The sequence below is a fragment of the Trichogramma pretiosum genome, unplaced genomic scaffold (assembly GCF_000599845.2).
Source record: "Trichogramma pretiosum strain Unisexual culture from Peru unplaced genomic scaffold, Tpre_2.0 scaffold34, whole genome shotgun sequence".
NCBI lineage: Eukaryota > Metazoa > Arthropoda > Insecta > Hymenoptera > Trichogrammatidae > Trichogramma > Trichogramma pretiosum.
The window spans coordinates 944,803-1,016,891 of record NW_019641683.1 but is presented as its reverse complement, the minus strand read 5'-3'; the positions used below and the strand labels follow the sequence as shown (position 1 = coordinate 1,016,891).

Genomic DNA, 72,089 nt, shown 5'->3' with positions numbered 1-72,089 from the left:
AAATTAATTTCCCCTTTAGAGTGAAGTAATGTAACATTTTATCTGTTAACTATTAAATATCGAAAAATTATTGAAGTTCAATTTTTTGATGCGAATGAAGTTAAACTAAAATAAGATGCCATTTTTTTACAGATGAAAGTTGCTTCATAAAAGAATTCATAAAAAAAATTAATTTATATACATAACACATATAAATTCTTATATTGAAAGTTATTGTAATTAAAACTACTTTTATCAGTAATATTGTCAATATTGTAATTCGTTTAAACTCGAAGGAATCACTAAAGTAAATACATGTTCTCGAGCAACTGCAACACTTGTTGAGTATGGTGAAAGTATGACTACGACTACAGCGCCAAGGATCAAGGCCGGTCGCTTATACAACTATAAGCTATAGGAATGGTAGAGTAGCTATGTGAGTATATTCAGTGTATATATAGGTAAAGCTCCACAAGTAATACGATAGAGTGGATGTGCGCACAAGGCAATATATATTCTGCAACACAGTTCTTTTACAGTCGTGATGTAACATTGTAATAGACATTATAATGAAATACATTATATGTACCTTATACGAATCGTTTCTGTATCTGTATACTAAGTGTACACTATGAGGCGTTTAATTCTGCAATGGCTCGAAATGTAAACACAGTGAAGTAGGGTCTCTATCTGTGACAACCTATGTACTATTGTTATTACCGTCACTTAAAATTAATGCAAAGACGATCGTTACTACACTGTAGAAATCTTTTACTTTCGAACTTCCGACTTCCACGCGAGTAGTAACCATTTTGCAAATATTCAAATATTATATTGATTAAAAATTAAATTTAAAACATCGATCGTACATAAAAGTAGTTGATAATCCTTTGTAAAAAATTAATTTCGGAAAATGAGAGAATTTATTACAATAAAAGGTATATATAATTGAAAAATATACAAGTATTTATTTCTCGACTGACGATTTTTTCTATTTTATATATTTCATGAATAAAATTAATACCACACGCATATTGTGATAATTTGCAATTCCAAATATATTTAGCCCGAAATCAAGTTAATATATTCTTATGCATCTTTACGTAGACTATTGACAATATAACGACCCCGATTGGGAAGTTAAATGTAGAAAAAAATCTACAAAGAGTGCTATATTATATATATCGTATATATTTTACTAGAAGAATACTTGATTGTATCAGTCAAAAAATTATTTACAAAACTTCTCGAAAATTGATTCAAGACTTTGAAAAAATGTTTGAGCACTTGATATTTTGATTGAAAAAAAAACTGACAAAATTCAATTAGGATTATATATGATATAGAATAGGAAATAATTCAATGGACCCCACGTGTCAGGCACATCATCGTTTTTTGTATGAGTCAAGGTAAGACCTACCACTTTAAAAAGACGGGAACGTACGAGGTCATGGAGGTTAATGACTTTTCAGGATATGAATTTTAAACTTCCTTCTTTCTGATTTAAGAGTGTGAATTTATGAAATTAAGGGATACTTCATCCAATACTGTATGTAAGAACAGATGCGATTCATATTTCATTTACCAATTCAAAAACCTGCTATGATTAAATAATTTTTAGCCTACCTTCAAAGGCAATAGCCTCATCATCTGAGAAATTCTCTTTCTCAAAATCTACTCTCTTGAGATTCTCTGATATATGATCTCATACGTGCATGTGCTGATATTTCAAGACACAGAATGAATAGGTATTTAGAGATACAACCGAGGTCATTTGATCTTTCTGTGATTTTGAACTATTATATATTTTATCCATTTACTTAATAGTAAAACAAAATTAAAGGATATTTTTGTACTTTTCAAATCGTGTTCTCAACGATATATATTGTTGAATTCAACTTAACCCGTTAACACCCAGGTGGACAGAATTTTTTTCTCTATTGTAGTCTGCAATTAAATCATCTTATCGGAGCGAGAAAAATTTTTGAGTACTCGATTTCTATGTAAAATTTAATGTACTTCTTGAATATGGGTTTATAAATAACATCTGATAAATATTAAAAAAGTTATAAACAATTTACTGCGAAAAAACACGATTTTGAATCCTGAAAAAAAACTTTAATTCAAATTTTTTCATGAAAGAGATTTAAACTTTGGCCAATAATACCCAAAATTTTAGAATAATAACTTAAAGTTTAATTTACCGTAGGTGGGATTTCTAATGTTGATCATTTTCGAATCAAAAAGTACATTTTTTGGAAAAGTTTATTTTTTGGAGTCTACAATTTTGAATATTCCAATTCCACTTAAATTTCAACTTTCATAAAAAAAATTTGAATCAAAGTTTTTTTTTAAGATTCAAAATCGTGTTTTTTCGCAGTAAATTGTTTATAACTTTTTTAATATTTATCAGAGGTTAATTATAAACTCATATTTAAAAAGTACATTAAATTTTATATAGAAAATGTGTCCTCAAGAATTTTCCTCACTCCGATAAGATGATTTAATTGCAGACTACAATAGAAAAAAAAATTCTGTCCGTCTGGGCGTTAACGGATTAACAAAAATGAGGTACGATCTGTTTATAAAACTAGTGGCAACAATTGTTGCTAAAGCTGAGAGAACAATTTATTTTAATAATTGTGATTAAATACTATACTCATATATCATATAAATAAATTTAATCAACTTACATATGTAATTTAAAGCATTTAGAAAAACAAAATTTTCTTATCTTACCGAACATTTCTATAATCAAATTTGTTAGAATATAATAATTCCAAGTTATTGTTTAATATATTATAATACTATTTATTAATTTTAAAAAATTAATACATTTCAATCGATAAATCATAACTATACAAATGATTATCCTTTTAATTTTTCAGTATTATAATTTTCAATTGTTTATCACAAAAGATTTCATACAATTCAAACATTAGTGTTTACGATTGAATTCAATATTTAGCACGGGTTAAATATTGAATTCACTTGATACAGGGATGATCTTGATTTTCCAAATAACCCACGGATTTTCACAATAGAAGGAATGTTTTTCACAATAGCAAAGAAATTAATAACAGTTTGAAATAGTGTTCTATAAAACTATATCTATAAATATGAATCTAAAAGACGTAACGACGATTACAACGATTATTACAATGATGAGAAATTGAGACCATTCAAAAAAGTGCATCGTGATGATAATGTTGAGATAAAAAAATATTGCTAACATCGCAACTGATTTAAATGAGTAACTGCAGTATATTTCATAATTCGCGGTTTATTAATCATTGGGTTATGGGCACGATGTAAATAATAAACAAAAATTTGAATGATTAAATCGAAAAATTAAACCTTTCGAAAAATGCATATTATAGTGTCTGAAAAAAAGTTAAAAAGACATTTTTTTTTTTAAATTTTTTCATCAAAAACCATAACCATGACTTTTTTTCGTTCAAGTGCTTCCAACTCGATTTAGAGTATCAGATAGATTTAAACGCAATTCTGAAGACATATCTCAGAAGTTAAGGGATGATAAAACTAGTTTCTGATTTATTTGATCCCTCGGATACATCAATCATATCATTTGGGTACGGGTTCAATGAATTAATACAAAAATTCTGATGAATATACCGTGAGCATCCTCTAAAAAAGTTTAAGGGTTGGCAGAGGGGTGAATAATGATCGTATCGATTCTAGAATTTATACAGAACATCTTTGGGCCACTAAAGAAGCATCATAAAAATTTGGACGCAATCGGTTGAACGGCTATTGAGATATTGTGTTTACAAGGCCGTTCTGTTTTAACAATAGTAGGATTTCGCTTCGCTTAGCTGAATAACTTGCATTTATTTCAATATATTTTTAAACTTTTTCAAAAAGAATAAACGCTATACATAATAAACCTTTCGACTTATGACGTTTCAGTAACTGCAATGATGCAAATACAAAGCAGGAAACATAATTTGTAACCACGCCCAGTACACGTTATATCTTTCATATTAAATCTATCAATAAAAAGAGTGTACGAGCGTTAATTTAATAACGCTTTGCCGTGCGACAAGATGCCCGTCGTCACTGAGACCTCGATTTTTATTATTCCACGTGTATGATAATGTTTCTGAAAAATTTTATTACTTTAACTATTTTTCATATAAAATTATCTCATTGAATCAATAATAATTTTTGCATAATATAACGAAAAATTCAAGAAACAAGCGACTGTAAAATAAAGATACAGGTATAAAAATTTTCAAAACCACTCACTGGAAATCAATAATAATTTGGAATAAACAAAATCTTTTACAAAATAACTGAATTACTAGGTCAAAAAAACAAAATCAAATTTTCAAAGAGTACACACACGTGTAAAGTCTAGAATAAATATTTAACATATATGATTTACTGTTTCTTAATAACTTGAACACAATATTCTATCTTTCAGTTATCAAAAAAAGGGAATTATATTTTTGATCAATATTTAGTGATCAAATATTGTTGAAATCTGAAAAAATAATCAAGTGAATGAAAATGATTGTCAAATTGAACGTTTTTTAAATTTTCAGGAAAGTTGTGGTTGTAGTTACTTTATTTAATAATTATTATAATTGGTTTAGGATTTTCAAAAATCGATCTAATGATAGAAGAATTAACTAATAAAAGAAGAATTTAATATTTTTTATTTTATACTTATATTATATCAGTGATTTTCTCGGAAATTTAATTTTTTTCATATATTAATCAATAATATATATCATTAATAAATTTTCCTTAAATGTGAAGAAATTTTTGGTTAATATTTAAATTTGTATTTAAAGGGTTTTTATAATAAAAAAAAAGAAAAAATTAATATTTCTTAAAAAGTTTTATTATTAATTTTACGTAAAAAAATATGCGTATGAAGAAGGTTATACATTTAATGAGAAATTGATAATGTACTTAATTAATATGACAAAAAACTTTATAAAATATAAAAATTTGTAAATAAATTTACACGTGACAGTAACGAGACAATTTTAAAGGAAAATTGGTCAACTAACATGTTTTTTCTTGATAGTTTCTTCGTAAGATGTCATTTCCGTCATTAACACATTTGGTACAATTTTATAAAAAATAACAAATTAAAGATTGTAGTTATATTCATTCAACTTTTTTTTGCTTCCTTTTAGACGAAGCTCTCGCGATAAGCTCAAAAACGAGATTTTGAAACAGGCATCGTAGGGCAATTCCATTCAATCCTTTGTTAACTAAATTGAATTCCCAATAAATGTATGCATGTATACGCGTGTGTTCTTATCCCACATCTCCAACCTTTAACTATGAGGCCGGGCGCACCAAGTAGAAAATCAACAGACCTAAAATGCGTGATATCGCCAAAAATCGCTCTTTGTCGAGGTTTTTTGGCATGGCATCGATATCTCCAGTCCGTTATCCTTTGAAGCTGATTTCAAAAATGTATCAGGTAGTAGTTGATATTCTGAGGAATTTTTTTAAATATTTTCAGAATTAAAAGTCTGGATCAGACTCGATTAGATTTTAAATTTTCTGTTTCTTTCTACCTATTTCAATCGTACAAGCCTCTAGAGCGTTCAGATCATTTTGGAATATAATTTTTCTAAAATTTTGGACAATTTCAAGCAATCAGCAATTTCTTCATAAAGTTACTCGGGACCGAGCTATACATTTTTTAAAATTTTTTCAACGATCATGAATTTCGGAAAAACACAAAATTTTGGCCTCTCAAAAAAAGGTGACAAATGGTCCCGAAAATTGTAATAAAGTTTTGGGATGGTTCTGACATTGGAAATAATACGTTTTTCATAATTGCAGAAAAAAATTATTTTGGCCATTCGATTTACACACAGAAATGACCATGTATTTATTAGGGTGTCTCTTATTATTCGAAGTTGATTTTTTTTGCATAGGTCATCTTAGATCGTTAATGTATCATGAAAAACTATGTCCAGAGCAGTTTAAAACTTTAAAAAAGTCTGAATCATGTCCCCCGAGCGAAATCGTCATTTTAGCTTAAAAAACCTAATATTTTTATCATCTGCTAACTAAAGCATTTCTTTGTCACTAGTGTAGCGTAACAGAGTTTCTTTATAGACTAGCTTGAAGATTGGATATTCCACAGGAGCTTCTTGAAACTCTAAAATATTGTTTTAATGCACAAAAAGATCGAAAAAACATGACAATATTAGATTTTCATCGTTTTTCAATAGTTTTTGCCATTTTACGCTTATCAAAGATATGGTCACTCCAATAATAATAAACCATATAGCTTTATAAAGACTACCTAATTGCTATGAATTTATGCTGTGAATACTTTGTATATAAAAAAATGCGTGAGACAGACTATCTAATATAAACCTTAAATTAATTGAAGTTTGAACTAACATAATTTTTATAATTGGTATGGTAATATATTTAGCTTTCAACCCAATCAATAATACACCATAACATCTTTGTTGAATAGAAATTGATTTTTATTCATTTTTTGAATTTTTAATACTAAATGTACAATAATAATTGTTGTACAACCAAAAATAAATTGATTAGAGTATAATTGTGATATAAAATGTTTTTCACATAGATTAACGAGAAAGCGTATCTATTATACTTTAATTGCTTTACCAGCCCCCAAGCTTTGTGGCAATTATTAAAATGATACATAAATAAAAAGAGAAACATAACAATTCGCAACGAGAAACAACTCATTGATATACGTCAGCACGGGCTCGCTCTTTCTGTCGACCAATCGCGCCACACGCGTTGGTCCACAAGTTTACACATGGCTTACTAACTATCACAAGTTAAGAAATATAAACTCTCTTAAGTATTTACATAATATTTTTTGTACTACACACGATCAAATACATTCTCAGTCTTTTCTTAAAATGCTGAAATTAGTCTTTTATTGAAAACCTTAACTTTCTGTATGAACTGCTATGCCATAATAAGAGTGAAAAACGTAAAAATTTTAAATACTATTTTATTTCTTAAAAATCGACGATTAATAAATAATCTAATCATTATTTATTTGATAGTGCTGAGATGTATAATTATTGTTTGACTCTCCCGCGTAGTTTATAAAGTCATTTTTAATAGTCTTTTATATTTTTATTAATTATACTTATCAAATAACTCAAATTTTATACTACATGCCACATATGTTAAAGATTTTTTTTTCAAACAAAAAATTATAAATTACTATTTAAAGAACTCTAAATTAAATTTACCAATTACAACATTTTGTAAAATTATTATTATAGCTTATGTAAAAAAATAATACCAATGAAAGTATAAAAATCAATTTAACAATATAAATCAATTAAATCTAATAAATTACTATTCTATCACACTGATAGAAAAATGCTAACACCAAGAATCAGCTTGATCTTGCTGCAAGAATCGAATGATAATTGTCGTTAGCTCCGCCCGATAAAATTTGAATATGAATTTAAATAAGCTGCTCAATGATGTATTGGCCCTTTGCTGGTGTCAACTTCAGCAGGCAATTACATTAAGATGTACGTAATGTACATGTTAATTATAATGTACATTAGAGCAGAGCGAAAAAACATTTTTGATAAATCGGCGTCAAAAGTATATATACTTATAAGATGAAAAAAGAGAAAAGCCGCGAGCTGGGCATGAACAAATGATGCCTTTGGGTGGCGTATGGAGCCTGAAGTTTAAATTGAGTAAAAACCATATCGTTATGCTTCAGAAAGAAATCTTTGCAAAATTTCTTGACGCCGAATTGATCGAGCCAATGAATCCTTGCGTTACGAAATTGGGTTAATATTTAAAGTGTATCAGGTGGAGCTAATGATAAGAATCATTCGATTCTTACTACGAAATCAAGATGATTGTTGCCGTTAGAATTTTTTTCGTAATTTTGCTATTGATTTCCCCACTATGCTTCTTTAAAAAGTTGTGATTTGGTCGTTGCAAGAAAATATTTCAATATTGTTTATAATTGTTGAGTATCATTTTGAATTCTACATCAATTTTTACATACATATCATGATTTAAAATTTTTTTTCACATTTACCTCATAAATACAGAATAACAATTAGAAATTTAAAAATAAACTCTTGAACTTTTGTAGATCCACGAGAAATAATTACAGTGAGGGCAGTAAAATAGCAAATAATTAAACTCTATGCTTTATATTTGATGATTTTATGTGTAAGTAGTCATTACATGTACATCGAAACATTGAAAATTGTTACTACCTATACTTTTGATACCGACAGTCACAATCTCGACACTTAAAGTAAAGCAATTGAATTCTGAGGTAACTTTGGAAATGCAGTTTCACGTTAAAGATTAAATAAAACAAACAGGTGGTCATCTTGTAAAACCCTGGACTATGTGACCTATAAATGGTCACAGAATTAAAGTAAATTGTAAAATGTTTTTCTATATAGATTCAGGTTTACAGTTATAGATTGGATTAATGTTTTCTTTAGCAAGTACTATCATTCAACCTTCCTTATATAAAAATTTATAAATATTAGTTTTGGATAAATCAAGTCTTCATTTGATTATCAAGCATTATCAGAATTCATTAAGTGTATTCGTGTACCAATAGTTGCGCGTGTAAAAAAATAGCTACAGCCTTAGGCCTAAAAATATTTTGGCACACATATGAAATTTATAAATATCTTTTGTGTTTTTAAACGTAACCTTAGTCTTTTAGAGATAACATTGAACTAAGTATAAATAATATTTCTTAATTAATTGTAAAATAATTATTTTATGTCTCATTGATATGATTATTTGGTGCATTATTTCAAAAGCGTAATATTGCAATGCATGTCTTGTTATCGAGGCTATTAGAAAAAAATGAAAACTAAGACGGAACTAAGACGAAAACTAAGAACAGAATTCTACCTTCCGAAACTATAAAATTTTCATAAATTACGACCACATTTATTGGCCAGCCGGATAAACATGCAAAATGTCCCCTCAGTGAGCTGTCCTGAACTCAGAATCGATTGTTTTCACTCAATAAATACATTTTTACAAATAGTCTAAAAACAATTGTATATAAGCGAAAAATGTGTCCTTAAATTATGTGAAATTTTACATAATTTCAAATATACGGCAAGTAAACGTGCTAGACAATCATTTTTACCTCTCTAACTATATAAAGGTCACCTTCTAGAACTAAGGTACTCGATTTTTACCCTTAGAATACTAGAATTGTAGCTTCGCTAAACAATAGTTGCACATGAAAATCGTAATAGTAAAATAAAATGTCCCCTCCGTGATCGAAAAATTTTCTAGCAAGCACATTTTGTTTTTGACTCTGGTGGCATGAAAACGTTCGTTTTTACAAACAATTTTTGTGGGTGATCGGAAAAAAAATTTCAACTTTGTTGTCATCGTAAAACTTGATAAAAGGGCGATTTGTCTCCTCCGTGACAAATTTTTGTGTTTGCAAAAAGAAAAAAAACGCATCAGATGATGGTGGATAAAAAGTAAATATTACTTAAAAAAAAACTAAAAAATCAAGTGTCAGAAACTACGGGGGTCCGGAAAAATTAAATTCAAAATAGAAGAAAGTAAGTTTTTCGGTTGTTCCAATATCGTCCATTTTACCAACTCCAAATATCACACTTTTGAAAGAATGGATCATTTAGTGATCTTAAAGTAACAAATAAAAAGCTTCTGAAATACTCCACTGCACTTTATTAATGAAAAACATAATGAAGATAATTCCTTTTCAGTTTATAGCCACCTTAACTATAAACGATAAATTCAGAATCTCTTCTTTGTTTTTACGAATGTTTTACATAATTTGTTAATTAGTACTGTAATAAAAAATAATACAACAAGCTCGAACTGATGGGCTGACAAATAAATGACGCATCTCACAAATGATGCGCTTCGTTCATGAAATGTATCATTTCATGAACCAAGTGAAATATCTGCCTGGGGCAAGACGATTTGCGTCATGTTGGAATCAAGAATTTTGAGTTGTCTTGACTCTTCAAAAAAGCACCCTCTTCCACCCAAGCACAACGAAATTTGAAAAAATGTTGTACAATTTAATGTACATGTCAAAATACAATATTTCATCAACGCTAAATACCGTATTTTAGCTCTTGGAAGAGAGAATAAAAAATGTATTTCCCAATTCCGCTTCACTTTGGCAGAGAAAAGTACTTTTCTAAATATTTAAAGAACTCAGGTCAAAATTGATGAAAAATTCACGTCATAATCCCAAATAAATCCAATTACAATATTTATTATTGTGAAAAAGGCAACGAATTTGGGATTTCAAAGCTTGGGTAGGAGGTTTTACTGGTCAATTAAGTATAGTATGAACACATTTTACTATTAATAGTGCATTACTGCCCTAGGCCGCGAAAAACAGAAAAGCCTCAGATTACATATAATTAGAGGCTGAGGCGAAGCCGAAAAAAAACAATTTTCTACAATTTTGATTTATGTGTCCATTTTTAGCTCGAAACACCATCTTGTACCCCATTCTGTTACTCGAGGATTAATTGTACGTGATGAAAAGACCAATTAGAGATCGCAACAAGAAACATGAATGAAAATTTCAGTCCCGTTAATAAATATATTAAGTCAATGGTCTTATCTCTTTTTCAATGTTCTTATTCACCATTTCCAAATTTCTGATTTCCTAATCCAAAAAAATCAATCATAAAAAAGAACTTTAACCTTTGAGAATTTTTTTCTTGAAAAGGGATAGTTTTTGTACATAAATGCAAAGGACATGAAAACCTTAGATTAATTAAAGAATGCATGTTGATTTTTTCTGAAGTTGTAGAAGTTTTTATCGAAAATTGGACACAAAGTCTTGACTATAGGCAGAATTTAGAAGTTTTTCACGTTTAAAAGACGACTTCTGATTTTTGACTATGACTTGAAAAAAAAATTGAATTCAGCAAAACAGCTTGCACGAGCGTATCTTACGAGATATTTATCAACTTTTTTGGCAAAAAGAAAAAAAAATCGATTTTATAGTCGTTTTAGATGATGATCTCCTCATAAGCTCAGCGAAGCCTCTGACGTATGATAAATTGAAAAATTCAAATAAAAGCGTGACTGCAGGCGCAGTTATAAGTTGTGACGCTTCGTTTAACTAAATTATTGGATCGTAAGACGTCTTTAGTCGTGGGTATGCTGCTCCGAAGAGGATACTTTTCGAATAAAAAACGTTTAAATAAAAATTATTCAAGATTATTGCAGGGGTTTAGAACTGAGTGTACAATTTCATCGAATAGCCCAGTTACTTGGGGTACGAAAAAAAAATTTGGAGTTATAAATTTTACCTGAAATGAAAATATAATATTAAAAGATATGAAATAAAATGTTAATACATCATAATTTTATTTTAATCGATATTTATTTAAATAATATCTCATGGTGGTTAAAAATTGGGCGCGAGGAGGTATACCGTCAGTAGTTAGGGCATTCACCTTATTATTGATTTTTGTAAGCCTACATTTCATTTTCACTTATTTCTTGTGAAATTAATCACTTATTAGGTATCATAAAAAGAGTGTTTTAAAAACATAATTTATAGTACAAAAAATTAATAAGAAGTATTAATTGATTATTACAGAATGAATTTATGACTTTGAATGCATCTTTGTAAAATTAAAAATGACATTTAAGTATTTGGGTGTTTGGTTACTGGTCCCTGAAAATGGAAAAACTCTAGTTATGAGAGAAACATTTTTATTTTTCACTTTGTTTTTCGCACACGTCTAAACTGTGGAACCAACTATCGACTAAATAGGCAGACTTTTTTGCCGACTTTCAAATTTTTCAAGCACATAATATAAAGACATAAGACAAAAATTATTAAATATTTTATTTCGAATCGGGCCTGAACCCATTTAAAGTAAAATTTTTCGTTTTGTGTTCAAATGTATGTAACACCAATTCAAAAATTTGACTAATAATTCAATTTGAAAAATCGATAATATCTTTTCAGAATCCAAGCACGAAATTACAATTAGAACATCGATTTCAGAATTTTTTGCGTACAACGTTACTGTAAATACTTCATAACACATAAATTTATGTAATTAAAATTCATATAAAATTCATATAATCATGGACCAGAGTGGACTCAAATATTTGAACGATCTGAACTTTTGTACCTTATTATTATTTATTTCTTTATTTTTATTTGATGAATTTCCATTAAAAACTAAATATTTCACACTGCTTAAACAATGCTAAGGGGATCGTATTTTAACTTTGGATATTCTACTTTACGCCTTTGTATAATTTATTTGACACATATAATATCTTAAGGCTGGACTTGACGCGATACACTAACACAGACGCATCCATTACAGTACGATATAGGCAAAATATTGGTTAGACGTTAAAGTTCTACCGAACTCTTCATAACATAACAAGCGGTAATCATGGCGCTCGCGGAAGTGTGTGGATTAAATTCATTTATGAATATAAATAATTCTCAAAAAGACGAAAAATTCAGTCATGAAGTTGAGATTGCGAATTTCACCAATAATTTGTCCTTAGAGATGCCACCATTTAGCAATGTAAGTTGTTATGTTCTTATTAAATATTGTTATATTTTGTTTAGGTAATTGTTTATAATTATATTACTTTTGATTCTTAAACCAAGTATTTTTATCAATTTCTTTAATGAATTATTCAAAAACTTTATACTAAGACTAGATAGTTAATTCAACTAAAACATTAAAATTTATCAAAGACTTTGAGGTTACCTCGCAATGACTACAGAGTTTTACACTCTTGGAATTTAATTCATTGTCTTGTAAATATTTCAGCCAGCTAATTTTTTGGGACAGCTTGGTAATGAAACTGATGAAACTGGTAAACATTTGAAGATTCAATTTGATCATGGAACTACCACCTTAGGTTTTATGTACCAAGGTGGAATAGTATTGTCAGTAGATTCTCGTGCAACTGGAGGCCAATTTATTGGTAAGCAGATGCACTTTTCATTTTTTACACAGTACATGTGATATTAAATTTTATATTAAAATAATCTATTTATGTTTGTAATATACAATTTGAAATTTTCTGTACAGGTTCGCAAGTTATGAAAAAAATTGTTGAGATAAATGATTACTTACTGGGCACATTAGCTGGAGGAGCAGCTGATTGTGTTTATTGGGATAGAGTCTTAGCTAAACAATGTCGCATGTATGAACTTAGAAATAGATCACGCATTTCAGTTGCAGCTGCAAGTAAACTAATGTCCAATATGGTATATAACTACAAAGGAATGGGTTTGAGTATAGGTAATTATTAGATTTTTCAAAAACAATCAATATCTCAGTATGATAATTTTGTGATGTGTCTAATAGTTATTAATAATCTTAAACATTATAGGTATGATGATTGCTGGATGGGATAAGCAAGGTCCTGGTTTATATTATGTTGATTCAGAAGGCACACGTACACCAGGAAAAGTATTCAGCGTAGGCTCTGGTTCTATCTATGCTTATGGTGTCCTGGATTCTGGATATCATTGGAATCTAAAAGATGAGGAAGCTTACGAACTTGGTAGAAGAGCTATTTATCATGCAACTCACAGAGATGCTTACTCTGGTGGTATCGTTAGAGGTAATTGTCATTTCCATTAAAAATTCATTTTAAAAGAATAGAAGTAAAAAGAAATTTTATCTCTACAGTTTACCATATGAAATCCACTGGTTGGGTTCATATTAGTGATCAAGACTGCAAGGATTTGCATTATGCATATGCAGAAGAAAAAGAAGTTTAATTTATCAATAATATTTTATTATAACATTTCATTAATTCTTTAATAATAAACGTGTCTAATTGATTATAATTCAATTGCAAATAGTTCATTTTAATGCATTAATTACTCGAATTGATAATTTTAATAATAGAAGATCTCCAAAAGACAAAGAAATAAAAGTTATTGTTTTATGTATGAAATTTAAAAAAAATTATCTGGAATACCTGATATGTAAAAAATTTTTTATTCAATACACAGTGTTCATTACGTATTTTCATAAAATTTTAAATTTTAATCTGAAATTGAAAACAAAAAGTAGGAAGATAATCGAAATCGCTCCATACTTATTTACAAATGCGAAACGAATTACAAACGAATTGTACCCCTCTTCGACCTCCCACCCGCAGGCCGCAGCCGCGATGTAAACACACACTTACATGCATATAGCATATATGCGAAGTATCATGCATGTGTTCCCGCGCTTCATTGGCAATACCACTACACAAGTATATATTTTCAGTACCAAGTTGCAACGCAGCGAGAGACGAGTAACTGCGTTCTTATTGAACAGGTTTTGATGCGCATATTTTACGTATAGTTGCATTGTAACATATTGGACATTTTTTGTCTTATAAAGTCAAAAAAGTTATCGACTATCATTAAAAAATATGTCTAGTCCTGAAGAATCAAGTCTCAAAGCCGGTCATCCACCTGCAGGTATATTATGATTTTTTACCGTTATTATTTCGTAAAAAAATTTATCTTTAAAAGATCGCGCATTAGAATAAAAAAATGAATTTCCTACACATTTTTTATGTATAATTACATGATCATTGGGTTTATAGTCAAGGCCGGTGGTATGAGAATAACGCAACATAAGCATTCTGACAAAGAACGCGAAGTCAAACCTACAAAGGATCCTGAAGAACTCAAGACATCTACCAGGTAATAATTTTTGTTCTGGTTTCCTCCATTTTGTTCTTGTACGAGCGGTGCTAGTATTTTGATGATATGTTTTGGTTACTTGTAAAATTTTAAAAAGCTCTTTTTTATTAATAATAATTCATCAAAACTGAAAAGAATGATATGATTCAGTCCTGTATTATTTTATGCTAAGAAGCATAATGTAATTTCTTTGAGTTTTTTGTATTTAATAGTGTGCAATGTTTCATCGAAAAGTCTTTGGTAGGTAAATACTCATTAATGCAAGTTTTTAATATGTTTTAGCCCTCCAAAGGCAATGATTGTTAGTGGAGTACAAACCAAAGGACATGCTGATTTTCCTCCTGAAGCTGTGCAACATTATCATGATAAACCTGTTCCAACTCATGAGGCCCGTTCATCTAATTATTCAAGACCTATTGTTATTCAGCAACCGAGGAAGTAGAATGCCAGCTGGGTTAAAGTTTCTTTAAAATTTAAACTTTATAAGAAGTTCAAAATTACAACATTTTACTTAATTCAAAAAAATTTTACTTGATTATCAAATGTGAAAAGCATAAAAACTATATTTATTATTTTATTCAAAACATCTTTTTCATATGCATAAAACAATTGCAACAATAGTATAAAGTTTATTTCATTGTAAAAAAGTATTCATTTTAAAAAGAAATATGATTACTCTTTCACTTCGCCATATGCATTTAACTTTTGAAACTTGAAGGGTGTTTCTAAAAAACTTTTTAGAGTTTATTATTGTTAATAGAAAACTATTTTTTCTAAAATATTCCATGTATGCATTTAACATGATGATACTAAACATTGATGTACAATAAATATTACTTAGCCAGAAGAGTATTTTAATATAGATCCAGTTTTATTTATAAGGGCAATTTTTAACAATTATAAACATTATAAAGTTTATTTTAAACTCAAAAGAACTTAAAATATATCAAAGAAATACTTATTCTATTAATTTTGAAGAATATTATTTAAATGAAAATAAATTGTTAATTATGTAATTAATTTTTTTCAATCAAAATTATTTCAATATATTCATATTGTATGAAAACCATTCTTATAGTTCTACAAAAACGTTAACGTTATTGGTTAAAATGATGCACACTTATCAATTTTGCATTAAACAATTTTTTCAATTTTATTCTGACTCGTCATCATTCTAAATTATATTAAATCAATTTCAATAACCCTTTGAATTGTTAGCAAAATTCAAGATTTATGTAGATTTAAATTTTACAAAAAAATGATTCAGTTTGAAACCTCTGAGTAAAAATTATTATTAAAAAAAATATTTTGTAACAATTTTGTCCTACTGAATTGTGATTATTTACACAAAAAAATATTTACCAATTCCTTTCGAATTTCAGGAGATTGTGTTTACCTAAATAGCTCGTTTATTTTTCGCATCATAAATCAGTAATCGTTAAAGGTTTATTTTTGTACCATTCCTAAAAATCACGAAGAATTCGTGTGCTATTGATATTAAAAGTTTGCTGTTTACAGTAAATAAATCTAAACTAAAAAGAGATTCTTCGATTGGTGGTCAGTCGAGTAAAAATGTTTCTTTTTTTACTTTGGTAAAAAAAATAATGCTTACAAATTAATATAACATTTCTTTACTAAGACGCATTTAGTAGAATGATACGGTTGTTATGTAAAGTATGTACTTGTACAATAAGCGAGCACAATTCTTGATGGATAAAATATTTGCACGTGTGCGATGCACGTTGGTATCGTCACCTGGGCAACGGTCAGCTTATATAGATCATAAACATACCCGAAAGAATGAAATCGTGACTACTTTTTACTTGGTCACATTATTGAAATTATTCACTCTTGCCATTTTCGGTGTGCATCGGGGTCTGGTGTGGACCAAAAGACCACTCAAACACAACAGCGTAGCCGATCATTCACTGGACCTCGTGAATCTATGACCAAAAAACGCAGTGCTTTATGAATGAAAAATGCAAGTTATAAAGAGCTTAATGCCGGTCGTCCATTCTAAACAATATATCAGCTGAAGCTGATATTTGGTGGCAGATTTTCTAGTAAAATTGTGATTTAATTAAGTTTCAAATTATTAAAGCTTTCATCAGTATGTCTGGCAAGAGACAGGCTGACAAGCACTCAGAAATCGATGTGCACGTAACCAAACACTACGATATTATTCGACGTCTTGGAAAAGGAGTAAGTCAAATAAATTTTAATCTTTGTAGATTAAATCAATAATTTTATTAGCATGAAACTATTATGAAGCAGTAATTTTTTAACATTTTTTGAGAAATTTTTTTAACATTTGACCAACTCCATTGATTGATTGTCCGTTAGCAATAACAAAATTGTTTTAAATTTAAGTAAACCAGAATTTAATAAAAGTATTATAACTAAAAAATATCGATTAAAATATTTTGCATTTTACGTCGCTTAGATTCATCATTGAGTCTAAAATTAAATCGATATTGAGCTTAAATTATCAAATCCATTACTTGATGTTTAGTTCCAAAATAAAGAGTAGCGAATTCTAATATATTTGTGAAAACAAATTTATATTATATGCGATTGTTTCTTATGATATTTTAAGCAATATGAGTCTTTTTAAAGCAGAATAAAATCAATATTTCAAGTTCACGTAGTGATATGGACAAAACAATCTACTTTCTCATCCAATGCTTTCCCTCTTTTACCTCTTAATATTAATCGATAACTATCTTACATTAAAAATAATCTACGCTATTCATTTGAAAATATTCATGAAAAAAACTATTTTTTTAAATAATTCGATGTAATATTATATTTCTTTTTAAATGCCGGTATTTAAAATACTATTTTTACTTTCAGGCTTATGGAATTGTATGGAAAGCAATTAATAAACGTTCAAAGGAAACTGTGGCCGTTAAAAAAATTTTCGATGCTTTTAGAAATCAAACAGATGCGCAACGCACTTTTCGTGAAATAATTTTTTTGATATCTTTTGTCAAGCATGAAAATATTATAAAACTTATTGATTTGCACAAGGCGAATAATGATCGTGATATTTATCTTGTATTTGAGTATATGGGTTGGTTAACATTTTTACTAATTTTTCATATACTATTACGATTTTTATTAATTTATTAAAATTTTAGTTAAAAAAAAACAATAATCTTTATGTACTTTACAGAAACTGATCTTCATAATGTAATAAAGCGTGGAACTATTTTAAAAGACATTCACAAAGTCTTCATTATGTATCAATTATTTAAAGCTATAAAATACATCCATTCTGGCAATGTGATTCATCGAGATCTGAAGGTAATTCATCCAATATGCATATAACTTGCACTTTTTCGACTCCACTGTATTGATTGCAGTAACTGTATAGTTTTCGCTCGATTGTATAAATAATTTTTAAAAAATTTTAAATACATTATATTCTTATTTTTATCAAAACTAGCCTTCGAACATATTGTTGAATACCCAATGTCACTGCAAAATTGCAGACTTTGGATTAGCCAGATCAGTATGTCAGCTCAATGAAAGCGATGGCGAGTTTGGAAGCGACCCCACTTTGACCGACTACGTTGCTACACGATGGTACAGAGCTCCAGAAATTTTAATAGCTTCAAAAAGGTAATATATACGACCGATTCTCAGGATGTTGAATAGCTAAAAAAATTTTTTTTTCTGTAAAAATAAAAAACTTTTTGTTTCCGATGCCAGAAATCTCCCTAAATTTTATTAGCATTTGTGAGACTGTCTATTATTATTTTTCAGAGGCCTAAAGTTGGCATTCATTATTATCGCAAATATTGAGCTTATTCCTAGACAGGATAAAATGACTTGAACGAAGAGAGCTTTTTTGTTGAAAATTTTTCAATTATTAGGAAAAAATATTCGAAACTTATCAATTAAAAGAAGCACAAAACACAAACTCTAATTGAGTTTGATCCGGACTTTCATCTCCAAAAAAGTCATAGAGCTTTTTCAAAGTTTCAACTACGTTCTAAATTTCGAATTGAAGACGAACGGCCAAAACTCGCCAGAGGGTGTTGAAAAATGGGCAAAAAACATCGAAAGTAGGCCAAAAAAGCGTTAAATTGCCCAAAACAGCATTAGCATCTTGAGGAAGCTCTGTGAATTTTTTGGAGATGAAAGTCCGGTTATAATTGATTAGATTTTAAGTTTTGTTTTTCTTTCTATCGTACTAGCCTTTGAAGTGCTCGGACACTTTAGAGTATGTTTCGGAAAATATGAACAATTTCCAAGAAAACAAAAAAGAGATCTTGTACTTTTTCGTTTAAGTCAGTTTATACGGAGCTATATAGTGATTAATGTTTAATTATGAAAAAATTTAAAATTTTTATTATACTAAAATAATTTATTATTTTCCTTATCACTCATATGTCAACAATAGGTACACAAAAGGAATCGACATGTGGTCATTAGGGTGCATATTGGGTGAGATGCTACTTGGAAAACCTTTATTTCCAGGATCGTCAACTATCAATCAAGTTGAAAGAATCATGGCTACACTTCCGACACCGACAGAAGAAGGTTCTAATATTTTACCTTTTTCGTATACAGAATAATTTCAATTACCAAGTGATAAATTATTTACATTTGAAACAAAATATATAAAGCAGAAATATTTTTAGATTTATTATCTATCAGTGCGGGATATGGAACAAGTTTGCTTGAAAAAACCCCAGCTACTCCTCATAAATCACTCAATGATTTACTTCCTGGAATATCTAATAAAGCATTAGATCTTATCAGTAATTTGATTGTTTTTAATCCTAATCAACGCTTGACGGCTATCGAGGCTTTAGAGCATCCATACGTTGCAAGGTAAATATTTATTCATTTAATTATTTTTTTTACCATTAAACACGTTTATACTTAAAAAATGTATTTGAAGAAGTATATTCATTATAATAAAATTAATTATGATATCATCTCTAAAAAGCACGTTATTTTGAGGGGATAGAAACGATTATGTTACTAAAGAGAGCTCACTCTATTATATGTATTTATTTCTAACGACTAGTATTAAAGCAACAAAATGCACCTTGATTAAGAATAACTACAGATTATGAATTGAACATTTTTTGCTGAATACCTACGAATATCTAATTTATCTATGCCATTACAAGACACGTGTTTATCTCGAGAATTCGTTGATCACAGAGGGAATGTATTATTTTTTTATTGCGATTTTCTTGTGCTACTGTTATTACAGCGAAGCTGCTATTAAACTAAAGAAAATTTTCAGGAAAACTCATTTTGAGTTGAGGCTAAGTCTCGAAGGAGACATTTTGCATGCTTATCAGGGCAGAGTGAAAAAACAGTTTTGATCAGAATGACGTGTTAGTATGAAAATAGCTTTAGTATAGAGTAAAAAATGATAGGAAACGGAAGGAGGGTGCGTACAAATGATATCTTCTGTGAAAAAATCGAAATCAAAGTTCAAAATGTTCTATTTAGCTATTTTTAAAAAGAAGAACGAATTGTATCGATTAAATGCGACATTATTATTAGAATTTATTAATTGCGCGGGAGGTTTTCGTGCTTGCAAAATGAATAGTCCTCATCGATTGGATACATAAATTTGGCCGATTTTTTGCAAAATTGAATATTTACTTCGAGACTGTTTGCTTCTAAGTTTAAAATGACACCTTCCTGCGCTTGTTGGCGGGGCGACGGCTTCTACGCACCCATCTTCCGTTTTCCATTATTTTTTCACCAATCTAACGCTCTATTGCTATTAAAAAGCAATCCTAATTATTTTCGCGTTTTCCATGAACTGTAGCATGAAGACACGAATTAAAGTACTTTTGAAACCTTATTAAAAAAGTAAATATTTCTGTTGATGAAAAAGATTTTTAATTTCTGTTTGTAGTTTTCACGTAAAAGAAAATGAACCTGAAAAAGGATCGAGTGTTATACCATTTTTAAGAGATGATGTTCAATTATCGGTTGAAGAATATCGAAATAAATTGTATTCAATGATGGATCAAAAGTCAAGAAGACACAAATCGTAAGTAGTAATGTTTTCATAATATTCAAATTATGATAACACAAAGTCATATCGTTACTTTAAGTGTTGGTTAATCTATTTTCTTTTTGAAGATCAAAATCAAGATCAAAATATTCAACTGAACTAATGAAAACAGATTACTGTAATTTTAAACAATGTGGTGATTCAAGGAAAAAAAGTTTCCATTTATCCTGTGATGACATTCGAAAAGATAAAAGTAAGAGTGATACTTTGAAAGCATTATTTTTAGAAGGTGAGGAATTCAAAAATAATATGAACTATGACAATTTGGTCAAAATGAAAAATCTTATTGATGCATTTCCATCTTGGGATATAGTCACAATATAAAAAGAAAAACTATGTATAGTGATCCAACAAGGAGATCATCACCTTTCCGTGTCACAGATCCTTTTGAAAGTTTTGTGGGGCTGCTCATTCCTAATATTGAAGCTCTCAATGCTTCGTTTAATTCCACAAGCTTTCGAGACCATTTAAAAAATGATTATTTATTACTAAAAATTCGATTTTTTTTCTAAAAAAAGGAATGATTGTAGAGAAAACCCGCTCCCAATTCATTGGCAAAGATCTTCGTCATAGAGAAATATTTATGTATGGCCACTAATATTAACTAACTAAACTTTTATTATTGATAAATTAATGATAAATCTTCAATTGAAGTTGATAAAAAGATGATGTGCTAAAAGTACATTGCATTCCGAGTACATTCACAACGTATCGATCTTAGCCAAAAGACTAAGAAGGCTGACGTACAGGCATTTGTTGGGAATTCAATTTAGTTTATAAAAATGTACAGAAATGATTATAAGATTCCTGGTTCAAAATCTTATTTTCGAGTCAATCACAAAGCTTCCTGTATCACAAAGCAAAAAGGAGTGACCGTTTTTTCATTGTACTTTTTCCCCATGAAAACGATTTTTTAGGGGGTACGTTCTAAAACTGTTTAAAATTTTTTTTGGAAACTAATGACTATTCTTGGAACTATGATTATTCTTTGATTGATATCAATACTTTTTTGTTCACATAGTCCTTTAGATTAAGCTAAGCTGAAGGGCTTAATTATTAAGTACCAGGAGCCCGAAAAAAACTTGTAAGGGATCTGTGATCTAAAGTCGAACTTGTCGGTTAAGCGCAGATGGGTATAATTTTAAACTCAAGAGGCTAAGAAAGGCTCAAGCAGAATTAATTATCAAAGGATGTCATCATCGTAGGAATTAAGAGCCTTTTTTGCCTCTTGAATTTAAGACAATACCTTTCTGTGCTGGGCGAAAAGTTTTTTTTGTAAGTTTGAAAAATAGAAAATTTTGATATTCACATGAATTTTTCTTTTTGTTACGACAGGAGAGACTAAATACATATCTAACAATGATAGTTGTGGAATACATGGCAAAGAAAGCAAAGGTAAATGACAAATAAAAATATGTACTAATTGTATTATCATCGTGATTGATATTTTAAAAATCGTTTAGAGCACTCTAACCTAAAAATCGCAACTTGAGCGATAGTTTGAGGCTCTTTAGACTATAAAAAATTGTATCAAACTTGTGTGAATAAGCTTTTTTTCATACCAGTGGCCCGAGAGTACTACTTCCCGGCCGCTGTACAAAACGGGAAGAGCTATTTTCAGGCCACGGTGTATGAAATAGTATATTACTGCCCTAGGCCGTATAACAATGCTAATTGACCTCGGCTTCGCCTCGGTCGCTTATTTCACGTCCCTGGGAGTTTTCTATTTTTCCCGGTATAGACCAGTATACGATTTTACATACCCCGGGCCCGAAAATAGCAATAACTATTGTTCAATAATTATCATAATAACTATTATTCAATTTTCAATTACATTCAGTGATAAGCGAAGAGATAATCCTATGCGATTATTCAAAGTTAGTAGTGGTATTTAAAAAAACCTTACTTATGGCTCTATTTGCCTGGCCGTCTCCATCAAATTCAAGACGCTCATAATCGTCATATATTTAATAATAATAAAGTATTCAAAGTTTTGGTCGTTAGTAGTCTTTCATTTAATGCGTCTACAATGAATTTGCTCATATATAATCTTTCTAATAACATGCAAAAAATTTACTCAATTGAAAGCTAATAGTTTGAAACGAGAATCTTTTAGTTTATTCAATACTTGACGGGATTTATTTGATTTCAATAATATCATAGCCAAGAAATTGATTATCGTTTACGAGTTGAGATTACCAATTGAATAGTTTAGGAACATAAGTTAGCATAAAAATATGAAGATTAGATGGGCCTACATGCTCATAAATGTTTTTTTTAAAAAAAGAGTTTATGGGATTTCGGATTATTATACTACTATTATACGTATGCTTATGATACATGTAGAAAATTAAAAAAATATTTCTTGACGATGATATTCATGCAAAAAGATCGCGAGTTCCTGGAAAAAATCATCGTCGAGTCCAAATTTCGACCTAGTGCGTCGAGCGGACTACCCTGAGAGATTTACGTACAGCAACATCGTGACTTCCCAGAGAAAGTCAACTTCGATTACGGATTCCAACCTAGTGAGTCGGGCGGGCTGCCCGGGACGATATTCGTGGGAAAATATCGCGACTTTCCGGAGAATTTTCGATATATGCGACATATACGCGACAGCGCATATACACATACACACAATGCAATGCGTATGAGGTGTGACTACTTAGGTGTGCTCATTTTTCATGCTTCTGACCTGTCTTTTTTTTTTTTTTAATTAAGTATTAATTTACAATCTGTCGTGAGACAATAAGTAAGATTTTTTTACATTTAATAGCGATGATTACATATTATACGTGTGACCGTAGGTCAATTGTAACCTCATATCTTACCCCCGACGTACCTCGTCGGTTACGTGTGTCCCTTGGCTCTGTGGATCCGTTCTGCACGTCCGGGGTCTACCTGTAAGCTTCATGCAATACGGGAAAGGAAAGCTCTGTACACTCACACACCCATCAAGAATCAAACACTCCATATAACAATAACAACTACCAGGTTTATTCGTATAAAACAAACAATATACACGGCTTCAGAGAGTACCCGAATACCCGGTCGACGGCAGACGCGACGATCGTAGCCCTGGTGGGCGCGTCGGCGCGTACGACTGACAAATACAACGACTAAGAGCTGGGCCGCCCGACTCACCACGCGATGTCGAGATCTTCTCCTGGTCCAGATCCACCCTTGGTCGTCCTTGTGGTCTGCTCGGCCGTTGGATCCGCTGGTTCTCTCTCGCGCACTCGGATCGACTCGAACCGGCACTCGCACTCTTTACTCGGGCGACGTAGGATCTTACTCGCCGTGCGGTACTCGTCAATCCGACCTAGACATCCCCAGGATGTCGCGCTCAACTCTCACACTTGAGCTCCGTTCGCTCTCAAGGCAAATCTTCGACTCCCTTCTTCTGTTCACATGTACGCTCTCGTATCTCAACGTATACACGTGTTTACGTTCTATTCTTTCACACTTGGCGCTCACATGAAATCATATTCAAAATACAATTATTAATAACGATTCTTATAACTAACTATACACTCGGCAAGTCGACGATGGTTCGTCAGGGCGGCCCAACAGATAATGCCAGTTTCGGCATTACACAATCATGTACGGTCCATAGCTATTTAACGCGATGCTCCGATGTTCCCAGTGGACTCGTCCGGATGTGGTCTGATTTAAGTTGAGCTTCTCACTTTAATAATGTTGTTGTTATCTAAAGTAGTGAACCGTTCGAAAATTCGAATACCTCATATCGATAGAATTTTTTCCAAGAAATCTGATGGGCTTATCAGATTCTCGATATCTCTTATCAAATTCAAATGAGAGCGAAAAGAAAGTTGGCAGAAAGTTATGGGCTGTATATATGAGTAGTGGCGTGTCGTCACTTAGTTCCTGTCATATTTGCCAGGTGGAGCGCGACACGCGCTCCTCGATCTTTATGCAATGGGTGTCGCTATGCTTTTTTCAAAACGAGGAGTTGCTGATTGAGCCGAAGAAAAGTGCTGTAACGAGTTTTGCACAAAGACTCCGAGGTAGTTCTTTTCGTTGAGGTGCTTTTTAGGCACGTAAGCTGTAATAGGCAGAGTGTGGGAGTGCGAGACATCCTGACCACAGCATTAATAAACAAACCTTATCTTTTATCTTTTTATTTACTAAAATAATAAGAGTCTCATTATTCGTGGCCCTCCCAACCCTATTTATTACATAATATTTTATAACTCAAAAGCCTAAAACTAGCGACACAGTTGCGATTTTTAGGTTAGAGTGCTATAAAATAGTTAATATTGATTATTGATCGAATTTACGGACGTGAGAGAAAATAGGAGCAGTAATCTTGAAAGTATATTTAAAAAATCTCCGAAATTTTCTATTTAAAATCTTTCTGGAAGGTTCGGTGACAACGATAAATACATTTTGTTATTTGTACTTATGTAATAATGAATTTAATTTCAAATAATTATTTGAACAATTTTGATATAATGAAAAAGATGCTTTAAAAATGTTCATTTTAGTTAAATATTCATCAACGCCATCCATGAAGCATTTGCCACAAAATATGTCAGTACAATATGCCTACAACACGATGAACAGTAACTACAAAGGCTTCGGACGTAATCAAGTAAAAAGTTGTTCATACCTTAGTCATCAGCAACATCCGCAAAACAAATCTCAGCGATCAGTGCAGTCTGATAAAGTAAGTTATTTTTAAAATTACTAACGCTTCGTCTTCACTCGTTGTCGCTCGTTCGGTACTTCTATAGTACTTCGGTAGTTCTATAATAGTTCTATGTATAATATTTGAAAGACTTACAAAAACAAAAGGCACAATTAAACGTAATACGTTTTGTTTTTTCAAATTTTCAATAAAAAATCTGGAAAAATTTTTTTCTTGTTTTTTTCAATCAAAATATATAACCTCAAATTTTTTCAGATTTTTTAATTGAAGGCGGTAGCTTGTAGAGCCGAAAAATTTTATTTTTAACAGAAAAGGTTCCTAGAACCCAATGGTTCCAGTAAAAAAATTTAAAAATATTTTTTTTGAATACGTTGTAAAATTTTAATAAATTTTGACTGTTTCAAGTTTTTGATTGAAGCCTACTATCAAGAGCATCACAAAGATTAATGCAAAATTCTGAAGACGTTTCTGAATACATTAAGGAATGATAAAACTCTTTCGAAGCTTTAGATTGAGCTAGGATGCTTCAATCAGAAACTTGAAACGGTAAAAATTTATTAAAATTTGACAAGAAATTCTAAAAAAATATTTTCAAGTTTTTTTTCAGAAGCTATAACTTTCAATTAAAAGATCTGAAAAAATTCGAAGTTATGTTTTTTGATGAAAAAAAGACAAGAAAAAATTTTTTTCAGATTTTTCGAGGATCCGTATCGCCCTAAAAAAATTATTTTTATCAAAAAAAGGGGTTTTTGGCTTCAAAAGGTGCGTTCACATCTCTGAAAAAATTTGAAAATATTTGAGGTTACTTTTTTCAATGTAATAAAAAAGTAAAAAAATTTTCGAAAAGGTTATTGCATCTTAACGCCGTACATGAACTTTTAAAATTTTCAATGATTTTTTCTGAAGGCCTAAAGCACTAAACAAATCTGAAAAAATTCAAGGTTGTTTTGATTATTGAAAAATATTCTTGTGAATTTTTGCAGATTTTTCAATTGCTTCAGGGCTTCAGAAAAAATATAGATAGAAAATGGACGTTTATAGAGGAGGAGGGGGTCCGAATTTTTGGTTTTGGCACTTTTTTATCATGTACTATAACATACCAAAATCGCGTCAAGATCGGTGACATACGTGCGGACGAAAATTTAAAAAAGTATTATTTTGACCCATAAATATAGTAAAATATTTTCATTTTTTTAAAAAAATTTTCTTATCTTGACCTTCAAATAACTTCGAAAATAAGCAAATCAGAAAAACAGGTTGGATTTAAATTTAGCGATAAAAACATAAAGTCTACTAGGACTTTGGAACTGAATATTTTTTTTGTGTCCCTATGGTTTAGAAATTTTTTCATATGCACCCTAGAAAAGCAGAGTAACAAACAGAATATCCTCAAGACATGAAAATCCAACTTTTAGCCCCTGTAGATCCATGAGGGTTGGACCTAAGGGGCTGTGGTGTTCAGGATTTTCATTTTCCATTGTGTTCTTGAAGAGTAAATGATTAGTTTCAACTTCATTTTTGGGTCTGTAACACCTGTTGTGGAATAGCCCATATATTAGCATTACAGTATATGTTTGAAAAAAAGCAATCAATATAAAATAAATAATAAAAATGTTTTCTCGCAAAAGAGCTGCTAATAGTTATGTAGATCTGCAATCTACTTTAGATGAAACATTTTCTAAAAATTCAAATAATTTAATTAACTTAGTGAGTGATTATTTAAATTATGAAAGTGATATTAGTTCTGATGAAAGTGATAATGATGAAGATTTGCAGTGCAATGGAATAATCAAATGTCGAAAATACCAACTATCAGACTGACTAGAATGTACTGTACTAGATGTAATAGTGCGCAATATGTTGTATTTTGATAATACCCTTATAAAAATTTCCTATAGGATCTCGCGAAATTCCTACAGGAGTCCTATAGGATTCCAATAGGAATTTCGCGGGATCCTATTGGAAATTTTTATAAGGGTAAATATAAAATTAACACATAACTTATTTTCATTTTTAATTTCTTTGTATTTTATTATATTTTAAAGTAATATTTTGAAATCAGAAAACTTCAGGGTCATTAGAGGCCCAAATATCGACGCTTTTATCGAAAAATAGTACGTTTCTATCGATTTTATAATGTAAACGTGCTAGTTTTCGTTAACAGTGTCGATATATCGAGTTTTGCACGTGAGAAAACGCATTTAAGAAATTTTTGCAGGTCCTGATGAGGCCCAGAATGACCCTGATTTCAGAAAATACTAATCTGGGCCTGTATTGAACCATATTATATTTCTAGTCAGGGCCAAGGCTGGAACTAGATTTGGCCCAGATGATCAAATCAGACGACTATCCTGGCCCATAACTACGCCGGCGTTGTATTTCCAGTTGGGAGTACACTTTTGTGACATTAGATCTGACACGCAGGAGGAACGTAAACATAGCGAAATAGTGCGCGTTATGTTTACGTTTTACCCGTGTGTCCGATCTAATGTCACCCAAGTGTACATAGTAAAGGAATTTCAAAGCCAAAATTTCCTTCCGTATAAACGTCCATTTCCTATCGATAAAGCTATTTTTTACTTTGAAAATCTGGAAAAATCATGAAGTTACATTTTAAAAACACGAACTACCTTGAATGTATTCAGATTTTTTAGATGCTTCAGGACTTCAGAAGAGAACATTGATCATTTTTAAAATTTATAAACGGTGCTACAATGCAACACAAAGCCTGCAAATTTTTTCACTTATTTTTGGTATTCGGATTCCTGAGGGTCGAAAATATAAATGCATCGTTTGTAAACGTTCTAGCCATTGCAGCTTCTTAGTTACATTTCCTAAACTATAATACCTTGACCAAAGTCGCTCGGTCGTGCACTCGAAAACGTTAAGCAGTCTTCGAAATTGACGAAGCATGAACCTCCTCTCATAGTGCAATCTTTTTCTGCTTCACGATTTATGATTAAATCCCTTTCCCGAGTAGAAGCTAGAGCTTCAAATAATAATATTAAAAATAGTTATTTATTCAACAAGTGCCCGAAAGGCGTTTTTGGGCACGAGCGTGCGGAAAAAGACATGAGTGTCGGCCATACCGGCACGAGTGGGTTTTTTTGCGCACACTGTACGCTAAAAGCTGGGCGCGTGTTGCATACAAAATTTTATGCAATAGGAGACGAAAAATACTTTCATTTAAATGAGGCGTTTTACCGCACACCCGCGTCCAAAATGAGGCATTTTACCGCACACAAGTGTCCAAAAACGCTTTTTGCGCATTACAAAATGTGCGAAAAAAGACATTTTTCGTCATACTATTGCATAAAAAATTTTATGCAATTAGGCAATGTCACGTAATTTTGGCCGCGAGGTGGCAGCGGCGCTCCAAGTCATGTCAGTCACAGAACCGCGGTTCTATAACAGCATTTTTAATACTTTCAGTCGTTAGTTGTGTCGTCTGCTTAGTATCAAAAAATAATACAACAATACGCATGACAATGACTGCGGTTCTGTGACTGACATGACTTGGAGCGCCGCTGTCACCTCGTGACCAAAATTCCGTGATATTGCCTAATAATAGGCGAAAAATACTTTCATTTAAATGAGGCGTTTGACCGCACACCCGTATCCAAAATGAGGCATTTTACCGCACACCAGTGTCGAAATGAGGCATTTTACCACACACTGGTGTACTGTAACGGTGGAAGTTACGAGTGAAGAGGGTACATAGTATTACTAAATAAAATAATTGATACTGCGTTGGTCGCGTTAGCGACCGGGTCCAGTTACCTGAAAAGAAGTCAGAGGGGAAAGTGCACAGGTAAGCAATCGATACGAAAGAATTAGATTAAAAGGAAAATAATTATTATTGAAAAAAATGGATGAATAAGTAAATTACAGTCGTGCTCAGGACGGCAATTAGGTGCAGTACCACGGCACGCGCGAGTGTTCGCTTAAATCAGCGAAGGCGAGTCGCAATGCAATGAGAAAGAAAAAAGTCGATACGGAAGCTGGCACTTACACGCAGTTGCCTCCGTTTGTGACTCCACGACCCATCCACTACGTTGGATTGCAGGGCGCACACATGCACTCGCCCACAATGCACTCGTTGCACTCACTTGACTCACGCGGCGTGATACGACTCGACGCGATTACAGCGGGCTGCGATCAATTAATCAAATCTCTTTAAATTTCGAGCAAGTGAGACCTGCTTACAGTCAGGCCCAAGCTGTACTGTTTGCGTAGCTCGCTGCTTCTTCCGTAATTTCTTACGACGCGCTCGCGTTTCACGCAGTCTCCGACGCGCGCGTGATTCTGTATCTCTCTCCTGCGATCTGCCGTGGTCGCGCTTCTGCACCTGCAACATAAATCTCATGTGTGATTACAAATCGTCATGGCTTTGTGGGAGAGAGAGACGAGATCCTGTCCGGATTCTCGTCACAGTACAAAAACGCTTTTTGCGCACTAAAAAATGTGTGAAAATAGTATATTTTGTAACAAGTGCGCGAAGCAGTTGACTCTTCCAGAAGTTGTTTTCACCCGAGCGTAGCGAGGGTGCAAAGACTCCTGGGTGAGTCAAATTCCTCGCGGACTAGTTGCAAACGATATTTTTTAACCCTGCTTGCAAGGAACTAGGGTTTTCTGACGATTTAAGGTTAGAAAACCCGTGTTTCGCGCACGCAGTGTTAAAAAAGACATTTTTCGTCGTACTATTGCATAAAATTTGTTTTTATTCTTTGACAAGTTTTAAAACTTTTTGTTTCGTGCATTGTAATGATTAAAGTCTCCTATTTTTATTTTGAGTATCGAATATATCGAAACCCAGTTTTTTTATCTCCTTATGTCTTCAGAAATGTCTTTAGAATTTCGTATTAATTTATTCGATGCTAGCGCATCAAATGTTACCTTCAATTTATAAGATTAATTTATTGCGATCGGGGTTCATTAAGTACGATTTTCTCCGGATGTATGGGTTATTTTGTCAAATTAAAGCATCTGGTTACGTCATCGGTGCATCAAGATGAAATGTATTTTCAGAATTCTTCATAAAAATTTTTATCAGAATTTTTCTTGGACACTGCGTGCTTGAAGAGCATATAGGTTTGCCGAAAATACCACCAAATTCTGTAGTAAGTGTTCGAAGTATGTAAACCACTGAATATGAAACCGTTCGAACAAAAGTCCTAGCTGCTACTCTAGTGAAACGCCCCCTCAAACTTTATCAAACCGGCATTGCCGTTATTTCATATTGTTGTTTTTTGGGTTTATTCATTTGAAATATATTAAACTCACTTTAATTCATATTCATAGTTGTACAGTAGGGTGTCCGTTATTTCCCGACTTTTTTGTATTGCTTCTCCCCCCACCTAGATGTCTTCTATTTGATAAGACAATGAGAAAGCCGGGTTATAGAGTTCGAAAAAATGATTTTAAGGTGGCCCCCAAGCGGCTTGAAGCTTACATGTATTTTAAATGGGAAAAACTTAAAAATTTGATTCTCAGCGATAAAAATGATGAAAAAATTTGAAAAAATTCAGCAACCCATGTATTTAATGTATTTTTTGACGAGGAATCGATTGGTGACCTTGAATTTGACCTTGAACATAACCTCAAAGCTACAGAGAATCAAAAATCGTTTTTTTCACAGTGACCCCCATTTTTTATTGCAGATTCGAAAAGAGCGGAAAATTTCATGTCTGATTATGTCTTTCGATTTTTTTTCAAGGGTATTCAAAAGGCGCTGCAGATATAGATAAAGCCCTAACTAGTAAAAACTCGAAAATTGCACGCCAAAATTAGGGTTTTATTTGTATCTGTAGCATCTTTATAATGCCCTTGAAAAAAAATCAAAAGACATAATTTGACTTGAAATTTTCCGCTCTTTTCGAATCTGCAATAAAAAGTGGGGGTTACCGCAAAAAAAACGATTTTTCTCAATATTTTGTTCGCTGTAGCTTTGAGGTTATGTTGAAGGTTAAATTCAAGGTCACCAATCGATTTCTCGTCAAAAAATGCATAAAATACATGGGTTTGCGAATTTTTTCAAATTTTTTCATTATTTTTAACGCTGAGAATCAAATTTTTAAGTTTTTCCCATTTAAAATACATGTAAGCTTCAAGCCGCTTGGGGGCCACCTCAAAATCATTTTTTCGAACTCTATAACCCGGCTTTCTCATTGTCTTATCAAATAAAAGACATCTAGGTGGGGGGAGAAGCAATACAAAAAAGTCGGGAAATAACGGACACCCTATTGTACAGCTTCAAAGAGCAGAAAACTACTTTTAATTTAGATATTTTAAAAACATTCTAAGTCATTAGAACCGGAGATGCTGCTTTATAAAATTTCATCGGCTGAAGAAACAGCTGTATGAGATAGAGTATGAACAGTTTTTTCACTATATCTTCGGTCCTATTGGTCATAAAATGTTCCTAGCCTAACCAAATCAAAGATTATTTTATACTCTCTAAAGTTATATAATTTACCATGGAGGTTACGACAGCTTTATTATGAGTGAAATGACATAAACCGTTACAAAAATGATAAAAATCTAATAATGTCATATTTTTTCGATGTTTCTAAGCATTAGCAAAGAGTACTATTGAAATAGGAAAAGGATTAACACATAATCAGACACAGGTTAATAATAAATATTGACACGTTTGAATATTAATGAATAGGATGGCTTATTACAATAGCTGTACTGCTGGAGATACACTCATGAGCGAACTAACTCTATTGAGGATGTACGTTACGCGTGCACAGTGTTACAAACATAATGTACACGAGTAGCGCGGTATATATGAAAATATGAAATCGTGCATTGTATATCCTGAATATTCAACATGTACAAATTAACCTTTGATTTAGTTAGGCTAGGAACATGTTATAACCAACAGGACCGAAGATATAGCGAAAAACGTTTCATGAAAAAATTGAGAAAAACAAAAAAAGTTTTTTTTTTTAGTTTTGTTCATTGGAAATATACTGAACTCACTTTAATTTATAATTCACATATTTAATATAGGTTCACAGATTTAATATTTACATTATTTGTGAAACTTCATACAGCTATATCTCCGGTTCTATATGACTTAGAATGTTTTTATTGTATCCAAATTAAAAGTAGTTTTCTGTACTTTGAAGCTGTACAACTATGAATATGAATTTAAGTGACTTTAATATATTTCAAATAAATGAACCCAAAAAACAACAATATTAAATAACGGCTATGACGGTTTGATGCTGTTTAGGGGGCATTTCACTAGAGTAGAAGCTAGGATTGTCAATCAAACAGTTTCATAATGAGTGGTTTACATACTTTCGAACACTTACGACAGAATTTAGTGGTATTTTCGGCAAACCTATATGCTTTTCAAACACACTGCGTAGAAACGATTTTTGCGGTAAACTCAAGGTTCTTTAAAATAACGAATGATTTTTTTATATCCGATAGATTTCTAAATACTAAAAAATTAATAATATAAATAATTCATTTAATAAAATTTACATAATATAACATGTTTTTTTATGTAGCATGATTATGGCGCTAGCTTATTAATTCATCAACCATCTCAATTACGCAGATCTTATGGCAACAATATTATAAGCTCGTCCGTGACAAAAAATCAATTAGATTATCGACCAAAATCTAGCTTTAGCAATAGACAAATAGTATCAGTAGAAAAAGTTTCAAGCCAGTATAAAGACTATTCATCACAAAATACTAATTATCATTACAAAAAAATGCAGGTAAACAATTTAAAAATAATGTTACGAATATAAGGTAGTGATTAACGGGTGGGCCGACAAAAATCCGAATTCATAATAAGCGAGTCGATTCGTAGAGAAAAATTCATGAATTATATTGTGTTTCTGTTTTCAAATTATGCTTTTGATTTCCCCCGACATGATAAGTTTACTTTCAAGCAATTTTTAACGTACTCTTTACTCATATAAAAAATATATTTATAAAAAATATATTGCCCAAATAATGGAAGTGTTGCCAAGGGAAATATGACGTTTTTTTTTAGTACTGTTTAATTCAATTGTTATTACAGTACGTACTTTTGTACAAAACCACACACACACACACACACACGTGCCACGGCGCTTGGACTAGAAAGCGAGTAGGACGTGTGTTGCTCGCGCTCCTGTATTTTTAAATCCTAGTGCAGTCATACGTAGTGCCGAAGTGTCTGTGGGTGCGCCAAGTGTGCAGGTTGACGCGCCGCGTCGGTATACACGTGTGTGCAGCTCTGTAGCTGTGCGTGTAAAGCTGTAGTAGTGCTTTTTTTTCCTTTGCTGCGTGTTTTCCCGCGTACTGTGCTGTCGGTGTGAGCTTCGCACGTTGGTGTGAGTGCCTGCCTCGCGCTGTGGTGCGAACGGCGAAAGCGTGTGCGACTCGCGGTATGACATCGGCCGTGAATGACGGGCTGCAGAGCCCGCAGGGGCAGACGTCGGACAAGAGACCCAGCATGCCAAGCCTGGCGGAGCGTGGCCCGCTCTCGTCACCGAGGATGTCTCCTTATACAATGGTGAAGACGATTAAGCAAAAGATAATCGTCGCTCCTTTGCATTGCAAGGAAAAGGACGCCGGGCTCCCGTCTCTCGAGGAATTCGCGACCGGGACCTTGGAGGACAAGCTTGAGCGGATGGACGGCCTTATACGGGGTCTTGGCCAGTTCATAAAAGGCAAGTCCAACCTGCATAAGGAGGTGTTCAGCTACCAGCTGAGCCTTGGTATGGCCCTCTCAGCGCTGGTGAAGTCATTGGATAGCCAGGTGCCGCCTCGCCCTCCTGCAGCAGATAAGGCGGTCCGCACTTCCCGTCTGTTCTCGAGCAGTGAGATGAGCAAGCGGCCTGCAGAATCATCACCGGAGACGTGCGTGCCGCCAAAGCGTAGCGCGGGTGCTTCGGGTCCCACACGGTCGGACGACAACAACAACGTCGCCAAGGACTGCGACAACTACGTCCTTGTGGACCGTCAACGGCGCAAGCCGCAGCCCTCGATGTCAATCAACGATGATCCTGCCCGCCAGGCTTCGAAGCGGCGTCCACCGCATCGTCAGGTTCACCATCGTTCGGACGCAATCATCATCAAGGCAAATGATCCGTCTACGTACGTAGCGTAAATAACATCAGACGCAGCGCCGCGGGTGCCTTAGTGCAGCAATTGAAGAAAGGTGTGCATAACGCCTCCGATCTCGGTGAAGAGCTTGGTAAGGTGCTTGGCGCCGTGGCTACAGACAGTGTCCTGCAGCACACGTCCATGCTCGAGATCAAGGACTTGGACGAGTGTGTCACCAAGGAGGAGGTCACCATGGCGCTGGACACTCTGCTTGGCGTTCCGGTGTCTAAACGCGACCCTGTGAAGTCCCTGTGGAAGGCATACGCGGGAACACAGGTGGCTGTGGTCGCGCTACCGGACAACCTGGCAGCCACAGCGCTGAAGCTCGGCCACATACGGATCAGCTATGTGAACTGTCGTATCCGTGGTCACGAGGAGGCCGCGCGCTGCTACCTCTGCTGGAGTCCTGGTCATATGACTGCTCGCTGCAAGGGTCCCGACCGCACGGAGCTCTGCTATCGATGCGGCCAGAAAGGCCATCAAGCTAAGGACTGCAAAGGCCAACCAGCTTGCGTTCTCTGCCAAGAACGAGGTGCTGACGATCACCGTCATGCCTCCACAAGCTCGAGCTGCCCTCTTGCACGGAAGGTCACCCAAGCCCGCCGATGATGAGAGTCCTCCAGCTCAATCTCAATCACTGCAAGGCTGCCCAGGACCTGCTCGGCGATACCATCAGCAAGCTGCGCATCGACGTGCCCATCCTGTGTGAGCAATACAAGAACCTCACTCCACCCAACACATGGCTCGCCGATGCCGACGGCCAATCAGTTATCTGGGTACAAGAAGGAATCCCGGTTCAGGAGCGCCCGGCAAGAGTGTATCCCTACTTCTCGTGGGCGCGAATCAGCGGAATCTTCTTTTTCAGCGTCTACGCTCCGCCAAGACTCTCTGAGATGGAATTTTCCGCTCTCCTTGCGAACATCACCGAGGAGGCCCGTGGCAAGAGGCCCCTTGTCATTGCAGGGGACTTCAACGCATGGTCGACGGAGTGGGGGTGTAGGGCGACTAGACCGCGGGCACCCATCCTGCTTGACTCGTACCCGATTACTTGCTGAGAATAATTTTCAACTACTTCTCGGCAAGAGTGCTCGACTTCACCACGGTCCAGAATCCTACGAAGTCACAGCAGGTGTCCCACAGGGGTCAGTATTGGGCCCGATCCTGTGGAACGTCAAGTATGACGCGATCCTGCGCCTCAACTTCGATGGCGATGTTCGTATCGTCGGCTTCTCGGACGACATCGCAGTGGTGGCTGTCACCAAGCATCTATGGCAGATCGAACACGATCTGAAGGCTGCTATTCTACAGGTGCGAGGCGCACTCCAAGCTCTCAGCTTACAAACAGCAGACTACAAGACGGAGGCTCTGCTCATCACAAGCAAAAAAATAGAGGAAACCATCACCATCACGGTAGGCGACCACAGCATACACTCGTCCCCCTCCATCCGCTACCTGGGCCTGCACATCGACGCCAAGCTGAAGTTCGACCACAACCTCCGAACAGTCAGCGCGAAGGCAGCCGGTGTGATCGGTGCCCTTACGAAGATCATGCCCAACTCTGGCGGGCCCAGAAGCAGCCGACGTAAGCTGTATGCTCACGTCGTCGACTCCATACTCCTGTATCGAGCCCCCATCTGGAGAACAGCAGCACCAAAGCGAGCCTACATTCGTCAGGCGGAGTCAGCCCACCGAAGAGCCTGCCTGCGTGTGATCGAAGGCTGTCCGCATGTCTCTTACGAGGCCACATATGTCCTTGCCGGCATACCACCGCTGGCCCTTCTTGCGGACGAGTAATGCTTGGCAACGCTAAGCAAGTGGCAGGAAGCATGGGACTGGTCGACGAAGGCCCGATAGACGCACCGACTGATCCCAAATATCAGAGTGTGGATCGAGAGAAGGCACGGAGAGTTGAACTACCACCTCATGCAACTCTTGACCGGGCATGGCTTCTTTAAACACCATAGCCGACGCTACGACCATAATCAAAGCGCGCAATGCTCGGTCTGCCCCTCATCCATCGAGAACGCGGAGCAGGTATTCTATTACTGCCCGAGGTTCAGCGAAGAAAGAGAGAGACTACACTCCCTGCTCCACGAGGTCATGACGCCGGAAAACACCACCGGGCTCATGCTCGCGAGCGAGCTGAACTGGCTCGCGGTTGCTTCCTTCGCCTACTCAGTCGTAATAAGACTGAGAGACGAAGAAACAGACAGAAGGGAATGACCGGACGATGTGGCTGGAAGAAGACGCCACCCCATCCAAGCCATCATGAAGCGCAAAACGCCAATCCCTCCACCCCCGTGAAGTAATGCCTAACGGCGGTTTCCGCGGGGATGGAACAAAGGGAAATTGATGTGGATGTAACTACATAATCTATGTACAGACTAAAACAATATGCTACGTTTCTACTTAATGTAAATTTCTATTTTCTCTTTCTACTAAATAAAACACAGTTACACATCCAAAAAAAAAAAAAAAAAAAACCAACACACACACAATCGGCCTCCTTGGCTCAGTGGGTATAGTTCTTGCCTGCTGATACAAGGATGTGCCGTAGGGCGTGGGTTCGATCCCCACTTGGCGAATTTTCGAGGTTCGTTTTTTCGCCTGGTGTGGTCGAGCCCGTGCCCGAAGTAGAGCGGGTACCACTCAAAAAGAAAACCCGGGCTACGTCATCAGCCTCCGAAGCGGTAAACAACCCCGATCACTGTGCGAGCTGGAAGCGAAAAGGATAACCATAAGTAGGAACCTGAGGCGAGGACTCACAAGGCTGTCAATAGATGGAGCACAACACTCCCATGATGAAGTCAGAAGTGAGAACCACACTCACAAAAGGGTGCCGGATGCGGGAGCTTAGGCTCCTTCCAACACGCATATGATGGCGCCTGAAGCGAGAACCACACTCACAAGACGACAACAGAAAAGGAGGATCAAATACTCACGGAGACTCACAGGGTAGCGCCGGAAGTGAGAACCACACTCACAAGATGTAGCCGACAGAGCAAATGGGGCACTTGCCATCGGCTGCAGAAGCGAGAACCACACTCACAAGATGGCACTAGACAGCGAGTTTCAAAAGATATCTAACTCAGGAGGAGATGCCAGCAATGTGTGACCACGCAGTAGACGGCTCTAAAAAAGGGGATACGACAATCGACGATGGCATCGCACAGGATCGGAGGTTCACCAAGTAGAAAAAAGATGAGTCCCTGAACCCCTAATCGTTGCATATCACTATGCGACGGATGGAGGATGCATGGAAAAATAAAGACTAACATAGAAGTAGCAGAAATGCTCAAATAACGCCAGCCTCACCGAAGCAATGCCTAGCAGCGGATACCGGTGAGTGTCCGAATGGGGTGGAGTAGAAAAAAAACACACACATACACACACACACACACACACACACACACACACACACACACACACACACACACACACACACACATACNAAAAAAAAAAAAAAAAAAAAAAAAAAAAAAAAAAAAAAAAAAAAAAAAAAAAAAAAAAAAAAAAAAAAAAAAAAAAAAAAAAAAAAAAAAAAAAAAAAAAAAAAAAAAAAAAAAAAAAAAAAAAAAAAAAAAAAAAAAAAAAAAAAAAAAAAAAAAAAAAAAAAAAAAAAAAAAAAAAAAAAAAAAAAAAAAAAAAAAAAAAAAAAAAAAAAAAAAAAAAAAAAAAAAAAAAAAAAAAAAAAAAAAAAAAAAAAAAAAAAAAAAAAAAAAAAAAAAAAAAAAAAAAAAAAAAAAAAAAAAAAAAAAAAAAAAAAAAAAAAAAAAAAAAAAAAAAAAAAAAAAAAAAAAAAAAAAAAAAAAAAAAAAAAAAAAAAAAAAAAAAAAAAAAAAAAAAAAAAAAAAAAAAAAAAAAAAAAAAAAAAAAAAAAAAAAAAAAAAAAAAAAAAAAAAAAAAAAAAAAAAAAAAAAAAAAAAAAAAAAAAAAAAAAAAAAAAAAAAAAAAAAAAAAAAAAAAAAAAAAAAAAAAAAAAAAAAAAAAAAAAAAAAAAAAAAAAAAAAAAAAAAAAAAAAAAAAAAAAAAAAAAAAAAAAAAAAAAAAAAAAAAAAAAAAAAAAAAAAAAAAAAAAAAAAAAAAAAAAAAAAAAAAAAAAAAAAAAAAAAAAAAAAAAAAAAAAAAAAAAAAAAAAAAAAAAAAAAAAAAAAAAAAAAAAAAAAAAAAAAAAAAAAAAAAAAAAAAAAAAAAAAAAAAAAAAAAAAAAAAAAAAAAAAAAAAAAAAAAAAAAAAAAAAAAAAAAAAAAAAAAAAAAAAAAAAAAAAAAAAAAAAAAAAAAAAAAAAAAAAAAAAAAAAAAAAAAAAACACACACACACACACACACACACACACACATATCGGCCCCATCGTCTTCGAAATCGAGGATGCCGGGACTTCGACCAGGCCCTCGACGCGCCAGAGCTGCAGGTGGAACGCCCGTGCACTCGATGCAGACCGATTCTCTGCCGTCGTGTCCGGCGCATTGGTCGCTCGAGGGACGGCAGAGGATATGGCGTCGAACCTCATGGACGTCATTACCGGTGCATGCGACGCATCCATGTCCAAGGCAAACCCACGCCGCCGTCACGAGCCGGTGTACTGGTGGACGGCGGAGATCGCTGATCTTCGACGCTCTCGCAGACTCTTCCAGAGATCGCGTGGCCGACAGGACGAGGAAGCCCACAATGCCAACTACGCCTCCGCAAGACTTCTGCTGCGCGTGGCGATCAAGACCAGCAAGCTGTCCGGTGCTGGAGACAGCTTTGCGACGAGGTCGACAGCAACATCTGGGGCAAACCATACAGGATTGCCATGTCGCGCCTGCGATGGCCGCAGACCAAGCAGCCTAGCTCCCCTCTCCTAGTGCGCGGTGCGGTGGCGGCTCTGTTTCCGCGAGTGCCGAGCGGGCCTGCCTCGCAGCTGCCGCGACGGGCGGGAGAGCTAATCCCAGCCGTCACCTTGGAGAAACTCAGGGAAGCTCAGTCGAGGATCAAGGAGCGCTCGGCACCCGGCTCGGATGGCGTATCCAACTCGGCGCTCAAGCTCGCTATTGCCGCACGTCCCGACGTCTTCCTGCGGGTCTACACGATGTGCCTGGAGACTGGCGTCTTCCCGTCTAGCTGCAAGCGCCAGAGACTCGTCCTGATCCCAAAGCCAGGCAAACCTCGCGACGAGCCGTCCTCATATCGTACGCTGTGCATGCTGGACACGGCGGGCAAGATTCTCGAGAGAATCATATGTGACCGTCTGGAGGCTTTCACAGAGAGACCTGGAGGCCTTACGGAGCGACAGTATGGCTTCCAGAAAGGGCGATCAACGATAGATGCCATCGAAGACGTCATTTCCACCGCCCGTGAGGCCATCGCTGGCAAGAGATGGTACCGCGGCACCAAGAAGTACTGCGCCGTGGTGACACTCGACGTGAGGAATGTGTTCAATTCGGCTCGGTGGGACAACATTCTCGCCGCCCTACGCCGTTTGCTCGTACCCGATTATACTTGCTGAGAATAATTTCCAACTAATTCTTGGCAACAGTCCTAGACTTCACCACGGACGATGTTCCAGAGTCCTACGAAGTCACAGCAGGTGTCCCACAGGGTTCAGTCTTGGGCCCGATCCTGTGGAACGTCATGTATGACGCTATCCTGCGTTTCAACTTTGAGGGCGATGTTCGTATCATCGGCTTTGCGGACGACATCGCAGTAGTGGCTGTGTCGCCAAGTATCTATGGCAGATCGAACACGATCTGAACGCTGTCATTCTACGGGTGCGAGGCGCGCTCCAAGCTCTCAGCTTACAAACAGCTGACCACAAGACGGAGGCTCTGCTCATCACAAGCAGGAAAAAAGAGGAAATCATCACCATCACGGTAAGCGACCACAGCATACGCTCGTCCCTTTCCATCCGCTACCTTGGCCTGCACATCGACACCAAGCTGAAGTTCGACCACCGACTCCGAACAGTCAGCGCGAAGGCAGCCGGTGTGATTAGTGCTCTTACGAAGAGCATGCCCAACCTTGGTGGGCCCAGAAGTAGCCGACGTAAGCTCCATACTCCTGTATGGAGTCCCCATCTGCCCACGTCAAAAAAAAAAATCACATACATAAACACAGAGGAATATATCTAAAAAACAAAGAACAAAAAAATTATACATGTAATACAAAAATAATAATATAAACAGAGTATACAAAACCAAAGTACACCTAATTCAGTTGTTCGCACCTTGTATTGATCCCTGCTATGGGTGATGAATTACCGAGTTGAACAATATCTGACCATAACATCTGCCGTCGTGGTTCATCTCGTGAACTGACAAAATGATGTTTTAGATAGTAAAATTATCCAAGGTTGCGTGAGTTGCGTACTGACCTGAACCATCTTTGGCCTAAAGTATACGCTAATCAGAGTATCCATGACACACACGAAGAAAGCTTAACGCAAATATCGTTAATGCTATCATTATGTATGTAGCTCCCATCTGACGTAGTGTAACAGAGACGCAGGCATACATAAGCCAGGCAGAGTCGATCCATCGAGGAGCTTATTTTTACGTCATCTACAATCACCCACGCGCATTGAATGAGGCTACTTATGTTCTAGCCAGCACAGCTCCTATTCCAACTCACTCGACTCGACATCATAAAATTGATCGAGCCAGCGCTACGATAATAATCTTGGCGCACTGTACCTGGTTTGCTACCCTGAAATCGAGAATGTGGAACGCATGTTTTTCACTGCTCACGTTTTGGAAACAAAAATGAGTGGCTTTAGACATACCTCGAAGATCAGAAAGAGCAAAAGATGGAACACGATTTCCAATATGTGCTTGTTGACGGTACCAATGTGAATTCCTAGCTTGTTAAATAATTTATGTACCTACGCTGCCTTCAATTATTCATTTAATTATGTAAATATGCTTATAGTGTACTAAATGACTAATGAATTCAATAAAAGACTTTTTTAACATTACAATGTATTTTATGAATATAAGATCCTAAATGTCTTACGAAATCTGCTTCAAAAACGTTCGTGGGTTTTGAGGCCTATCTTTCCTCTAAGAGAAAGCAATAAAATTTTCATTAACCTTTTTTAAGACTTTACTTGCATTTTTGTTGTAACAGTAATACGATGAAATCATTATCAAGGTTTTTTTATTCGAACAAAAAAACCAGTAGCGTCAATTTTTTAATAATATAATTGTAATTTAATTTAAGCATAGAAGAGCAATTTTGATTTATATATATAACTTATTGTTATTTTACAAGGATGCACGGAACCATTCATCAATGCCTGAATCAGCTAATACGTATAATGATGCGGTTTCCAGAAAGTACCTCCAACGTCAGAAAAAATCAGTAGAAAAAAAATCAGATAATCATTATGGATCAACTGAAAATGTCTGCGGCAAAAATGCATTACATTTTGGGAACAATGTAATGAATAAAACAAATAATGACTCTCGTTTGTCAAAAAATATTGGAAATTATTCACAAAATCACAGTGTCATATCTGCTTCTGCATATAGAAAGTTAAAAAATAGTACAATTGGATGGTAAAATTAAAAAAGCACGAACGAACATTAAATGGAGATTTCAGAAAAAATTATCAGTTTAGTTTAATATGCATGGTCTAAAATAAAAACTTTATATGAAAAATAACTGGTAAATTACTCAACTTTATTCTTAACTCAATTTATTGCCATGCCTGAAATAAAAAAATAAATATCGATTTTAATTAATATAATATCAAAAAGTTTTTTGACTTTAAGGGGACTGGATTCCTGCATAGATTGGGTTTTAATACCTATTAACGATTCAATAACATTATTTTTATCTAATTAACAATTTTTATTGTGGTGGTAAGTTAAACACCTGAATTGAGAAAAAAAGTTCATGCATTCTTCAGTGTAACCTGCTAAATTAATCCTGTTTTATAAAATCCTTTCTTATATCCTGTGCCAAAATTCCTCAGGTCGAGAAACAGCTGAGACTGTAAAATAAGAGCCTAACTATATCTCTATCGGCCCTTTTAATAAAAGCCTAATTATGATTCAAGTTCCCCATATTTCACGCATTTCCAAGTATTTGTGAGAGTCGTCCCGAATAGACGTACTTATTACTCAATGACACTCAACATCTGTGTTTTCTGCGCGAGTAAGTTATCAGTGGATAATTGCGGGATATAAAGCATATACAAGTTGAGAGAGAGCGAGAGAGAGAGATTGATTGATTAGTGTTTTATTGTGGCTCTGAGGTATAACCACATGGGGCCCAACAGCAATTTAAAAATACAGTTTAGTCAATAACAAATTTAATAGAAAGTTAACAGAGGCAAAAGAATGTTATTAAAATTTATATAAAACAGTCAAGATTTTGACAGTTACAAGATCTTAAAGTGGCAAGTGTGCCGCTGTATAACAGCTTTTGGCACTAAGCTTCTCTCAGTTTTTGAAGGTTAGCGGAGGGAAATCAGGCACAAGCCCCCATCCTGTACCGCCGGAACAACTCGTCCAGTCACACTATGAGAGGAAAGGAGTAAAAAGTAATGAAAGTAAAAAGGGAATGAAAAAGGAATTCAGTAGTAGCATATATTTGGATGTATCGGAGCTAAGGAAAATATTTATTGAACGGAGTTGTGAATGAGCTGACAGTTGGATGACAGCGAATAATGAATAACTCGGCAGTGAGTTAGGGTATATGGCTGATGTCAAAAGTCAGCGGTTCGCCATGTTGAAGTGTCACACTGTGAAGGGTATTTTTAGGTTTGCCAAGATTTTCGTGAACCTGAAACAAGGTCCCTTGCTGAGCACACATGGATTGCTGGTCGTCCTGGTCCAGGTCTGAATATGCCGAGTTCACGCATGAATGAGCAAGGACAGCGCAGTCTATGCGCAGTCTCAGTTGTCCGACGCCAAAGTTGATATACATCACGAGGAAGCACAGAAGAAGCGTATATTTACCCCTCGCCCCCGACACCAAATCAACGGTGCCTATGAAGAAAATTCCCTTTTCAAAACTTTTTGACCTAAAACCCACTTTTTAAAGTTTTTAGGGTCATTATAAACAAAAAAGTGCTTTTGCAAATTTTCTCTAAAGTCTATTTTTCACGAGCTATAAACGATTCAAATTTAAACAATTTCAAGCAATGAATCTTTGCGATTTTTTATCTCAATAAGTATGAACTCTACGAAAAATTTAAAAGGAACAAAAAAGTCTTAGAATTTGTCAAGGAAAGCGTATGAATTTTTTCAGATTTTTTTCAGACATATGCCAAAATTTGTAGGTCAGGTTCAGGTCAGGTTCTCATTTTTAGAAATTCTACAATTTTGATTTTGCCCTGAGATACAGCTGCTTCCGTGAGCTTTTTTCGTATAATTTACGTGTTAAAATTTTTCTTCTTTTGCGTTTTCTGGCGAGTAGTGTTTTTGGTTACCGCACGTAACTTTCAGAGGGTACCGATTGATTTTTCTGCACCATGATCGCGTACACTTCTTCAGAACATCAATGCTCACGGCCACCACTACGGCTGAGACGACCGAACACTCAGATTGCTGTACATGAATAGTTAAACACACTTTTTTTTCATTTTTCGTTTTTGCCAAAATTCAAGTCATAAAAGTACATACTTGAGAATATGTCTATGAGCTCAATCGTCTCACCCGTAGTAGTGGCCGTGAGCATTGATATTCTGAAGAAGTGTACGCGACCCTGGTGCAGAAAACTCAATCGGTACCCTTTATAAGTTACGTGAGGTGACCAAAAACACTACTCCCCAGAAAATGCAAAAAAGAAAAGGTTTAACGAAAAAAGCTCACGGAAGCAGCTGTATCTCAGGGCAAAATCAAAATTTTAGAATTTCAAAAAATGCAATAGAAAGGGAAGAAAAAATCCTACTCAAAAATTGAATAAAAAAATTTTGAATTTAAGGTGTATATACTTAATTCTACTGACGCGGTCGAGGTCAATGCGCATGAGATATTGATTTGATGCAAAGAGGATTGCCTTCGTTTTGGCAACATCGAGACTCAGTCCATTGGTGTGCATCGGAAACAATCTGTGAATCTTCGTTGAGTCTCACTATGGTTTCATCAAGCTCCGTCGACGGGCACTATAAGTAGATCTGGAGATCATCAGCAAAGAGTATGTACGTGGACGTGTAGTGGCGAAGCGCATGCGTAAGTGCATCAATGTATGCTGCAAACAGTATGGAAGCGGGTGTGGAGCCCTGTGGCACACCATATGTATACTCTCTGAATGCCTTCAAACCACCTGCGTCATCCATTACAGCTTGTGAGCGGTTCGAGAGATAAGAGTGAAGTAAAGCGAGCGCGACAGACGAAAAGTTCAGCAGTTTTAAAGTTCGCAGTAAGGTCACATGATCCAAGGTATCGAAAACCCTTCGGAAGTCAAAGAGCAAGAGTATGGTGATGAGTCCATCTTCTACGCCTAGTCTAATAACCTCCATGATCCTGATCAAAGCAGTTTGCGTGCTAAAATTCCTCCGAAAACCTGATTGTCTGGGTGAAAGCATATTGCACGTCTAAAGATGCGCAGTCAGCTGGGCCATCAGCAATATATCATAAACCTTTGCAAGATGCGCTAAGTTGGAGATCGGGTCTGAGACGGTGATTGAGTCGCGCGCACCTTGTTTAACGGGCTGATAATTGATTTCTTCCATAGTGACGGATATTGACAGGTTCAAATGGACAAATTGAAGATAGAAGTAAGAGTCGGTGCAAGCAGAGAAAGAGTGTCACAGAAATGCGACAGGGACATTCCCAAAGCACGCACTCCCCCGACCAGCCACCTGAGTCACAATGGCTTTTTTTTGATTTCTTGGAAATTTCGTCTTCTTTAAATCCATATATACTATGATAAAATTCGAGTCAGTGTCGAGTTACCAGTAGTATTTAAGCGCAACACTAAAAATTACTGAAAAAAATTGATTGTTTAAACGTGTCCATGGACTACAGTAATTTTTTTATTGAAATCTAACAAACACCATCGCAAAGTGCTCTTTTCAATGAGTAATTTAAAAAAAATAGAGCTCTGTACGATTATTTTACCGATCTGCCGGTCGTTTTGAAGGTACGATTTGTGTACATGAAATAACCAGAAAATCGTATTGATTTCAGTTAAACGAGGGATTTACGTACTGTGAATGGTTCCTTCAAATCGAACCACAGGGAGTTAAAATGTCGTAGAGAGCTCTATTTTTTTTAAATTACTCGTTGAAAAGAGTACTTTGCGATGGTGTATAATAGATTTCAATAAAAAATGTACTGTAGTCCATGGACACGTTTAAACATTCGATTTTTTTTATTACCTTTTAGTGTTGCGCTCAAACACTACTGGTAACTTGACATTGACTCGAATCTTATCATAGTATATATGGATTTAAAGAGGACGAAATTTCCAATAAATCAAAAAAAAGCCGTGTTGACACGATAAATATAGCCTAACATAGAAGCATTTGAAAATCGACAAAATTTCGATGAAATTTTTTATTGTCGAGTGTATGCTTTCGGTTATGCCTGCGTCGGCGCTTAGTTACCGTAGCTAATAGACCACGGTCGTTTCTGATGAGCTTATAGTCCGGAATATTGCACATTCTTAACGGCAGATTGGGAGTCATCCATGTCTCAACCAGTGATAGTACATAGATGTTTTGCGTCGTCAATAGATCGCGTACTTGCGCGAAATGATCTCGAAACGAGTTGATGTTTATGTGCATGATTGTGATCCTGCCGAGCAACTCCGACAAGCGATCCTGGTGATGCTTAATTACCTTCTTCAGTCATAACAGACTCTCCAGGTCTGACTCCGTCAACAGCTTGATGACATCGGTGCCATCCGACTATCGTTCTTGCTTTCCTGAGTAAATCATGCACAAATTTTGAATGCATTTCATACAATCTCAAGCTACCAGTGGCACCAGGCAAGAGTGCAGAGGCAGGCGACTCTCCGGATCTCTTCTTGAGCTTGAGAACTGAGTTGCGGGAGACTATCTGTTTGAACTGCACGATCATGGAGCGAGCAGCAGATGTATCGGGCTGGCCATCGGTGAGCCGAGCCGACAGCGGAAGCCACCGGACCTTATTTACATCGGCAATGTAGTTATCGGCTCGAATCAGCTTGAGGACTGAAGCGCATACACCGCGCGTTATCCTTATCAGTAGTGGAAACCAGGGCTGACGGGATACCTATAATTTTGAGCTTTGTACGGGGCTTGACCTTGCACAGGTAACGCTCAGCCTGTCGCTGACGAGCCTCCAAAGCCTCGATACGTCCCGTATGGCTCTCAAGGGTTGCAATCGCCTTATCAAGCTTAAGATTGGTAGTAGCAGAAGCAGTTTTGAGTTCAGAGCGAGTGGTCCTAACGTCATTCATGTTCGCTTTAACGTCACCCATAGTCGCCTCCATCCGGGCGAGCACAGCAAACAACTGGGTCACATCACCGGCCGGCTGAGGGGAACCAGTAGTCAAGAGCATCCCCGGGCTCGACATCAAAACAGCAGCAGTCTCCGTGGCGAGAATACCTCGGCGCCAGTCCAGGCTCGAAGTGCGGCACGCCACTCGTGTGGATGCAACCACCCGGCGGTCTCCTCACAACGGGCAGCCGAAGCGTCCGTAGGAGAGGCAGATGACAGACCGGCACAGCACTTTGTCGATGTTCGAAGGGCGAGGTAAAAGCGCAGACAATCAAGATGGAACGATGAACCACAAGCGTTACAGGTAATGGACTCAGCTGCAGTAATAGCGTTCTTGCACCTCTTGCAGCCATTGTCAGACATCAGCAGAACAACATACAGCAGAGCACAGCATAACAGGGCAGTAGGCAAGCAATCACGACGCTAAGTTCAATAAACGGGTCCACAGGCACAATCACAAGTTATAGAGGCAATACGCCGAGCTCAAACAAACCAGGCGAGCACACAACAACACTCGAACAAACGGCACAAATCACTTCGAATCGACAAGTCAACTTTTTTACTTTTAACAGAGGCTGTACGCAGTTCACCGAACAGTGGACTCAGTAATAGGTGCAATGCAAATTTTCACACTCACACAAAAAAGAGCGAAATTAATAACACAAGATTACCCTTTACAACGAACAAAATAATCAGAGCTCGATTATCAGTGGCGTCTGCGCGCCGTCCAATAGCGCTCTGAAACGACGAGGATCCAAGCCGCGGAAGCGCGGGTCGAGTCGCGGGGTCCGTGGTGGAGGTGGCGTGTCCAGGCGTATTAGTCGCCACGCCGGTGGAGGAGATCCGCTGGGTTCCGCAGACTGCGCAGCTGATTGCGGCGTCGAGGCAGGGGCGCTCCGCTTCGGTGATGGTGGTGGCGTCGGCGCAGCTCGCAGATAGCTCCGCAGTCTCCGGTCAGCGAGGTGTAGCAGGATCCGCAGATCAGGCAGGTGCAGCAGATGCTCGCCAAGGTCTTCACAACGTTGGATCTGAAAAGCGGGTATTGGCAGATCCCAATGGACGAGACTGCCAAGCCATACACGGCTTTCACCACGCCGACCGGAGGATCCTATCAGTTCCGAGTAATGCCTTTCGGCCTGAAGGGCGCTCCAGGAACGTTCCAGCGTCTGATGTCCCAGGAGGTCCTGAGCGGTTATCTCAACAAATTCTGTATCGTCTATCTAGACGATATTATCATCTATTCCAAGGATCTTGAACACCTATCGCGGGTGTTGGAATGCCTGAGCATGCACAAGCTGCGCTGTGCCTCCGACAAAGTTTACATCGGCGAACAAACCATCGAATTTCTTGGGTTCCTGGTGGATCCGTGGGAGACTCTGAGGCCAAGATCCAAACGAGAATTGCAGTCCTTTCTGGGAGCCTGCAACTGGCTACGGGAATATGTCCCAAACATGTCTCACCTGCTGCAACCACTCACGGACCTCCTGCGGAAGGGGAAGTCGTTCTACTGGTCTGAAAAATCTCAGGCCGATTTCGAACGAGCAAAGAAAGCGTTCGAAGGACCATTACGACTGGATCACCCAATTCCCGGTCTACCATTCGTCCTGCAGACGGATTCCACTACCAAAGGGATGGGGGTCTTGCTGTACCAGCAGGTCGGCGACGGGAGAAGAATCATAGCCTACGCCAGCGTGAAATTTACACCGGCACAAAGCCGATATCACTTCAACGAGCAGGAGTGTCTGGCTATCGTCTGGGCCATCAAAAGGTTTCGACCGTACCTGGAGGACCAGCCTTTTTACCCTAAGGACGGACAGTCGCACAATCACCTGGCTGAATCGTTTCAAGGGAACACGCGACAAGCTCCTCCACTGGGCCCTCCTGCTGCAGGAGTTTCAATTTTCCATCGAATGTCCCGGCCGATTGAACGAACTCCCGGATGTCCTTTCACGGGATCCCTGCGAAGAAGCCACGGAGGACCGCGGAAATACGGACCGGATATACCGGCCGATAAGGCCATCAGCGACGGAAACCCACCAGCCACCGCAGCTGGGGTTGATCGCCGCTACAAACGATCCAATGGAGTGGATCAAGGATCAACAACAACGATGTACGAACCTGGACAAGGAAGGCCGTATACGTCACACAAAGCATCACAATGGATTGTGGTGGGCGAAATTTCGAGAGAAAGGGCACTGGAGAATCCTCGTGCCACAAGACTTGGTCCCAGAACTTATCCGACGGCATCATGATGATATCGCGGTGGGACATCCGGGGGCCGACGAGACCCTGCAAAAGATCCGCAGACATTACCTCTGGAGAGGGATGTTCGTGGACGTACGCAAATACGTCCGGAAGTGTGAAGTTTGCCAAAGGATCAAGAAGGCGGTAAGGATCCCTACACCGCAATCGTCGCACACACCGAAGGAACCTTGGGAAATCGTCGCCCTGGACTTAATGGGGCCCTACCCACCCCCCGAGGAGGGTCACAGACACATTTTGGTTGTTACTGACTTATTTTCACGGTGGGTCGAGGCATTCCCCGTCCGTGCAATCGACGCGGCAACGCTCGCTCAAATCATTGAGGAAAACGTCTTCGCCCGATGGGGCTTTCCACGGGCCATCCTGACCGACAACGGTCCCCAATTCGCCGGCAAGAAGTGGGCCAGTATCTGTGCCAATTGGCAAGCGCTGCAATGGACAACGGCCATCTATCATCCACAGGCGAACCCCACGGAGAGGCGGAACCAGGAAGTTAAAACCGCTCTCCGGATCCAACTGAAGAACCGGCCACATAACCTCTGGGATCAAGAGCTGCCGAAAATCGTCTTCCAGCTTAGGAACCGCAAAAACGCGGCCATGGGACTGACACCATCGGAAGTTCTCCTAGGGCGAGAGCCCTTACTGTCCGGAGAATGGGAACTGCGGGCCGCTTTCAATCTGGAACAGGAAAAGAAGTTCTCGGACATCAGGAAGCATCAACGAGACTACCAGAAGGCGAGGGATACAACGGACGAGCCGTTTCCGTCCTTCGTTGCGGGGGATCTGGTCTTGCTAAAGGCCAGTCTATTCTCCAAGGCCTCGAAGAATATCTGCGCCAGCCTGGGTCATGAATGGGAAGGACCATTCGCTATCAAAGAAGTAATCCGTCCGGGATTATACATCGTCGATAAGAGGAAAGGGCTGAAGGTACACGCCTCGAGGCTAAAGGCTTATCACCAAGGCGAGCAGAGGAGGCCACCCGAGTCAGCAGCCCCTGATCAACCCGCAAACAAACCAAGAGAACGGCAACTTCGCCCAAGAAGAAACATGAAATTAAATGAGAATTGAATGAAATTACTTACAAGGAGAGCTCTCCAAGTCCGGGTCACCGAATGCCCTGAAAATTTTTTTGTGATCTCCTAGTACATGATGATGATCCCCCATATAGTTAGTTTGATCCAATGGGCCCTATAACAATACTTTTACGCATGGTCAAGATTTGAATATTATTTAACGATAATAAATACCATATAATAGCCTATCATGGTATCAGGCTTAAAACAGTCAATTCCAACTGACTGAACAGCATTGTTACTTTGTGTTTTTCAAGTTTTTAAACACTTATCCAAAAAATAAACACTGTAGCTCAATTGGTATACTATGCAAGTCTCAAAGAGCGGACAAATTTGAGCTAAAATTAAAGTACTTTACTATAAGTATTGATGCAAAAGAAACTTTTATATTGTTAAACTCACTGTTTCTTCTTTTTCATCCATTTTTGACACTTTATTGATTATATTTTAAGTGCCAGATTACCTCATCAATGATGCTGGAAGTCACCAATGATAAAGATAAATAAATAATGTGATTTGGCGATGATACAATCAGTTATGCTTCTTTTTCTTTTCCCCGATAACTTAAAATATAATCAATGAAGTGTCAAAAATGGATGAAAAAGAAGGAACAGTGAGTTTAATAATATAAAAGTTTTCTTTCAATCTTTTGCATCAATACTTATAGTAAAGTACTTTAATTTTAGCTCAAATTGGTTCGCTCTTTGAGACTTGCATGGTATACCAATTGAGCTACAGTGTTTATTTTTTGGATAAGTGTTTAAAAACTTGAAAAACACAAAGTAACAATGCTGTTCAGTCAGTTGGAATTGACTGTTGTAAGGAAGTAGACAGCCAGTACAGAGTCCGGCGGTACTCCTTCCTTTTAACCTTATCCTAGACCCGTGTCGAGAGAGAGAGATCCGAGTATCGCGAACCCGATATGAGACTTGGATCGGCGCCGTTTACAAGAGCGCCAAATCCGTAGCGAGAGACGCGACCCGTGTGTAAGATCTGCGCGCCTGCTGAGGAAAGAAGACAAAAAGCTGTCACAGAAGGGAGGCGAAATTGAAGCGCATGGCCATAAAGTCATGAAAATAAACAACATTCGTCATAGGACCACGAAAACACCCCTACCTGTGTTTTTCGTTGAACTTGAAAAACAAGAAAATAATAAGCAAATTTATAATCTAAAAAGACTACTACACACAGTCGTTTCTTTCGAAGCTCCTAGGAAAAGCTCTGACATCCCACAGTGCCATAATTGCCAAGAACTTTGGCACACTAAAAACTACTGCTTCAAAAACCCTGTGTGTGTGAAATGCGCTGGCGACCATCTCACAAAGAACTGTACTATCCAGGGTAGTACAACCGAAGTCATATGTGCGAACTGCAGTGGGAACCACCCTGCTAGTTACAAGGGCTGTCCCGCCCGTAAAGAACTGCAAAAAAAACTTTACCCAGCGCTGCGTCTGAAAAACCATATGCATCAAAATGCAATCCCAACAAGTACAAGAGTCTTCTCTGCAAATCGCACAAGGCCAAAAACCACTTATTCGCAAGCAACAAGAGATCACGAGCAGCACTTTACTCAAACAGGACCACAGACCCTACCGACTGAAAACTCAGGTAGTCAGCCACAAACAAATAACAAACTGGAACTCATGATCGAGAACCTGATCTCGAGAATGGATACTATGCTAAATCTCATAACAACGCTATTAAATAAAATAAACTGTTGAGCGACCTCAAATTATCCATATGGAACGCTAATGGTCTAAACCAAAGAAGTTTAGAATTGAAAGTCTTCTTAATCCAGCACGACATTGACGTCATGTTAATTTCAGAGACCCATTTCACTCTGCGTAAAAGAATAAAAATTCCAGATTATCTTGTCTACACCACAAACCATCCTGATGGCACAGCACACGGTGGCACAGCCGTCATAATAAAAAAGAGCATAAAACACCATGTAAATGTGAAATACCGCGAAGATTTTCTCCAGGCCACAAGTGTGACTCTAGAGGACCAAAACGGGAACTTGACTGTAGCAGCAGTCTACTGTCCACCTGGGCACTCCATAAACCAGGACACCTTCGCTGCTTTCTTTAAATCACTGGGAAGTCGTTTTGTGGCGGGTGGTGATTACAACGCAAAGCATCCATGGTGGGGCTCAAGATCGGCAACCCCATCTCCGAGAGGTAAACAGTTATACGAAGCCATGCGAGCCAACAATCTTATAGCTATCTCTACAGGAGAACCAACCTACTGGCCCTCAGACATAAATAAGCATCCTGACCTGATTGACTTTGCAATAGTCAAAGGATTGCACAAGTTAAAATTCTCGACTAACACATGTCTTGATTTATCTTCTGACCACTCTCCTGTCATGATTAACTATCACTCACAGATACGTATGCACAAAAAACAATCATATAAAACTAACTGGAAAAAATTTCAAGAGCATGTCAACTGCCACTTATCATGCAACGTTTCTCTTAAATCGCCGCAAGAAATAGAAAATTGCGTCTCGTCTCTAAACAACAGCATAAAAAATGCCCTAAATTACAGCACTACATGTGTAAGCAAAAAAGCCAACAAATTTTCCATCTCAAATAACATCAGTGATAAAATTAGACAAAAAAGAGAACTAAGAAAAATATGGAGGAGAACAAGATCACCCAGTGATAAAACGAGACTAAACGGAGCTATCAAGGAGCTAAAGGAAATGCTTATTCTTGAGCGCAACAACAGCATCGCAAATTACCTAAAAAACCTTACTGCAACCGAAAAAACGGGATATTCACTGTGGAAGGCGACACGCTCGGTGGATCAACCGGTAACTTTTAATCCTCCGATAATGAAACCATCTGGTGACTGGGCCAGAACAGACGCCGAAAAAGCATTAACATTTGCAAATCACTTCGCAAAGGTATTTAGTCCAAATGGAAGGGAGATCTCTGAGGAAGAGGAAAATAAACTCTTGACATGCCCACAGCAAGTCGAGCCAAGTGAAAATCGTACCATCAAACCAGCCAAACTGAAGGAAGTATACTTAATAATAAGAAACATGAAAAAGAAAAAAACGCCCGGTTATGACGAAATAACAGGAAAAATAATAAAGGAACTTCCTCCTATTGCTGTAAGACACCTAACAATTTTAATTAATGCCTGCCTCCGTCTGTGCTACTTTCCTCGTCAGTGGAAATCGGCGCAGATCATCCTCATTCACAAACCAGGGAAAAGTGTTGACCTTGTTGAATCTTACCGCCCAATCAGTCTCTTGCCCATCTTCTCAAAAATCTTAGAAAAGTTCGTTGTGGCTAGACTTAACCAGTCATTGACAGAGCAAAAGTTGATACCACTGCACCAGTTTGGCTTCAGAAGTAAACATTCCACGATCGAACAAGTAAATCGCATTGCTTCTAAAATTCGAAGAGCACTAGAGGACAAATGCTACTGCTCAGCCGTATTCCTGGATGTGGCGCAGGCATTTGACAAGGTGTGGCATACGGGATTGCTGCACAAACTGAGAAACTCCCTTTCAGGTGGTCTCTATACACCGCTTGAGTCGTACCTGAGAGACAGAACCTTCCGAATTAAATACCATGAAGAGACGTCTGACTGGTTCCCTATAACAGCCGGAGTTCCACAGGGCAGCGTACTGGGTCCGACGCTGTACTTGCTATTCACAGCCGATGTTCCCGCGGCTCGTGACATCACTGCCGCAACCTTCGCAGACGATACAGCTGCATTAGTTGCTCACAAGGACATCGAAACATCTACACTCAAGCTACAAAATTACATCAATGCCTTAGAAAGCTGGTCCAAAGCATGGAGGATTAAAGTTAATGAAAGTAAATCAGTGCACGTCACATTTTCTCTGTGCAGGAACTCCAGTCAACCAATTACTCTAAATAATTGCATTATTCCTCAACGCGATAGCGCAAAATATCTCGGGATGCACCTAGATAAGCGCCTAACCTGGAGGGAACATATTTGGAGTAAGAGGAAACAAATGGACTTAAAGCTCCGAAGAATGTACTGGCTCATCGGCAAAAACTCGCAGCTGACGATGGAAAACAAACTGTTAATTTATAGGGTCATCTTGAAACCAATTTGGACCTATGGAATACAGCTCTGGGGTGCTGCATCAAAATCAAACGTCCAAATAATTGAAAGATTTCAATCCAAATCACTGAGGATGATAGCGGATGCCCCGTGGTTTGTCCCAAATGACGTTATTGCAAAGGACTTGCAAATTCCATCAGTCTCGAGCGAAATAAAAAACCTCTGTGAGCGCTACAAAACAAGACTCTCCAACCACCCCAATGAGCTTGCCTTGAATATTCTTCTAAACAGCTCAAGAAACACAAGACTGAAACGTTTTTCCAACTTAACCATGACCTTGTAAACTTCATTGCTCGTAATACCCATACAACAAATTGTTGGTCCACTGGGATCATCGTTTTCCTCAAGCTCTCTTTAAAACACTAGAATTGTACATAAATATGCCCTATATTTAAATATGTATGTTAATGTAAACTATAAAATTTACCCATTGTTTAACGACAGATTGTAAATAAAAATCTTATAATTAAAAAAAGAAGAAGGGAGGCCTGATTGACTGACGGGCCAACGATTGAGAGACTGTGCGAGCACTCTGTGCTGGTCCGCGCTCAGCGACGCTACTACTGTGGTTCTGTATTGAGTTCGGTTGTGTTGTGTGCGTGCGAGCTACCTGTTGCGAATCCATCGTCGCCTGGCTTTCCTCTCGTCTGCCCTCGCTTCTTCTGCAATCAATTTGGCCTGCATCATCTGCCCGATAATCAGCGTCAGCAAATGGAAGTCGCCTACAACTCTTTCGCGTGCATGCGCCATATATCCTATTATTGTGTAAGCTCGATTTCTCTCGATGTCGTCATCGCTTAGCCTAAACTCACGACCGCCGTATCTGCCGCGTCTAGCCGCGGTGGCCGAATCTCGTGTGCGTATTGTATCAAAAGGATATTCTATGTCAAACGCGTGTTCGAAACCCTTACTTGTAATTCGTCGATTCATTTAATGTACAATATATTCAGGCGTCACATTCGTGACTGGGCGCCCTTTCCTACAATAAATTCAGCCTCATTATTATTGTTACTTTCATACATGATCGAGTGGATTCTTTCGACACCCAGACTTTCCTCCTTCTTTTACAGCACATGGAGATCTCGCCGAACCATTTGCTCGCGTCCTAAGGGTGAACGGTTACACTGTTTTAAGCCTGATACCATGATAGGCTATTATATGGTATTTATTATCGTTAAATAATATTCAAATCTTGACCATGCGTAAAAGTATTGTTATAGGGCCCATTGGATCAAACTAACTATGTGGGGGATCATCATCATGTACTAGGAGATCACAAAAAAATTTTCAGGGCATTCGGTGACCCGCACTTGGAGAGCTCTCCTTGTTAGTTTGTGATGCAGGAAGTGCATCAGATGCTCGGTTGCCCGGCGAGCCTCTGCGTAGTCGTTGTCGTCGGCCAATAATAATATAATTTGAATATAGTAAATCATTTGATCGCGGTATTTATATTTTCATGTGAGCAACGATGAGAAGAGAAAGGACGTTTGGCAGCTTGTCAACACGATGTATAAGTAACGACAAGTCAGTTGCCAACGAACCGGCTTGATCGATCGATCGCGATTGTGTGTATAAACATCGATTCGAGTAAGTGAGTGTGTGTGTGCGGCGTCCAGGGTGTCTCTCTGGATGTCTAGGTCGACTCTTCGTCGAGTACCACGGGTGTAATCACCCTAAGCTCTCTGAGTGAGGAGTGTGGCTAACTCGACGAGAGTTCGAGTGCGCGGAGAGTGTGTGTGTGTCTCGACGGCCGGACGAGAGAGAGAAAGCCGATCATCGTCCCACCATTCGAGGAGACGACGAGGCACCCGGGCTCACGACGTTTGATTGTGTTGCAGGAGGAGGAGGAACATCCAGCAGGACGACCAACAACGTCTACCCCGATTACTACGAGTGGTGAGTCGGGCCACGAGCTCCGGTGTATATGTGTTCTCCTCTGAGCCTCGCGCTCGGCGTGCCGCCGCGCGAGCGGGCCAACGACCCAGTGTCCTCGGGCCGATATCTTTTCTTGTAATTGTTAGCGATCAATAAATCGCCGCTTATAAACTGAATAGTAGTGTCGATGGTCATTTGCATGAACGAGCCCGAGCCCTTATTATTTGACATACAGGTACCTCGAGCCGACGGATTCGCGACGGACGGACCGACGGAAAAGGGACATGCGTGGCCGACCGGGGCCGTGAATCCAGAAGAAGAATCTAGGTCACAAGTTATCATGTAATCTCCGGGAGTGGCATCTTCAAAGGGGGGAGGATTGATATAAATTAAGATTTGACCTTTGCAGATGTCACTCTCCGGAGAATTGTAAATAAAGTGCTGTTAATATTAAGTTGCGCCGCTAGAGGGCGAGGTTGAAACCCGCAATCAAGAAACATGAGTTGTAGGCTTATATAGAGGCCCATCGGACGAGTAAAATCGTACTCGCTCCGATTCGAAAAGGAGACTAAATGAAATTCGAGCTTTTGGATCCGAATAAATCAGTGTTATTTATTCGGTGAGCTGTCCTCTACCCCTTTCCTTCCATGTCACCTTTGCCTACAGCGCACCAAGACGCCAGACCGGAGCCGCCGCCGTCCGCCATCACCTACCAGGAGTACGTCGTCGCCGCCAAGGAGCTACAGGTACAATAGCGGATCCTGCTACACCTCGCTGACCGGAGACTGCGGAGCTATCTGCGAGCTGCGCCGACGCCACCACCATCACCGAAGCGGAGCGCCCCTGCCTCGACGCCGCAATCAGCTGGGCAGTCTGCGGAACCCAGCGGATCTCCTCCATCGGCGTGGCGACTAATACGCCTGGACACGCCGCCTCCACCACGGACCCTGCGACTCGACCCGCGCTTACGCGGCTTGGATCCTCGTCGTTTCAGAGCGCCATTGGATTGCAGACGCCACTGCTGCCTCAGGAGGCTGAGCGAGAGCAACGGAGGCAGGCTACACACCGTAAGCTGGCCTTCTTCTTGGCTAAACACCCGCAGCCAGGAAGCAGTGCCGACGAAGCTTTCCCTACTACGGAAACGTAGGTAGGGAGTAAAATCAAAGTCCTCACGGCTCGTCACCGTGAGGCACTAAAAAATCCTCCAACTTCGGCTCGTCGGTGTCGTCGAGTTCCAACGTCTAGCCGGACCACATCATTTGGCCGAAGTGTCACAAAGTGTTTCACAGATCATTTTCATTGACAGATTTTATAATATTCGTCATTTATTCACGCTTGTTTGATTAATAGTTGTTCTTGCAACGTGCCCTAAAGGTATTTTCAGGGTCAGTGTTTGCCAAAGAGACACAAGTTCCATCACTAAGCCGAGTGGGGACGAAAAGTAGAATACGGAAAGTACGACATAAGTAATAAATGGTCTCGCGTGGAGTATGCGTCGTATATTTGGGGCTTCACGAAAGAACAAGATATAAATTACACAGAACCTCAGCTTGTCGTGAAACTTGCGAGTCATTTCGACTGGGATATAAAATATTCGGTGCGCACACAGGAGATTAAATCGCAAGCGAAGTTGTTCGACCTGCTGGCATTTAAAGACGCTGACACACAGAGACAGCGTAATAATAACAGTACAAATTACGTAAATCATAAGAATTCAAAAGATACGCAAAGCAGCTCGGACGACAAAGCCAAAGCGAGTGGTAGTAAACACGTAGGCGCGTCAAACAATAACAAACAGTGGCGTACGTCAAAGCCAGCGTTTAATAAGCATCAAAATAAACAGTTTGACGTCAACACGGTACAAAAGAAAAAAATAAAGGACAAGTCCGAAACAGACGAGGTAGTTTCGCAAAAAAACGCGGAGCAGTTGCACCCCCAACAGTCAGAGACCCCGTAGATGGCGGTGCAACTGCGATCATAGCATCGATACTATCTAATCCGAGAAATTTGGTAAAAGAAGTCGAGCCAGATACGGGGCGAGCTCGCAGCATATGTGTACAATGCCCTGAAATAACTATCAACATTGCTGGTTTGGAAATTCGCGTGTTGATAGATACGGGCAGTTAAGTAACGTGCATCTCGGATGATCTGTTTAAATGCAATACGAGAATATTCGGAAACTTTCCGATTTTACCTGTAGTCGGTACAGTAATCAAATGTGCGACCGGATTAAAGTCAACGCGTATAGATAAGCAGATTATGTGCTCAGTACACGTGGGAGAGACGTATAATGACTTAATTTTTCTCGTTATCCCTAAGCTCATAAGAGATTGCATTTTTGGTATGGATACAATTAAAGAATTAGGTTTTATAATTAATACGGTAAATGATACTATAACTTTTGGAAATTCGGTAATAAAATTTAACTCGATAAGCGTAGAGCGAAAGTCAGCTCGAGCACCGACGCGTTCAAATCATTGAAAATGAAGTAGAACGGGTGGGCGCAGATAATATAACGTGGTGGGAGGGTATTTTTTCCGTGAATAAAAATGCACCGATCCGGGTTATAAATACGACGTCACAAAACGATAAAATTTTCGGTGATCCATATGAAATCACAGTGCAAGAAATAGATGAGAAACTATCAACTTGCGAAGTGAAAGATGAGCAGACTATCAAAAAATTACGCGAGATAATTTTGAAAAACCGACGGGTGTTTTATAAGAAACCGGGTCGATTGATAAATGTTGAGTACGAACTGAAGTTAAAAGATAACAAACCATTTTTTGTTAAGCCGTATCCAGTACCATTATATATAAAGTACGTAGTGAATTAAAAACGTTGTTAGAATGGGAAGTAATACGTGAGTCAAATAGTCGCTACGTCTCACCACTTGTCGTAGTAATAAAAAAGGATAAATCAATTCGGTTATGTATGGATGCAAGACGATTGAATGAACAGCTCGCGGAAGATTATGTGTCTCCGTGTGGAGTTGAAGACATCCTCCAGCGGTGTTATGGCGTTACGACTATGTCAAGCCTAGATCTAGTTCTTTCTACCAGGTCGCGCTGGCGGAGGAGTCGAAAAAATACTGCGCCTTTATGTTTGAAGGCAAAGTTTATGAGTTTAATGTAATTCCCTTCGGGTTCAATGTGAGTGCATCAGCGTTGATACGAGGTCTCGATACAGTAATAACAGGTATGGGTAACCATTTGTTGAATTTTGTCGATGACATGTTGATTATATCGCGTAACGAAGAGGAGCACTTAGCTCACGTTAATGAATTATTGGAAAGCTTAGATAAGCACAATATAACGTTAAAATTAAAAAAATCAGAGTTCTTTAAAAAAGAAGTTGAGTTTTTGGGATTCACTCTTACTAAAGAAGGTATAAGGCCTCAATCCAACAAAATAGATTTAATAAAATCTTTTCCGCCTCCCAAAAATGTCAAGCAGTTAAAAAGCTTTATGGGAGTAATAAATTTTTATAGCAAGTTTGCACAGAATGATGCCTCGCTGTTATTTCCACTCTTGAAATTAGTAAGAAAATCTGTCAAATGGGGGTGGGGGGACAGTGAGAATAAGCAATTCGAAAAAATAAAGGCTTTGTTTGCTCAGGAAGTATGCCTCGCATATCCCGATCCAACGAAGCCATATTATTTACAGACCGATGCATCTAATTTTGCATTGGGTGCTACGTTGTCACAAATGAATGACGACAACGAGGAATGCCCGATAACCTTTATAAGCCGAACGCTTAAAGGGGCAGAACTAGCATATAATACTACTGAAAAGGAGCTTTTGGCCATAGTATGGTCACTTCATAAGCTGAATACATACTTAAGAGCAGCTGAAATATTTATAAAAACAGACCACCATGCTTTAATTTTTATGTTCAAGTCGAGATTTGCTGGTCAAAGAATTCAAAGGTGGATTTTAAGCATACAAGATTATAATTTAAAGTTCGAGCATGTAAAAGGTGTACATAACACGGTCGCTGACTTATTAAGTCGACACCCGCTTTACAATCTAAGAGATTATGATAAGCCGGGCGAGTTAACAATAGCTTTGTCTAAAATTCAAAGATTTTCAAAGAATCTGTCTGCTAAATTAGCGACTCTCGCTAGCCAGCAGAGATTAGAGCTACAGTTGAAAAATATAATTGATTCGTTAGAAGCAAATGATGAAAAAATTAAAAATAAGTTTGTTTTACAGAATGGTCTATTATGTAAAAAGCAATCAAATTCAAATAAAATTGTTATACCTCTAAGTTGTATAGACGAATTAATAACTGAGACGCACTTAGCGTACGGCCACTTAGGCTCAAAGAAATTAGCTAAGCTTCTTAGTGAACGCTTTTTCATTAAAAACATGAAACACAGGCTGTCCCTTATAGTGGCAAGCTGTGATTTGTGTCAAGTAAACAAACACTGCACTCGTCCGAATCTCGCCAAGCAGCAGATTATATTAACATGTAAGCCGAGCGAATTGTTGTGTATAGACTTTCTCGGGCCATTGACTCCGTCACGTTATGGCATGCGAAATGTTTTGGTAACGATTGACGCGTTCTCGAAATTCGTTGTATTGTATCCGTGCCGAAAACAAACTACGTCGTATGTAATTAAGTTGTTAAAAAATGATTATTTTCAGCGTTATGGTAAACCTCATGTCGTGTGTTGCGATCACGGTAGTCAGTTTACTTCAAAAAGTTTTAAAACCGCTATGAGCGCGGAAAATGTAAAATTAACTTATTCGTCTATAAGACATCCAAGCTCCAATGGAATTTGTGAGAGAGTAAATAAAACATTAGTGACTTTTTTAAGAATGTTTATAAAAGATAAGCACACAGCATGGGAACCATATATAAAAACGATTCAAGATATTATGAACGAAACACACCACGAAACCACGGAATTCACCCCGCTCGAACTCCACCTCAACATGAAACCAGAACGAATATGAGATAAGTTGCTTGGAGTATCACCGATTGACGATGCTATACCGGTAGAACGAAAATATCAGTTAGCTTACGATCGAATCAAGAATAAAAGGTCGAGAAGGGCAGATAAAGTAAATGAAAAACGTGGAAATCGCGATAAATTCTTGGTGGGCGATAAAGTTTTGATCAAGTGTAAGAACACGTCAGATCAGGAAAATAAAATACTCGCAAAATTCATGCAGATATACGAAGGTCCATACAGCATTAGAAGTATACTTGGTGAAAATACCTACCTTCTGGAAGATTCTAATTCTCGGGTCAAAGGCCAATTTCATGTCAACGACCTAATACGATATAAGCAAAGAGAATCAACAAATCCGGCGACTATATAAGGAGCAGAATTACCCGTGTAGTTATTAGTCTTGTATTATCTCGCAAAGCGTGAGAATGAAAGTTGACAAGTTTACGAATAGGCAAACACACGACGTCGCGATCCAGGCCCAGGGTCCGGCTGAGTTGGCGCAGAGAGCGTGGGTAGTGCATAAGCCACCTTTACCACCAGGTCCTCGTGGCCTCATCGTCAAGACGAAGCCGAGGCCAATAGCAAAGAAGTGCCGCGGGAGAAAAATGCCGGCTGGGAGAGCGACTCAGACGGAGAAGCCATCCACGTCTGAAGTAGCGATACAAGTAAAGAGAGAGGAGTTATACCCGTTGATGGGCCTGCAGACTTACCCGCCAAGCCCAATGGACTCGAGCAATGACGAGTTTTTCTTTGTTTTGCCGAAAGACTACCTGCCGCCGAAAAGGGGAATTCGGTCAGCGAAATTCAAGGAGCAACTGAGCAGGGAGTTCGAGGACATGTGGTAAGAAGAACTGGGATGAAGATTGTGAAGATGTCATATCTCGTTGTTTAATTTATGTAACATTTTTTTTCTTTTTCTTATTGTATGTTTAGGCGAGAAATAGGCGAGGAGATGTGTGGCATCATGCGACGAGGGCAGTGATATGCGAAAATTTTTTCTGTTATTTTTGTAATTTCTTTCTCTCTTTTCATTAACTTCATATACCATACTTTGTAATAGTTTTTTTTTCTTTTGGATTTGTTATAATGATTTCTGTTCTTCTGGGGGTTCATTTGCAACTGCGGAAAAACTATACTTATTTATATAGAGTCACCGATCATAGTGTTATATGTATTGTTATAAGATAAATTTTCTTTATATATTTTTTCCTTACTAGCAAATGAGGGGACAATGTGACACTACGGATCAACGGCTAAGAACAGCTGATGTCTTGTTATTACAATCAGCTGTTGTACCCCTACTATGACAGCTAATCAGCTGTTATATCCCTGCCTTGACAACCAGTCAGCTGATCGTATCCCTTCTTTGACAGATCAGCTGATGGGTGCCGCGGTAGGTTATTTTGGCGCGAGCTGTGCGCTATAAAAGGGCCAGCTCGAGCTATGAAGAATCAGAAGCCTTCGGTTGGCGACTCACGGAGCAACTCATAAAGCTCTAAGCCTTGCAACCATAAAGCAAGTAGCAGCTCTCGGCGACGATCTAGCAACTTATACCGAGCAGATATCGTCGAGGCTGGTTACAGTTATAGGAAATTCTTATTCGCGTTCGCGCGTATAGCGGCTCACTTGTATTAGTGTTGCGATATAGAATTTGTAAATAGTGTATATAATATTATTGTAAATAAATCATTATTGTTGAGTTACACAAACTCTACGTGTTGTGAATCACACAGCCTTTTCCTCTTTTCAGGACGCGGTGTAGAGTTTGCTTGTAAAGTAAATTTAGCTTCAAATATTTAAATATTCTTTTATTATTTCTTTTTTTGCTTATTTTGATTGAGAAAAGTCGAGTCACTTGTTCGCATATCACCAAAAGAGAGAGACAGCGGACCACGGGAACGCACAACTTGGATAAAAATTTTATTATTATAATTTTATTATTTTATTATTATTTTATTTTGTTATTGAATTATACGTATAATGATGAACGAAGATTTGAAAGAACAATAAGCTGACTTCAGAAATCTCTTCCATTTTGGTAACATTCAGTTTTTCTAGTGTATAATGATCTCTTCCTCAAAAATCTGAAATAGTAATAATATTTATAATTATTTGATGATTTAAAAAATGCTCTTTAATTATTTGAGAACAATTTTATGCAGTGATCTATGATTCTAGCTGATAAATTTTTCTAGCATTCTAGAAAATATTATTGATAACTAACAATTGATTCCAAATGATTTTGGAATCAATTGTTGGTCAAAATAACATTTTCTATATGTGTTCTATATATGATTTTTTATATGTGAATATCTGAAAATATATCAGAATTTTATCATGATGAATTTAATGATGAATTTAATAATGAATTTAATGATTTTTCAAAAATTTTTAAAAATGATGTCCTGAACTTGATTCTTCTTTATCAACTATTTACTAATTATGTCTAGATTCTTATAAGGATATAAATATGAGGGCGTAGATTACCTGACTCAATTGATCTTGTTTTGTTTTAAGAATCTGACTTTTTATCGGTTCTGAACTCTCATGACGAGAAGTATAAATTTGCTTAACTTTCTTAGGTGTTTTAATATCACTCGTATGAACCAATACTGGTTGGTCAATGTCTTGCTGCATGCAAGGAGTTTGAATATGAGACATTGTGCTCGAAGTTGAAGAGCAAATTACATCGCATGCTAATAAATTAGAATCTGAAATTCTTACATGTGAACTCAATTTTCCTTTTTCCAAATCTTGCCTTGAAAATTTTTTTGAATGCGAATTTTGAGAGTGACTTTGTGCTCGAACGCTTCTACTATTAGGAATTCCGACTGTATCCTAAATAACACACACCAACACACACATTTTAGTTTCAAACAAGTATACGAAAGGCATGAATTAAATCTATACAATTATTGAAAACATTAATACAAGAACATACATTTTTTTGAATTTTGCATCGTGAAATACCATTCGTGCCCTGGCATAGTACATCGTAAACACTTTGCCGAAAGTTACGAGTCATGAAGCAGTAGACTATAGGATTAAGGGCACTATTTGCATGTCCAAGAAAAAGACAGTATGATAAAGAATTGATAACACTCTTCCTTTTATCTGAAAAGATTATTTCAAATGCTAATTGTCAATAATATCAAGTTTATATTATCACGTACCAAACCTTCTTCAAATTAAATAAAAAATACCAGGGCATGGCGTGACCCCAGGTATGATGAAATAGTGTATTACTGCCCTAGGCCGGGAAAAATAGAAAAGCCTCAGTGCACGTGCTAATCGACCTCGGCTTCGCCTCGGTCGCTTATTTCACGTGCCCTGGGACTTTTCTATTTTTCCCAGTATAGGCCAGTATACGATTTTACATACCCCGGGCCCGAAAATAGCAATATCCCGTTTAGCGCAGCGGCCGGGACTTTAGTGACATTTTATTTATCTTTTGTAATTTATAAACTAATAGGTTTATTGCTGCGTTATTGTTTTCCACAAGGAAAATTTCATCCTAGTTTTCTTTTTCACATAGATATAAAAATTCTTTTTGTTAGTTAATGATTTCAAAGGGAAATGGTCCGTAAAAGGCTTAGTTATTTTATCAGCACTTGCATTGAGGATACCTTTGACAAAAATGTGATCAATGCAGGATCCATTACATCGATCCCCATAACTTGGATGTGGGTAAGTGTTCATCAAAGATTGGTAACCATTCTGGGACAGGTTGTAAAAACAATCCTCAGTGTTCTTTACAAGAGAAAGCAGGTCAATATTACTGTCTCCCAATATCAAGTGATTATCGACATCTCTACTATGCAGTATCAGATCACTATGATCTCTGTTGAACAACTAAATACTATAATCGTGACATCTATACAACCCTGTAATCTTGAACTTCTTGTGACTAGATAATTTCACAATGATGCTGAGTGCTTTAAGGCTCTGAAAATTCTCATTAATGACATGATATTTCAAATCTTTCTTGACATAGATAATTACATATGACATAGATAAATACATAAATAATTATCAGATCTATTGATTCTACTATCATTATTAAAGTGCAGATAACCATCTATATCTATGAAACTCAAATCATCACACAACCAACATTCAGAGCACACAATCACATGTGGTTTATGAACAAGTGACCCTATCGTAGCTTCAAGCCGGTCAATATTCTTTCTTATGCTTCTAACATTAACGTGCAGTATCAGAAGTCCAGACTTAGAAAACGTTATATTTTCATTTACTCCTCTAATTAAAGTAAATTCATATTCTTCACTGATTTTATAATTTTCTTTTTGCATAGACTATATTGATTTTTTATTTGTTACTTTATTTTAAAAAGGTAGATCTGGTTTGTAGGGATAATTTGTATCACCTACATATTGTTCCCATCTGATTCTATAGTTTGAACATTTTTTTATGTCATCAGCAAAGTGATCAATTGGCCTTTGTTTCTTCGAATTCTTATTGGCATTTACACAGTAAGTACATTTAGAAAACTCGGAGTTATATTTTTTGACATCATGATTACCCGCGCATTTCTGACATATCTGGGGTCTGCGTAAGATCTCAGTAAACTTTTTATATCCATGGTTATATTCACAGCAGTTTTTACAGCTTCTGATATTAAAATTGTCATAAACTCTACAGTTTTTACAACCCACAAAGACTGACTTATATTTCATTATTTTAGCGTATGCTTCACTTGTAACTTCTGCTAGGATACCGTTTTTGTTATTCTTCTGCTTATAAGTACGCAGTACTTTGACACTATCAGATGATAAATCATTTCTCACAATGATGTCATTAGAGAAAACTACATTATTACTAGAGCCCGGATTATATGCAAAAAAAAATCCAAAATATGCATGCAAATATGCACAAAAAATCTTAAAAATACGCAAAAAATATGCAAAAAAATATGTTGAAAATATGCAAAATCAGTTAAAAATATTTGAAATATGCAAAAATAATAGAAATATGCATTTATGTAGTTTGAATTACCAGTTCTTTATTTAAAGAGAATTTTCATTAATATTGTAGTACATATGGACTACCATGTATTTTTCTATATTTTCCATTGTTAAACTACGCCTTCTATCATTTAACATAACTTTATAGGTTGAAAATGATCTTTCAACGTCAACCGAAGTGGTAGGGCAATATTTGAAATTGGGAATTATGCTTGGAGACACAGTCTTAGGAATTCAATATTTTTTTTAGTATTAAAAAAATTATCTATTTGACATAATGTAGAATATCCTGGATTATTCGCTAAAATATTATCTAATTTTTCTTTAATTTCTCCTAAATAATCTGGAATTTTAGTTGTTTTTACAAATGCTTCTTTAATAATAGAAATCGCATCTCGCAGAGGCAAATTTTTTGTTTCCAGTTTAGTAATGCATTTTGGTATATACGAAAAGTGTGTATTTATAGTAGCCAAATCTCTTCTGATATTGTCGTCTTGGAAAGCTGCTTTACATTGCGGAATTGAGATGGCCTCAGAATCTTGGAATTGCATAATAACTTCTCTGATTACTTCAAAATTTTCATGATAAAACGAAGTCGCTTCAATCCACGTCCCCCAACGAGTGATAACAGGTTCTGGTGGCAAAGGGAGGTTTGCTAGTATTTCTTTATACTTCAATATTCGAGAAGGTGCCTTCAAAAAAACTTTTTTGTTTGTTGAAATCAATTCATTTACTTTGTTAAATGATGCGCGAATTTTTTCAGCTAAACGATGAAGCGCATGAGCAAAACATGTAACATGAATCATGTTCGGATAAAATGGTTGCAATGCTCTTCCGGCCTTCAACATGTACGGTGCTGCATCACTCAAAAAAATGAAAATTTTTTCATCCGGAGAGTCCGGATAAAATAAACTTGTCAGAGAGTCATTTACAAACCTTGCCACCGTAGAGTGATTCGTTTTTTCTAGTTGACGACACGTAATGAGGTACGATGGTGAAGGTTCTGTATCTAAAGATCCAATGACCAGATTCGCTATATACCGACCACTACTATCGGTAGTTTCGTCGGCAGAGATCCACAGTAGTTTATTATCTAGTTTTTTTCGTATCTGATTCATAGTTTCTTGATAAACTTGGGGAACGTAATTTTTGCGCAATGTCGATTCATCTGGCACATTTTGATGTAAACAATACTTTTTGAGAAAACCTTTCAGATGTGGATTGCTTAATTTGTAGAAAGGAATATTGCAAGCGATAAGTGTCTCGCACAAATTTTTCGAAAATTCATTTTGCTGCGGGGTTACTACCACTTGAGATAGTTGCGTTTGTCGTATTTAATAGTTGCGTTTGGCATATTTAATACTGTATAGCGTAGTACTGCGTAGATTTTGAAAATCTTTGATCGTTCAAAACTTTATTTATTTTCATGTTGAATATTTAGGTAATATATAGGTATATTAATTGTGTCCCATCAATACATATGTATGTTTATTTACTGTATTGTAATATCAAATATGTATGTATTGTCTGTGGCATCCGTCATAGCCTTACCAAATAAACTAGTAATAATAATAATAAGTTATATCAAATATATTATTAATAACATATTTGCTATTTCTATTTATTATTAATGATAGTTTAGACATTAAATCTTTGCTATTCAAAGACGTTTTAATAATCTGAACACAATAGCTCATGCTAAATTTGTAAAAACTTGAAAACTTGGACATTCGACGCAAAATATGCATAAATATGCAAAAATAATATTGCATATGCATTTAAAAAAAAAAGGCAAAATATGCAATTTCATATGAAACGTATGCATTTGCATATAATCCGGGCTCTAATTATTACCAGGACATGACAATTCGTTATTCGAATTTAAGGGTTATTTTTTTCACAGGTGTTGGCAGAGACTATTTTACTGTTTTCTCCATTCGAAATATTTTTTATATTCACAATATCTTGAGCATTGCTGCACTTAACATAAACATTACCGTTCTTAGCCTTTCTTATACTCAACACTTAAGCACTGGTTTTTTTAGCCACCTGATTTTTAACAATATTTAGCATATCACCTTTGAAATTACTTTTTGGTTTCACATTTAGTCGAAAGTATTCTTTATTTTTAGGCACATCTGATTTATCTACACTAGCATATGAATTTTTTATTTCAGCCACATTTTTCTCGTTAGCTGCTACAAGGGATCTAAAGAACGTATTAGATTTTCTCAGCTCATTATTTTGTTTTATCAATTCTGCACTAAGTTTCTTCTCATGGCTTAATTCCTTCATATATTTCTGACAGTCACTATAATCATTTGTTAAGGCGAGCGAACGGTGGTGTTCCTTTGGCCTTGGATGTTTTGTGGTCCTGAAAAGGACCGTTTGTTTCTTTGATCGTAACTGTAGAGTTTAACTGTAGTAACTCTACAGTTGACTGAACAGCACGTCGATCTTGGCTAAAAGATCGAGGCCTACGTTTGGGGTCCTGAAAAGGACCGAGATCGATGATACGTTTCAGAGTTCGACTCTGTCCTTGGCGGTCGATGTGGCAGTTGAAACCCAAGCTCGATATGGTCCGTGGCGATCGCAGTCCCAGCAAGGTCGATTGATCCGGGTTGGCGCCGCTGCTCAGTGTGCCGGAAGGTCTAGGCAACACTTACTGATCGATCGGAATCGAGTTGTCCGAGGCTAGAAGTGCCCGATACTTAAGCGCTGGCGGGCACACATTGCTTGAGGGTGCCGGCTCGGCACCACCTAGCGGCCACTGTCGAAGCTTCGAATGGCCGAAATGGATGAGAAGGCGGGGAAGGGAGTGAGAAAGATAAGTCATTGTGTTTTGCTGAGACAAAGTTAAATTCTTTTATTGCGAATTCGTCCCTATCCAGCCAACAACTTTGTGTAACTCGAACGCGTCAAATTACAAAGACTCTGAAAGCCAGAGAGTTGTGCAAACTTCGGATGGGCCAGAAGTTGTGCTCAGCTCAAGAGCTCGCGAGCGAATGCCAGCAGCGGCCTAGCACGCCGGCTTATATAGCGCGACGTAGCGGTGGCCCCCACCACCGCCACCGGCAGTTCGCTTTCGTTTGGGGAAAGGCGACGATCACAGTGAGTCTGAGAAATGGCGCCGATCCGCAAACCTCGGAGCGACTTGCAGTGCGCGTCTAAAATACGCGTTTGGCGTATATCACATTATCAGCATCTTCATCTCAACCTCCACTTCTTGTGTTCCATTTAGACCATTCTTTATATTTTTCAAATATTGCTGCATAACGGCTAATTTTCTATTGATTATTTGCATACCAACATCTCCTATCTTCGAACATGTTTTCACAACATTGTATGTTATGTTTTGATGTGCCGGACCCACCACCTGGTGCCAAGAGATGAAAAATCCCTTGCCTTCTTTCGGGAGAGAGACGAGAGAGAGCAGCTAGACGCGAGCTTCCCCTACTCACTCACCAACTCGTACTCGCGCGCAGCAAAAAACCTACTCACCGCATCCCACTCTACGAAGTACGCGAGAGAAGGAGGCGAGCGCACGAGAGCGATCCCCGCTTGTGACTCCAGGGCACGGGTATAAAAGGAGCAACGCATGCCCCACTGACCCTATTATTTTTCACACTTTTCACCTAATTACCAAATCACAAAATTTACGTTCACGACACTTAATCAAATTTCATTACTCAGTGCCGTGATTTTTCTGAGTCCAGCTATTGCGACATCACTACCAACACTCACCTTGTTGGTACTGTTCGATAATCGTAATAGCTGACTAAACTGATTGTTGTTTTCTTACGAAATAATAATCAGTGTAAGCAGTTTTCGCAAGTGCGGGAATTGCACTGCCTTAGGGTACTTTAGTGTTTCGCGGAGTGTAATGTACTTTGATATTCACAATTATTTAATGATACTTATATTTATTCATATTCAGGCATATTGATTTTTACTTGTAATTACTTGGTGCGAAAATAGCTTCACCGTCCCCGAGCGTCCTACCCACCTCGCTCCGCGCATAGCATCTTTCCCTCTCACTCTCTCACGTACGATATTGAGGCGCGTGTAGAGAGTATTCGCAGACGAGTACTTCTCGCCGCACTGTAAATTCAAGTTCTTACGCGCGCGTATTGTAAGCGCAGCCTAGAAACCTGCATCGCTCGCATAACAAACGCCTCAATATATATAAGCATATGGCCCATCGACTTCTTCTTCTGCCCCTGTTTAACCCTCGCGGAACCACCGTTGGGCACTACTTCGTGGGGAGAGGCTGGGCTGGTGCAGCGAGCTCGTCACGTTTGCACTGTTTGTTGTTGCGTCTTCTTCATGCCGCATCGTCCGGTCATCTTCTTCTGGCCATCTCTTCAGCTCTCAGACTTGTTATGACTGAGTGGGTAAAGGTCGCTACCACGAGCCAGTTTTTTTTGTCTACAAGCATGAGCTGGACGATATTTTCAGGCCTGGAAATATTTCTTGGAGCTGGCGATGGAGCTTCTCTCTTCCCTCCTCAAATCGAGGGCAGTTGAAGAAAACGTGCTCTGCGTTTTCGACCGTGTGGAGACAGGCTGGGCAATCTGCGCTGGCGTTGTGGTCGTAGCGTTGGCTGTGGCCTGTCAGGAGCTGAGTAAGGTGGTAATCTACCTCTCCGTGTCTTCTCTCTATTCACAACCTGGATGTTTGGAATCAGCTTGTGCGTCCATCGTCTTTTTGGCGAACGATCCCACCAGCTCTGCCATTTTCTAAATGTCTCCTGGCGTTCTTCAGCTCTCGCATCCTCATAGTGGCGCTGATAAAGCCGGCTACGCTCGTCTGCTAGTAAGGCCAGCGGTGGTATACTGGCAAGGACGTAGGTAGCTTCGTACGAGAGGTGCGAGCGACCACTGATGATGCGTAGACAGGCTCGCTGATGGATCCTTGCTGAAAAATCTCATTTGAGATCTCAATTGGGATCTCACGCCAAAATCTCAAGATGAAGAAAATCTGTAAAACCGCTTATCTGTTTGAAATAGCAACTCAGATAAACATGATAAGAAATAACTTATTCATGATTCAGTTCCTACAGAATATTAATTTATTGCAAACCTTTTTTTATTTATATTTATTTTCATCAAACGGAAATTCGATGAACGGTTAAGATAACTGGAAGGAATCGTAAAAAATTTATAGTTTCTCTATTACATTTTGAATTTTTGATACTTACACGAATCACCTCCGAAAGTACAAAGGTACAAAAGCTCGAAATTCAATATACAATCATACTCAGAACCTTATCAGATTGTAATGACCCAGTCACAAGGGTCATAGCATCCCTACGAGTAGATAAAACACCGGGGCAGCAAACCAGCCCGGTGCAACACCAAGTCCCGAACGGGCATGCTAGTGTACGGCCGCACATATACACCGCGGCACGTAATTGTGTGAGTGCGCATACAGATAAGAGCAACGAACGTCAGTGCGCGCCTGCACACGTACACCGCGGCGCGCACTGGTGTAAGTGCGCCCACGGACAGAGCCGTGAACGCTAGTGTGCGACTGCACACGTACACCGCAGCGCGCACTGGTGTGAGTGCGCACACGGATAGAGCAGCAAACGTTAGTGTGCGCCCACTCACGTACGCCGCGGTACGCACTGGTGTGAGTGCGCACACGCGTGGAGCGGCAAGAGCTTGTGGGAAGCATAGCTCGCGCTTGCAAGCTACAAGTCGAAATTTATGATGCCTCCGTCGCCAAAAAGGCGATGGGATAACCGGCTCGGGCAGGAAACGGGATGTTGGCAAAAATCAGGTCACAACTTGCGAGCAAAGAAACTAAGGAAACGGCTCAAGCATCCGCTAAAAATCCCAGACACGACGGATGGGAAAAAACGCGCAGCCCGCAA

The 72,089-nt window shown here is 37.5% G+C and overlaps 4 protein-coding genes across 7 annotated transcripts in view; 3 read left to right on the top strand and 1 right to left on the bottom strand.

Annotated features, from left to right (window-relative positions):
• The first annotated feature begins 12,410 nt into the window (after positions 1 to 12,410).
• On the top strand, positions 12,411 to 13,836 carry LOC106660114 (proteasome subunit beta type-5). Its single transcript, XM_014382959.2, has 5 exons — positions 12,411 to 12,548; positions 12,801 to 12,957; positions 13,065 to 13,277; positions 13,369 to 13,602; positions 13,671 to 13,836. The coding sequence occupies exons 1-5, from the start codon at positions 12,411 to 12,413 to the stop codon at positions 13,760 to 13,762; spliced, it is 834 nt and encodes a 277-aa protein (XP_014238445.1). The 3' UTR covers positions 13,763 to 13,836.
• A 413-nt stretch (positions 13,837 to 14,249) lies between these two features.
• LOC106660391 (death-associated protein 1) lies at positions 14,250 to 15,538 on the top strand. Its single transcript, XM_014383341.2, has 3 exons — positions 14,250 to 14,458; positions 14,587 to 14,686; positions 14,969 to 15,538. Exons 1-3 carry the CDS (start codon positions 14,410 to 14,412, stop codon positions 15,126 to 15,128), a joined length of 309 nt encoding a protein of 102 aa, XP_014238827.1. The 5' UTR covers positions 14,250 to 14,409; the 3' UTR covers positions 15,129 to 15,538.
• Positions 15,539 to 16,233: 695 nt separating this feature from the next.
• On the top strand, positions 16,234 to 42,155 carry LOC106659984 (extracellular signal-regulated kinase 2). Of its 4 annotated transcripts, none has more exons than XM_014382803.2 (12): positions 16,234 to 16,888; positions 17,540 to 17,759; positions 17,862 to 17,992; positions 18,135 to 18,310; positions 19,095 to 19,234; positions 19,336 to 19,528; positions 20,580 to 20,717; positions 20,810 to 20,970; positions 22,077 to 22,136; positions 25,250 to 25,431; positions 32,940 to 33,155; positions 41,782 to 42,155. In XM_014382803.2, exons 1-12 carry the CDS (start codon positions 16,799 to 16,801, stop codon positions 42,070 to 42,072), a joined length of 1,998 nt encoding a protein of 665 aa, XP_014238289.1. In that variant the 5' UTR covers positions 16,234 to 16,798; the 3' UTR covers positions 42,073 to 42,155. The 4 variants fall into 4 exon arrangements, with proteins under 4 accessions (XP_014238289.1, XP_014238296.1, XP_014238282.1 ...); XM_014382810.2 differs by having other exon boundaries at positions 19,324 to 19,528; positions 20,810 to 20,934; XM_014382796.2 differs by having other exon boundaries at positions 19,324 to 19,528.
• Positions 42,156 to 63,280: 21,125 nt separating this feature from the next.
• The window catches only part of LOC106659935 (pyroglutamylated RFamide peptide receptor-like), a 158,103-nt gene continuing 149,294 nt past the window's right edge, over positions 63,281 to 72,089 (bottom strand). The window contains exons 9-12 of the mRNA XM_014382756.2: positions 64,168 to 64,340; positions 63,951 to 64,064; positions 63,714 to 63,857; positions 63,281 to 63,310 (exon numbers count right to left, since the gene is read on the bottom strand). Coding sequence (XP_014238242.1) covers positions 63,281 to 63,310; positions 63,714 to 63,857; positions 63,951 to 64,064; positions 64,168 to 64,340 — 461 coding nt within the window. The remainder of the gene's footprint in view (positions 63,311 to 63,713; positions 63,858 to 63,950; positions 64,065 to 64,167; positions 64,341 to 72,089) is intronic.

Coding starts and splice junctions, on each gene's coding strand:
- LOC106660114 (XM_014382959.2), top strand. CDS start 12,411: ATGGCGCTCGCGGAAGTGTGTGGATTAAATTCATTTATGAATATAAAT. Junction 12,958..13,064: donor AACTGGAGGCCAATTTATTG/GTAAGCAGATGC, acceptor TTTTCTGTACAG/GTTCGCAAGTTATGAAAAAA. Junction 13,603..13,670: donor CTCTGGTGGTATCGTTAGAG/GTAATTGTCATT, acceptor TTATCTCTACAG/TTTACCATATGAAATCCACT.
- LOC106660391 (XM_014383341.2), top strand. CDS start 14,410: ATGTCTAGTCCTGAAGAATCAAGTCTCAAAGCCGGTCATCCACCTGCA. Junction 14,459..14,586: donor AGCCGGTCATCCACCTGCAG/GTATATTATGAT, acceptor TTGGGTTTATAG/TCAAGGCCGGTGGTATGAGA. Junction 14,687..14,968: donor GAACTCAAGACATCTACCAG/GTAATAATTTTT, acceptor AATATGTTTTAG/CCCTCCAAAGGCAATGATTG.
- LOC106659984 (XM_014382796.2), top strand. CDS start 16,799: ATGTCTGGCAAGAGACAGGCTGACAAGCACTCAGAAATCGATGTGCAC. Junction 17,760..17,861: donor TCTTGTATTTGAGTATATGG/GTTGGTTAACAT, acceptor TGTACTTTACAG/AAACTGATCTTCATAATGTA. Junction 22,137..25,249: donor ACATGGCAAAGAAAGCAAAG/GTAAATGACAAA, acceptor TGTTCATTTTAG/TTAAATATTCATCAACGCCA.